General features: G+C 40.2%; 2 protein-coding genes across 6 annotated transcripts; both read right to left on the bottom strand.

The window, feature by feature from the left end:
- Window positions 1-9841: 9841 nt before the first annotated feature.
- On the bottom strand, window positions 9842-10444 carry LOC112558958 (insulin-like growth factor-binding protein 5). Its single transcript, XM_025229728.1, has 2 exons — window positions 10229-10444; window positions 9842-9985 (listed from the first exon to the last, which is right to left on the bottom strand). The coding sequence occupies exons 1-2, from the start codon at window positions 10442-10444 to the stop codon at window positions 9842-9844; spliced, it is 360 nt and encodes a 119-aa protein (XP_025085513.1).
- A 10069-nt stretch (window positions 10445-20513) lies between these two features.
- LOC112559523 lies at window positions 20514-69762 on the bottom strand. 5 transcript variants are annotated; one of them, XM_025230835.1, is made up of 6 exons: window positions 68631-69762; window positions 44381-45350; window positions 29499-29576; window positions 26953-27327; window positions 26462-26539; window positions 20514-25789 (listed from the first exon to the last, which is right to left on the bottom strand). In XM_025230835.1, the coding sequence occupies exons 2-6, from the start codon at window positions 45036-45038 to the stop codon at window positions 25170-25172; spliced, it is 1809 nt and encodes a 602-aa protein (XP_025086620.1). In that variant the 5' UTR covers window positions 45039-45350; window positions 68631-69762; the 3' UTR covers window positions 20514-25169. The 5 variants fall into 5 exon arrangements, with proteins under 5 accessions (XP_025086620.1, XP_025086625.1, XP_025086622.1 ...); XM_025230840.1 differs by lacking the exon at window positions 68631-69762 and adding an exon at window positions 56275-56292; XM_025230837.1 differs by lacking the exon at window positions 68631-69762 and adding an exon at window positions 49909-50449.
- Between the last annotated feature and the right edge of the window lie 2327 nt (window positions 69763-72089).

Genomic DNA, 72089 nt, shown 5'->3' with positions numbered 1-72089 from the left:
TTACCTCAATGTCCTTCTTCTGATTAACAGATTTTAATTCTGACAAAGATAGAAAATATGTCAAATGTCAAACCTTTCACGAACAAAGAAAAAACTATAAAGCGGGACAAAGATCAAAGTCCGGGACCAGATAAAAAGTGGCATTTCATTGACGGAAACCTGCAGGAAATCGGTGGTGGAAAGGGGAAGACACGAAGTCTCCCCCGTTTTCCTAAAGTCCGAGAAAAGAGAAAACGCGATGACGCAAGCTGGACGCCGAAGGATTTCCATTTCTAAAAGTGAAACTTCTTGCACTGTCTCAGTCTTCATCCCTTGTAAATCTTCACACACCTAGAAACGATGTGTAGAGTTTCTGACCATAATTAACCCAACGGACCATGGCTATTTACTGAGTAATTTACTCTGCTAATGCGTTAATGAAGAAAGTGACTTAAGCTCTCTATCCGAGCTCTTTCGTGTTAAAAGACAACCTTGCACTGCCATCAAACCATTTTGCCAGTCAGGTAGACATTCATTCATTCTCTTCCTCCTTGATTTGATTGAGTGGTATGTGGGTAGTTAGACCAGATTGAAAACGAGCATTTTACTGTTCGCGTGCACACAGACTCTGAGAGAAAGTCAGGTGAGGCTCTAGCTCCAGACCTGTAGACAGCATGCAAAAGAAAACATGGAATTTTCGAGAAGTTTGCCAGGCGTGCCAAGGAGACTACAGTCTGGGGCATATACACCTTCTGGCTGGTACAGCAGCCTCTCGCCTCCATCCCTGCATCGCTCTACAGCCTGCCGCGCCGCACGTGCCGTGCTGACTACTGCGCAGTCTCAGGTCACAAAAGGTCACTCCGATCAAGAATGTTGAACTCTGGGTTCGGCGAGGGGATGATGCTTGTTGTTTACCACAGCAGAAGTAACACTGTTGTCACGATGTCGGACTGAGATCCCTGAGAGGGACTTGGGTGTGGTCGGGTGGGTGTGATGGATGCCGGTACCACAGACCTCAGCGCTCGTCAGGAAGGGTTAACCGCCAGATGGGTCACACTCAAGGTCGTGTTTTCGTCTCACTTGTAACTGTTCTCCTCCTTCTGGCGCTGTTGTAACGAACTCCTTGCTGCCAGTGCCAATGGACTGTGCAAACTGTGGTAACCACGCCGGTAGTCTGTTGTCCAGCCTCCCGTGAACTCTCAATTTTTTTCAACGTTGTGGCAAGGTCAGCCTTAGGTACGTGCAAACTGTGCACCTACACCGGGCCGCCAGATCCCAGGGGCCGCCACGGCCAATATACATTGAATACAAAAGAGGAGAACTGAATTGTATAGCAACAGAATTCATTCTATTTTTATAGAATTCAATAATATAAATATAAAATGCATTATGTATTATAGAATAAACTGTATAGCTATAGAATGAATGCCATCAGTTAAAAATGCATTTTATAACTAGGGAGAGAAAATTAGAGAAATTTCCCCTCTTGGCACCCCATACGAAATGGCCATTATTTTTTTTTCTCATTATTTTTTTGCCACTGGCCTTCGAGCCGCCCCTTATTGTGGTCCAAGATAAAAGTGTTTCTTCTACATGTGAATCGCATGGCTGACCAAGGAATTCCATTATCGTCTGCTGCTTTCTCCACTAACGACACGCCGGCTCCTTGGTACTAACAGCGACACGACCCGACAAGCTTGAGCGGAACGAGGGAATGTCTGGCTTAAAAAGTCTTCGACAGAAGATAGACCCTGACAATCTCCAGAATCCATTCAACCAAAACATCTATCCTCGACGTTTCTGCACTCATCACATCACCCATCCCCACACACGCTCACGCGCGTGCACGCACAGACCGACTCGGGATGCAAGTTCACGCGCACTTTACTTTCTCGGTCGGGTTCGTTCTGTCGGTTGTTGACACGAACTCCTCGCTTCCTTCCTTCGCCGCTTGTTTATTTTCGCCAGCTCCAAGTTTTCCAGCGGTGGTGCTTGGGATGGACTCGCTAGCAGGCTCGCAAACAAACTCTCGCCAGGGTCACGGCGCCACCAGAGCATGGAAATCTTTGACTGTCAGACAAGCATCTTGACAAGTGTTGTGTTTACTAGCTCTTAGTATGCAAGACTGTAAGTAAAATGTAAAGGTCAACACTGCTGAGAATGAGGAAATGCCTTAGATAGTTACTGGAGAATGATGAGTATGAATCACCGGAATAAGTAAAGTATTGTGGTCAGCGAAAATGCAAAATTGTTTCTTTAACTCTCCATGCTCAAGTTTTAGTAGTATATATATATGTTTGCTCGTGGCTAGTTTGAAAGTCTTCTGGAACTATCCACTGTTTTAGGGAGGAAACTACAATATTTAAAAGTGAAATAAATTTACTATTTGCATACCTTTATTTGTATCTCTTACCTGTTGTAAGAAATGAGTGAACCCAACACTCACATCCGCTGTATACAGATGTGACAGGGGGCTGGTAACCAGAGCTGTCATCAACTCCTCCAGAAAGTCTCACTGAATTTTTAACCATGTATGGTCTTTTTCAATGCATAGTTTGCTTTTCATTTTCTAGTAAGCTACAGCTTCCATGGACTTCATGTCACAGTCCCGAGACTTGTGGTATATGTTCAATGTCCTTCTCAGATGGCTCAAAAAATGTCGTTCTTGGTATGATAATGTGACTGATATAGTTCTGTGAGTTTGATTTGTCACACTCTCCTATGCTTGGGATTGTTTTTGTTTTTTTTTAAACCAGAGAAATCGCTAATATCAACAACCTTAGTTGTGTTTGTTTAAAAGTTTCGCAAAAAGTAATATCAGTTGCTGCATATGCCTGAAAGGATATTAAACAACAACAAAGCCCCTCTCAAACCAAAACAAATATTTCAACTCTCCTTTGAGCCCTGGGATATGGCCTGACACAAAGAAGGGGTAAGAGGGCAGAACAAGAGAGCTGGTAAGTTCTGGTAGGGTGGGCGGGGTACTATAAGACATGCCCTCTGCCTTTAGTTGTCTAAAATGCTCTTAGACTATAAACTGCAGTATTTTATAGAGTACAGTCTCTTGCTCACTACAAACATCCGTGACTCACACACATGCAGTGGTTGTCACAAAGTCGGGCAAGGCCAGCAGGCCAGCCATGGCGAAGGTGGCTGCAGCTCATCGATGAGTCCCGTTCATTCCCTGGCTGCGCTTTTGTCGATGAAACGCTGGCTGGCGATTGGCTGCAAACTTGGTTAATGTATGCAAACAAAACAGTCTCACTCCTCACCAACCTTCGTTCAAGTCATGCACAAGCGTTTGCGCTGCAACCACTGACCGCGTTTTTCCGGAATAAGAAGGGAAAGGATTTTTTAATTTCCCCCTTTTCATTATTTGTTTTGTTAATAGGAATAAAGTGGTGTAAATTGTGTTCGTGAGTATGCTAGCGTGTATATTTACGCGGGCGCGTGTGTGTACAAAATTGAGTGTGAATGTATATATGTATTGTGCGTTTATGAGTGTATAGAGAGAAAGACGGACAGCATTATTGTGATAAGAGCATCATAATGAAAAGAAGGGCTGTTTAAAATGAGCGAAGAATGTGTGTGTGTGAGAGAGAATGAGAGTTTATTATTGTGAAATGACACTGCTGTGAAGATGATAACTCAAGGTGGCGGTGGGTCAATAGAACAGTTGTTAAATAAGAAAGAAGAAATAGAAAGCAAGGAAATGAGAAAATAAAGCGGTTATAATGATAGAAGGTGTAAAACTGAAATGATGATGGTTAATGGTGATGGCTAAGATTGGCAAAGAGATATAAGCAAGGAGAGAGAGAGAGAAAAATAGAATAATTTTAAATGCATGAGATGGGATCATACTGTTAGTGTAATTCTTTTTATATTCCCAATTGTTCTGTAATGCAGCGAAAGAATTGAAGAATCTTGAGTACACTTCTCTCTGTTTGTGTGTGTGTGTGAGAGAGAAATAAAGATATTGAGATTATGTTGCTTCAGTCTTCTCTTTTAGAAGAACGTTTGTTCAGAGCAACAATACAAGGGAGACAAGCGCTATGTGGCGCAAGCAACTCTTGACAGCAAACATTGCTGCACAAAACTTTTACCTAAAATCCTCTCCCCAATGTCCATAAATTTATATATATGAATATATCAACCATAATGAAACGTTGTGCATATTAATCTAAATTAAAAAGCAAAGATTTGTTAGTGTTGGTTTATGTATCAACATATTTTAATGTATAACTAGAAGACTGGTGCCCGAGGGCCGGACTGGACTGGACTTGATACAAAATCACGCGGGCCAGAACATGGCGACTTTGACAGAATCAAGACCTTAAAAAAATTGTTTTATGTCTGGATAAAATGAGAGGGCCGGAAGGGATGTGGCCCGCTGGCCGTAGGTTGTGTCCTCTGGGTCTAGTCTGTTCAGTCCAGTCCATCTCTATCATGACATACAGACTGTTGGTAGTTGATTCGGATAAAAAGTAAAGTTGCAACTCCAGCATCTGCCGCTATATTTATTGTTCAATAACTGACATTTTGCAGAGTTTATATTGAGTAAGAACGTTAAAACAAAAATCTAGACACAGGAAATTTAGTATTTACAAACTCTGCCACGAGGCTACAGCTGAGCCTCAGCGTTAAAGGGAAGCAAGTCCTAACTGACAGGCATGTGCTAGCTTATTTCCCTTGAACACTAATATGGACGTCATTAAAATATTTGTGCTCCTGCTTTATCTCATTTTTCCCAACCCACTCATCAGACATAAAATATAAAATGATATCATATCATGTAATTTACACTTAGAACGTCTATTTATCGTTGATGGCAATAAATATTTACACCACACATCTGCATGCCCAAAGGATTCATGGAAATATCAACTGTAATCGGTTTACTTGTCTATCTTCTCTTTGCGTTTCTTCGTATTTGTAGATATGTGCAATCTGTGAGATTGGGGATGGAGAGCATGAATTTCATTTCGCTTTGTCTGTCTCGCACATCATGCTCTGACATATACACTTTCAAACACACACACAAAGACACAAAGAAGCGAATGAGTGCGAGAATGAATGAGTGGGGGAAGGTGAAGCACTTGTTCACCAGCAGCAGCAGCAGGGCATCCATCAACCTATTCAGGGAGTATTATGAAAACGACAGCAATTTGGCTACATCCCTAAATTAACTTTTGATAAATTGCGAGTGAGAGTAAAGCAAACATATAAAAGAAGGTGAGGCTATACAGACAGAAAAATGAGCCATCAACGAGGACATTGCCCTCCTGTTTGTGTCGTGTAGAAAACCAAATTAGGAGAACTAGTTTTAAAGACCTCCCAGAGCACAAATTTTATTAAATGATACTGTGCATTACAGGAAAGTGAAGATCACATAAACCTCACAATTTAGCTCTTAGTGGCCGTAAGCTCAGTCACCTGCAAGTGGTTCATTGGGACTAGGATGTGGCGTGAAAAGCAGAACATGTCAATCACATGCCCCTCATAGGTGATTTCACTGATCTGACCAGACTAACACCACAAGCCTTCAAGTCCTCCTTTAGTGAAGTGAAGTTTTTAAGAGTAAAACGTTTTCTACACTGTCACTGTTTGTCACAAGAAAGTATTTTCACAACAAAAAATCTACACAGTGGCTGTTTGTAACACTTTGATTTTTTTTTTGTATTTTTTATACACAACCAGATGTTTACTAGCATGACATGGACGTTAACAAGATTTCAGAGGAAACGAACGTTACTTCAATTTTTTGTTGAAAGATGCTCGTTAATTACAGATAACCACAGACTGAATGAAGTACTTGTACTTGTTCTTAATTGATTTTAATTGGTTCTACAGTCTCTGATGACATTGCTACCAGAAGATAATAATAAGCATGTGTCAGAAAAAGAAAATGTCACAATATTTTAAATACCTGATAGGACTGAAACAGGGCTGTGTGCTCAGTCCAACACTCTTCTGGGGTTCTGTTAACATCACATCAGTGGAATATTTTTATCTTAGTTGCAGATGACTAAATATTAATAGCAACAACTGTTGTAGGACTACAAAATTAGCTTACAGCACTACATCAAGCAGTTCAGAGAATTTGTTTAAAATGTGAACCTCGCTGAAGCACAAATTATTGTCTTTCGAAAAGGTCGTCACCTGGCAATGAAGGAATGATGAGTTTATGGGGAAGAAAACTGGAGATGGTGAATACTTACAGGTATCTTGGGGAAGGATTCTGTTCAAAACTCACTGAAATCTTGATTACCATGGGCAGGCTAAAATGTAATTCTGCTCGAATGTTTTCTTCAAAATCTTTGATACTCAAATGGCACCCATGCTATTGAGCGCTTCTGAAATTTGGGGCGAAACCAAATAGCTTCTGTAAAAAAAGATTCACATTTTCACCAGTAAAAGATTCCTGGGGATCTCAGTCAAAGCATCCAACAAATTAATGTTTGGGGATTTAGGAGGGTTTCCGTTATATATTGTTCACTAGATGTATTAAATGTTGCTGACAGTTGATGAAGCTTCCGGCCACATGGTAAGCAAAGGAAACATATCTGTACCTGATGGACTCCAGAAGTCATGAAATCATGGGTGATCAGTTGGTGTTTCACAAATAAATCTCCGCGGGAATCGTTTCCTCAGTTTGAGGTCGCCCGCCACTGTCCGTTTTGCAGATAGAATACTCCTCCTCCTCCTCCTCATACAGTTTTTTTTTAAATTTATGATTCTTCAATAAAAAGAGGCTGGCATGAATATGTGTGTGCGTGCGTGCATGTGTGTGTGTGTGATCAATTTTTTTTTCATATGCTGTTTATAGATGTGGTTGATGTCAACTTAGATAAGTGTTTAGAGAAGTCATTTTGAAGGGATTAGTGTATTGGTTAAATGTCTACAGCAAGTCTATCACGTGCAGTTCTTCAGACCCTGGGTGGACAAAGGCTTTTATTGTATAAAAGTTTCAATATATATATTATCATAGATCATTGTTGTTTTAGTAGGTTAGTTGATATCGATGTATGAGTGGGAAAGGGGGATGTCTTAGTGAAGGTGTCTGATTCAGGGAATAGGTAATGTAAGATAATGTAAGCACATTGTAAGATTGGTGCTAATCACCTAAGTTTTGTCTTGATGATACTCTTCTCCATTTGCTAGCTAAGCTCTTCCTCCGCTGTATTCGGGTTCAAAACTGTATGCCACGATCACCAGATTCCAGGGTTTACACGACCCCCTTCCCTACACCCACTTACACTGAAAGTGAACAAGAACACCGTTTGGTTTCAGAAACATCATTCGACAACAAAAGATGGCAGCCTCCCTGTACGGCTCAAGGGTTTGTGTTTTCTTTGTGATTTGAAGCAAACCATTGTTTTGCAAGCCAACATTTTGAGCGGAAAGACAATACGTCAGCATTGGTCCTGACAGTCCAGCTGCTGCTTCACTTGCTTTGTTCTTTAATGGGCGTGTGTCCGTCATTTCAACCGTTTGGTTACCTCAGGCAGGCAGCCCACGCGCCCTCCGCAGACACGCTACCTTCTCATTAATCACTGTTCTTCATCTTTCACATTCTTTTATAGTGTCCCCCCGCTCCTGCTCCATCCTTCTCATATCTCCAACTGACATTTCTCTTTTCCTCTTCATTCTTTTTTTCTTGTTATTAGAGTAAAATATTCCGTCTCGCCATCTTTTAGGATCCGTGTTGCGGCGTCCATTTATTTCGCCTGTAGCTCTCAATTTTTGTTTTTTGATCTCTTTTTTCCGTTTAAATTAAAACTTTTTATTGCTTTTGCCTTGTTCGTTTTACCACTTATAGTTACTTAATTCTCTCTTACCTTTTATCTTTTGGACAGTTAATTGTTTTGGTATTAATTTAATAAGCGAAAATCGTCTGGGTAGAAGAGTGTTACATTTGGAAGAATGCAGGGTTTGAAAACCGGAGGAGGTATAATTGTGACAGTCATGACGCACTCCATTCCACAACCACAGGAAGCAAGGAAGAGAGTAGGAAAGCACGACTAACAATATCTTTCAATCACTTCTCCTCACCTCTCCACGCACCACAATCATCAGCGACAGCACAACAACTTTAAAAGCAAAGAGCGGAAACAGAGTGAAAATAGAGTTTATTTTATCACCTTCTGTGCTGAGTGCACTGGAGGACACAGCATCACACAAACAACTACAGTCTTTAATAGACGATTTAAATTAAGTAATGCAATCCTCCCATTAAAGGCCCAGCGATTTATTTTTGTCAGTGTTTATTTCCTCAAACAATATTCTTACGATGTAAGTCATAAATTCACATCCGATGCCGAGCTACAAGTTTCTAAACATCGTCAGCCTCACTTCTGCCATAACAAAGGTCAGATCGGCGACCTCGCGCTGGTACCCGAATACGAGAAAATATAGCTGTCCAGCGTGGCTTTAAGTCCAGAATAGATTCTCATTATTTGAAGGATACTTTTAAAAATAATATCTGAGCATTTTATTCATTATATATATAATTAATCTCGACTTTTCACTAAGCTATTTTTCTGGTCAAATTTTGTTGACTTCCGTTTCACAAAAATTCTAAAAGCTAAAATAACAAGAAGAAAATCTGACGCAAAATTTCTAGTGATAACAACATATATATATATCCAAACCTGATAAGGCAACCACAGTGACGGGAATCAGGAATGACAGCTGTTTACATCAGAGCTTTGCATCAAACTCAGACATGCTAAACATTTGTATGTAAACAACATTGCTGGCGAAGGTAGAGAAATGATGTGTCATTGCGACTCCTCTAGCACTTAAAAAAAAGAAACTCTTAGACTTCAAAACAAGTTGATGAGCTGGCGCTTCGTCTTTGTCTTGAAGGCCATGAGTTTCATGAGCTGGTAGAACATTTCTCAAAGGGTTAAGGCAGGGTGGTGGCACGGCATGTCCACTCGCTATCAGCAAACTGCTCGGATCGTCAAGATGCTGCAGTCCACAAATGTCTCTTATCTGCAAAAAGAGAAAATTGGTAGCTTTCCAATGTTTCGTCACTTCATGTTAAGTCATGTTAAAGCCTTTCTTAACGGGACAAATATGGATGAATGTTTGCCAAAGGTTGGAAAAGTTTTTCTGTAATCATCAAGTTAAAACTAAAGAATGTCGCCCACACTGATTGGTCATTTGGTCTGGTTAATAAATGTCTTCAGCAAAAGGAAATGTGTGGTGACGACCATGTTTCATCAGCACAAGCAATAACCGTCATTAAAATACAGGTTTGTCTGGCGTAGATTTTTGCTTGGCTAAATATAAAACTATATGTATTTAATAAAGAATAATTTAATCAAGTAATTTACTAGCTGTGTTATATTCAGTCCGTAATTAGAAGTAATATTAATATTCTGGAGCATATCTGATTTTTGAAAGCTCATTTTATACGGTATGTTAATATTAATGTAACAATGGATAAAGTAGCATTTAATTGAAAAAATAGCTTCATATTTAATCCATACTTAACTAATAATTTGCACTGTTTAGTGTTTATGTGGAAGAAAATGTTTTCCACTTTTAGTTATGTGCCGACAAGTTTGTGTAAATTGTCATCGATAGTCCAACAATTGGCGATAGTACGAAAACATGCAACACCTTGGAACACAACTATGAATATGTTTTCTCACAGCTACTGTTTTCCTTCAGATGTACTCTAAAATGTCGCCTGCTCTCCTTTTAAGAGATATGAAGAATCTACCAAAGATATAGCCTCCATTGTCGGTCCATACAGAGAAAAAGTCTATCTGTGCCAACTTAAATCTGCCATTCAAAAATTGCAAAATTCAAAGTTCATCATACTCCTCTTCAAAGTATAGAGACTTACCTCTCATTGCACCCTAAGGCAGACTGCCCTTCCATCCAGAATAGCACCTATGGGGTCAGAATCATCCGGCATAGGACGACAAGCCAATTTCTGCCCACAGCGGCCGGAGGTCAGGCCACAGCTCTGTCCTTCCAGTCTAGCACACACCTACACACAGGTAGCAATCACTTAACAGTTGGGCTTCCATTCCGCATAATTACACAGGAATATCACAGCTAAACATTTACTTGAAAATTTGCAATCTTTTATCCTAAACTAAAGAATAGAACAAAATGATAAGATAAGACACAAACAGGCTTTTTCAAAATTATTTTGCGATTTCTCAGAAGAAGCTCGTTAACTACAAGAAATATGTGGCTCTTACTGACATATGAAGACAGACAATCTCACCTGGCAGCAAGCACACACGCCGGGTTCCAGGACGAGCTCGCATCCCACGGGGCTCGTGCCGGGGCAGTTGCTTTGATCGCAGTCTGGGCACCCGAAATACTTGCGAAGGGCCTGGCGGTAGCTGGTGGTCTGGGCTAAGGTCCCTGGCACCGACGCCACGATGGTGACGACGACAACCATCAAAGCCAGAGAAGAGACGAGGAGAGGCGTGGACATTCTGCGCGTGGGGAGAGGATGAGGGTGATGGTGACTCACTGCCCAACTCAATCTTCACCAGAACAGGTCTTTCACTTTTTACCTGGGACTGCTAACACTTCTTCTGAGGTGAAGAAATGTGGATCAGCAAGAGATGAAAGCACCGTCTGCCGTTTGATGCCGATCTTCAATGGCGATGTTCTCCCCCACTTGCTTGTTGTCTGTCTTACAGATCAGCAGAACCGAGCTTGCTTGTTGTCAACTGTGTCGTGGAGAGAATCGTACTGGCAGCCAGGTATGAGGAGGACACGGAGACTCGTGTGGATGCCAGGCTTATAAAGACCGCACGCGCAATGTGACATGAGCATGCTATGTCTGGAGCCCACCACAGAGGTCAGTGCACGCCGCACTGAAAGAGGAAGATGGGGGCTGATTGCCGTAAAATTAAAACGGAACAATGTAATGAAAACCATGGGAGGTTAGAGTGGCCGGGGGACAAGAAGATAAATATTTAAGGGGATGGGAAGTTGACATGGGAGGGAGAGAGTCGCAAGGTTGGTGGGGAATGGGGTGGGGAATAAGATGGAAGGTGGCCAGGGAATGGGGGTCTTTCACTTTAACGGCGTAGGCGGTGCTTATTCTAATGGCTGACAGACAGACCAGACTGAAGCACTCTTTCTATCATCTTTGAAATACGTATTAAAAGCCTGCGCCATACACTGAGCATGCAGACATTCTGTGATGACATCAGCCGTACTGCTTTGTACATTCTGACAACGACAGATGATAACGACGACGGAAATAATAATAATGATGATAATGACGATGGGTGGCTCTTTATAGTAAAACTTCATGTGTACAAATAGCTACAGAGGTAAGATTGATAGATGAGTCACATAGCAGCACCAGTTCTTGCCAGATAATGCAGACGAGCTTTATGGGAAATCAAGTGTAAAATTGCTGCGAGCACGCTCCCTATTAGCTTGATGTTCCCACCTATCTACGAGGCTATTTTTTCTGCGAGAAGAAAGGACTGCTGAGGTCGAATCGGAAAGCGACAGTTAAACTAATAACGATCTTGTCATGCAGGCACCGTTTTTCAATCGTGACGGCTAAAGACACCTCAGCCATTATCGTCTTTCATCGCCCTTTGTGCGTCAGCTTGAGAGCCGACGATTGTAGACGTCGCAGCACACGTCATCTGCCGACGACTGGAAACTGCATGTACATCGACGTCGCTTGCACAGCTTCTCAGGCGTACGTGCATGCTGTCTCCAAGGCATTCATTCTTCTCCAAGTGGTTAAAACATTAATTTCCTGCTTTTTCTAATGGCTACGCAGATCTGTGCAGACGGTTAGAACTGTCAGGTCCTGCTTCTGTCTAAAACCAGCATCTCTAGTGCTAGACTGTTTCATGAACAGTTATTTCGAACTTTTCTTTGGAATACAAGGCCTCTATATATTTTATCAAAAATTTACTTTTGCAACTTTTAAATAGTTTTTTTTTTTGAAATTGTGTATGTTCTGTAATAGGATAGCACGAAGCCCTTTTAAAGAGGAGTTTTCACAACAATTCAGCCACTTCTTCTTTCAGATTTGAAGGGTGATCTTCACCGCTAGATGTCGCAGCTCCAACTTAATGTGGAACATAAAATGTTTAGTTAAATACTACGCCATGCTGTGGGGGACATGCTGTGCACCTGCAATGTAGGGTCGCCAGGTAAGGTATGTGTCTGTATGTGCAGACTCACCTCACTTTAACATAGCATAGACTGTGTAACCCTGACTGTAACATTCAACACTTCATTACAACATTCAAACACGCGCATCCGCACTATTAATATAAATATGTATATATGTGTATTGAAATATAAATAACAAAAGAATCACACACATAATAAAAGTCATTATTACTATTTACACTAAGGTCCGAAACTTGTACTTTGCACTTAACTCTGGGTGTTGGACGACTTCCTCCGCAAGTCTTTTCTTTTCTTCCCTCTTTTTTTTTTCGTCTTAGTCAATTTTTCACCGCAACATATGTATAATCCACAGTCCACACATATTTCCACAATTCCTTGCACTTACGAAAAGTACGAATCTACTTAAGTATATCAGTATGTCACACACTCTAGTTATAGAATGCATTCTTTGTCAGTTTCTCAGGATGATAAGAGAGTGCCATCTACAGGAGTCAAGGCCGCTTTTGAAGTGTCCAGTGTCCACGGGAATGTGTGTGTGTGTGGGGGGCCGGAAGGGGTAAGGATCAGGCAAGGACGGACTATATCTTACCACTAGAACTAACAGCACCACACATGTCTTCCCTTTCTCACATCTTTCTTGAAGTTCCACGCCTGACAAACAGGAAAACTGCAACAGAATTCTGGGACAAGAAAACTGATTCAGTTTTGCTAAGCATGTTTCTGCTTTGTATTGACACTATGTTCGTGCGCGGAGCTTTCTGTGAATGTGTTTATAAACGTCAGTTTTCATTCTTACTGTTATAATTTTATTATTCTAATAATGTGTAATTATAGTGTAATTACATAAACTCGCTATTCACGCCAAAATGTTTGATTCCTTTTGCTCCTTTTCCTCTTCTTTTTCTAACGACAAAAATTTTTGATGGATGCATAAGGCCTCTCTACCATCAAGCCACTTCTACGACACAAGCATTGAGGATAACACAGGGATGGTCTGCGGTTGTTTTGTTTTTGTTTTTATGTGGGTTTTTTTCAGCGATGAATTAAAATTATAATTCTTGTCAATCATGTGTACATGAGCTGTCCATTAGTCTATAAATATTAAAATAATGATACTTTCGGAATGGCTATTTTTGCAACTGTGAATTTAAATAAAGTATTTAGGATTATTTAACACCATTGAGGGTTACCGAGGTTTGATTCTCAAGCACACACGGAGCAGTAAGGTTTCTTAAGTTAAAAACGAAGCTCTGATCTCCATTGTCCAGTCCACTGTTTAGAGACAGTACTACACGTTGCAGTGTCACAGAATTTTTATGATCTTGCCAGCTTCTATAAACAGTGGAGGACGAAATTTCTCGGAGATAAAATTGATTTTAAAATTACCTGAGGTCTGTCATGCCAAAAGAAAGATTAGTTGCGCTGTCCAACATATCCAATGAACATCTTCCCAGCAAAATGAATGAAAGGAGTTTATCAGCCTCAGTTTGATGATCAGAGCAATCACTTAGCTGTTGAAAGACTTATAACTGCCTGACGGTTTGACTAGAGTAGAGTAGCGGGTGGAGGTTGTAGCATTTCTCTAGATCGCATCATAGCCTTGTGCCGACCCTGCATGGATGTATATCTTATACATGTCCGTGGTGATTTTTTATTCTATGATCAAGGGAGACAGTTCCCGATTTCACAGACTCTAGAGCAACAAATAAACAAGATACAAAACATTTAGTGAAACTGCGTTTCCATGACAACCCCGACTAAAGTATCCAACTTCATTAACGCGATGGTATATCGCTAGTGTCCCCACACTGTATTGCTTCCACAAATAACATCTTATCTATCACCTATGTGTCGCACATTCAGCCAGAAACCGTTACTTGCAGCCTACAAAACACGTGCAAGGTACTTATCGCCGTTATTAAAGGTCTACTGGGGAGCATTTTCCCTCAAATGGCTGGGATGAGGTCGGCACAATATCCGCCGAGCGGATATATTGTCGGGGGATGGGGCTATGGGTTGGGGGACTGGACTGAGACAGCGACTGTCAGCATTTTGTCTGTGGTATGGGATTAGCCTGCGCCTCTTCACTGCTGTCAGAAGGGGTTCTGGGTAGCCCCACCCCACTTTACGGGCTGAAGACCAAGCTTTTTACACTTTCATTAGTCTTATATGAAATTCGGAATAGTCTTATCTCAAATGCCATAGATTTTTTTCTGCAAGCACTGCCACAGAGCATGAAGAGAACTATAAGGGATTTCACAGTCGGCACTTGGAACTGAGCCAAAATCATTTTCATCATCGCTGTTGTCGCTGTTGCTATGCTAACGGGAATTTCTGCCGCCGTGCAACTGCCATCTGTGGAAAGGGTAGCTGTCTATGATGTGAACTATGTTCATGCAGGGGGCTGCTTTGTTGTCGCCGGATTTTAACTATGACTTTTCCTTTTCAATGCTGACCTCAGAACGGGTTCCCACTGTTTGTTAGTCTGGTCGTTATGTCTCGTCTATTGTTGCCTGCAATCAGACCATTATTGTCATCCGAAAAGTACAGATTGCAACTAAGCCTTCTACCGATGTCGGAGTTATGATGGCATGATGGGTTAATTGAATGATGTTCTCCAAGAGTTTCAACATTGCAAACAGCTGTCGTTGCCGGACACCCACTGTTTTGAAGGAAGGCTTCAGCTGCTTAGTGAATTGTGCTAGTCTCAACTGAGTTCCTGTACATCACTTCGAGGATTTGAACAGGGTTCTCTTCGATTACAATTTTTGCATAGTATGCCACAAACTCTGTCAAATACTTTTCTAAAATTAAGGTCGATGAAGCTGTAGAGGTGTTGACGAAAAGTGTTTTTCTATCATAGTTAACTGTGATCCTGCCTGCTTTAAATCCAGAAATATTAGTTCCCCCAAATAAAGTACGATCATTATTATATATATTACCACACACAGAAAGTGTCAATAAATATCCTGATTTCAGGAAAAAAAAAAAAAATACGTTTGTCCTCAAGCCTACGGCAATAAAATGAACTAAGATCATGTTAATTTAGTTTGTGGAGATTCATGAAATTTCACTGTTGACCTCTCAGTTCATGATGGTTCATCATAGGATTACATCTTCAAAACGAGAAAATGAATCACTGAGATCTAGCTAAACATCTCGCGCATTTCATCAAGTTCGATAATCAGTGTGACGCAGGATACTTTCCACCGTTGACCTAACTTAGGAGTGGGTTCCTGACTCTGCGAGTCTTGGTAAGGTGATGCACTGAGGGACCCCCTCCCTGACTTTAACAAAAGCGTGCGCCGAGATTAGCGAGAGCTCTAACACGTCATTCCCTTACGACTGAAAGAGCAGTGGCTACTTGAAAACAGTTTAATTTTTTAACTTTGTTCACAGTGATTTATATGAACTGGCAGACATTAAGAAAAATGATGATGACAAATAAAACTCTGTGTGTGTGTGTGTGTGTGTGTGCAAGTTCAAAAAAAAACCCAAAAAACCCAAGGAAAAAAAAGCCCAGTGCCTACCAAACTCATTCAGGAAAATCAGTTAACCTAAATTCCTGATAGCCTAATACGGCTTGAGTGATGGTACTGCTAATCTGGCCATCTGCTGTCTACAGTAAATTACAGAGACCCGTGAAGGCTTTACTCTACATTCACCATACCCATGAAGCTAACACACAAGCACGCACACATACGCACGTAAATATGAATACCCACACGCACCTTCACATAAATGTATTCTCAGAATGCAATAGATGAAATAACGCCTGCTCTGACATTTTCAAAAAAGATAATGAGCTAAAATAAAATGTTGGACTTTGAGTTAAAGTGAAAAACTGTCAGCGTCATTTCCGAGGATACTTTTCCCATCAAAAACTTTCCAAAAGAAACGTGCATGTCTTGTTAACCCAATAATGGTTGTTTGGTCAAGCGGACCAATGGTGGAGCTCGTACATAAAACGAGGGTGGATGGTGCTACGTCGGGCTGGGGGGTGGCAGTTGATGCGCGGGTGAAATGACAGTTAACGGAAGTTGCTAGACACGCCAAAAGAGGGAACAAAACTGAAGCGAACAAAAAATAAACTAAAAAAAGCTTGGAAACAGTCCCTCGATTACCTGAAGGAAATGGCGCACAAAATAAGATTGGCATGAAAGTCACACGATATCGTCATTTACATCTCGACAATCCATTTCGTTCATTCGTCCCTTGGCTGAGACCAGCAGACGACCAGCTACACTGGTCCGTCTGTATTGATCATTGGGTGGAAGAATGGGGAACACCAGCTGAACAGACACATCAGTGGACAAGGCTCGCCATTGGGGTCTGTTTATACACGGCGGTAAGCATTTCCTGCATGGCATGGCCAGTCCATTTTCTTTGCACCGAACAGACCTTTTCATTCTGCCTCGGTGTCCACCACCTTCCACAGTACCCGAAGAACAGTCTTAGAGCGTCGTGCCGGGTGAGGTGGCCAACACAGACCAGCTTGCATCACCTTTCTTTCTTTCTGTTTGGGCACATACAGTTACTTTATATTTGGGCACTCTAAGCATGGCAATACATAATGCAACAAGCACACAGTCAATGCAGTGTTCGTGTCTCACTTAAACATAATTTTTGTAAACAATGTGAAGACAGAAAACTTAGTGAGCGTGTGATGACGAGTTAATGCAACTAAATGTGGGTGGAGAATGTGATACAGTAAGAATGATAGATGCTTATGAAAACAAATCATTGACCCTAGAAATCTTTCAAAACAATGTTTGACAGTAAGTTTGACGTGTGCACGCTCTGCTCAATGTTTCCAGTAACCTTTCCATCGATCAAGCGATGCAAGTATTCAGTTGTGTATAATGGCAGGGTAAGATGTAGGACGGAACATCAAACATGATGTATCCATTTCAGTAGGAGTCGTTTACTGCACTTGCGGTAGGAGGAAAGGCGTATGTCCAGCTGTGCCATGATCTTGTTGAAACACAAGAGGTCCGATATTACCACACATTCTTGACAGTATGGCAGGTGTGCTGTTGCCAAAGTGTTTAACTCTGTGCTTCTCTGAATTTCAAACTTGATTCGTTTGTAATCATGTAAACTCACCTTTACATGGGAAAATAGATTTTCTAAATTCGTCTTTTTTTTATTATTGACTGTTTTTATCATCATCGTCGTCGTCGTCGTCATCATCATCATCATCATCCATCATCATCATCATTAGTATTTACGCACGAAATACATACAAGAAACTGATGGGGGTAACGGTGATGTTTTATTATTATTAAGTGTGTTTATATTTTTGATGAAGAGCTTTAAGCTAGCTTTCGATGGTGGGGTAGTAGTAGTACGGGAAAACATGCTTATGGAGGATGAAGTGATGTGTGAGCGCAATGAGATAAGCCTGTATCTACGCACGATCAGTTCAAGTTCAGGGATGATCGGTTAGTGTACACATTAAATGAGTTGTTTACGCAGGGTGAGCTAGTGTGTACGCGCCGTAAATACGAGGACATGCGGATATCAATGTGAGTTTACGGAGTGCGTACTCACGAACAGCTAGATTGTACCCACGATCAGGTACGATCGGTGTATGTGTACGCACGATAATCGTGTGTTTACGTGCAATCAACGTTTGTTTACAGAGACGAACGAGTGTTTACGCAAGACGAACTACTATATACAGGTGTTGATCTACGATCAAACGAGTTACTAAGCACGGTCGGCTAGTGTTTACATAGGACCAGTTAGCGTTTATTAAAGGTAGACATGCTTAAATAAACGCGTTGGAAACAGTATCCACACACTGCTGGAAGATAGTAACGGTGTACGTAGCTTTTTCACCTTTGTTAGCTCTCACACATTTATTAATAAAGTCCACATCAATTTATCATTTTTCTGCGCTTTCGTTGTCAGTTATGAGAAATGGGCTGTTTGTCTGGACGCTAAATATGTCTCCTTGGTTTTATACTGTGTAAGAAAAAAAAATGTTATTCACAACATCTAACAACTGAAAGGAAAATGATACAAGGGAGGCAATATTCGACAGCGCAAGAACATAAGATGGCGTAACTTTAGCGGTTGCGTCCCCTGCAATGCGTTCTTTCTATACATTTCCTCCAGGCTGAAAAATTGTTGTTTTTAAGATAAATTCAAAGGAATTTTAGATAAATTTTTAAATCTCTCTCTCTCTCTCTGTTGAACATTAATCTGGAAATAACTGCAGGAATACCTCAGTATCCATCAATTAAATTTGTTGAACGATAGAGGAACTAACAGATGGTATACTTAAGCAAGACTGGTAGGCAGACAGCTCCAGCAAGTATTTAAACGATGTGTAAAATTATAAGTGACACATATGCGGAAAAATAAAGCAACGTTTTAATCCTAGTTTTATTATTGTTTAAGTTATATTCTGTCTGTCGTTCAAACACGCATATGTATCGTGTATCATCTAAAGACAAGAGATACCATCTTTTTGTTGAAAATTCCAATACTAAAATAAATAAAAAATAAAAATGAGAGAGATCTTTTGACGAGAGAATTCATATTACTTTTGCACATCGTGCCATCAACACAAGGCGTGTGTAATTGAGTAATTGCTGAAAGGTCAGACGGAATGGATAAAGACTAAACCTTTTCATAACAACGAAAGCATTTAAGACACGCTCTTCTTACATATGGATGTCCACCCTCGGCGTCTTTACTTCGCTGACGATATAGTTCCATAGACTAAGTGGAGCGTGAGAAGACGAGGATTCCACGTGTCTTGTTACCGACAGGTGAGTCGCCCACCTGCCTGCTCACAACCTCAGGTGTTAAGAGGCTGCGCGTATCGTTGTCCGCATAGTCGGTGGCATCGACAGGGCGCTAATTAATCAGACACGCTTGGCCGTTGGAGGGGACCCAGTTGTCTCCTCACCACACCAGACAAAGCCTCCATATTATGTACCTGGCAGCCTGACACATCGCTGTACCACCACTCTATACCACCAGGCTGTTGGAGTCTCACCATTGTTAGTCACTTGGTTGACTACGGTATTGTCTGATGTTACACTGGCTCTAAATTTGTTGACTAGCCTGATGTCTCTTCATAGTCAGTCCTCAATTTGATGATGAACCTGCTGTTTTTTATTTAACGCTTTCACGCTCAGCTTTTCATTAGCTAACTAGAGTGTCCTAGCCGAGTCAGCAGCTAAGGTTACTGGACGACGAGCACTACCGATTAACATATGCTTGCTTTTCTGTTTAAAGGCAGGCATTCAGGTAGTGGAAAGTGCACGAGAAGCCTAGGTAAAGGTTATTTACTGAACGCCTTTCCTCACTCTAAAGGCTAGCTAAAATGAAAAAATACTAAAACAAACACAACCATACCCAAAGTCACGTTCAGTCTGAAATTTAGAACTGGCTACTTGGTCGGATAATTTCTGATACAATTGCAAAGCTGATACATGTATATTTTTTTAAACAGCACAGTTTATGTTAATTATGTGGTACTTTCAAAAAAAGCTCTCTTATCTAGGCATTCTTACTTTTATATTCGTTTCCTCTGTGACTCGGAATGTCGCTTGATATTTTATTGTCTGTCTCGCTCTCTCCCTACTCCCCTTGGAAAGATCAAGGAAAATGCGAGCGCTCGTTTCAATCAGTGCCAAAACCTCCCACGCACCCCCGAGGTCCTTGTCGGTCAACCTGCCGTGCATCATTGTTGGTAGGGAGCAAAGGCCGACAACCCCACTTGAAAGAGGTGCTGTCAGGGATGAATGACTGCACGACGGGAGAGCGGTGTGGAATGTTGTCACTTCCAGGCATTGCTATCCTGTAGCCAATTTTTCTTTTCGGGAGATCAATCCTTTAAGTCGGAACACTGCTTTACAATACCAAGAGTTAACAGAGGTGCGGTGGTGGCGAGAGTACTATTCAGTTTCAAACAAACTTCTTTACAACAAAAAACGTTTGCCAACCTGCTTCTTAAAAAATATGCCTTTGAAACTGTAGCTCTGAATGGCTTTTAACAAAAATTTGCTTCTTTCATCAAAATAGACATAATTAAAAATCTTTTCACACGTTGACCTTCTTTTCTTGCCGCTGGAGCTTATCAGAAGACTACTATCTCTAGGACAGGAAGCTGCAGGGCGGTGAAAAAGAAGAATCCCCGCGAGGCCGACTAGTCTTCCATTCTTCCATTAAAATATTACACTCACCTGGCTCTTCCGGCGAGGTGTAAAATGTCCCTGTTAACTCAGCAACTACAGTTTACCTTTAAAGGATGAAGGTAAGAAACGCGAGGAAAGAAGTACTTAAAGAGAGGAAACAACGTGGAAATATCCAAAATTCAATTCTATTCTTAAACCACCTTTCACAGAAAATCACAACATTAAACAGTATTTCATTGTCAGGATGATTTTATTCTAAGTAGCATGTACATAACAGCAGGGCATGTGGCTCAGGTTGTAATCACACGGATTTTACGTAGCACTAAACATAGCGATGCAAGTTCATACAACCGTACACAAAGCAGAAAGACAACACTTACCTAGCTTTCTGAAATTACACAGTCTGACATAGCTACCATGCAGGCATATGCTTCATCATCCGGCAAAATGAAACCCGCCCCGCACTTGACACCTACAGTCTAAGCTTTCTCGCTTCCAGTTAAAAGATACAGGTGGACGTTCTCGACTTTGTGTAATCATTCCCGTGCAAAGCCAGTCTCAAGGTCATTCGTGTACACCAGAAGACAATGATGACAGAAGCAGCTATTCGCGTACACAGTCTGCACAGTTTACACAGCTGACAGAAGTAATGTTGGTTGTCACAATATGCACAGTTCAGCGTTTTAACAGTAGGAGTCATTAAGCTATGCACATATCCCAAAGGATCTGACAAACCTCTTTAACTGTTGCTTATAACGATGGTTCTGGTTTGAATTCCATTGATGACTGTAGCTAATAGTGTGTCTAGACGTTTTATATTGTTTTTACTGCTGAAAGTATTTCTATTATAATTATCTTAGTAATATTTCATACACATTTATATACAATCTTTATTCATAACATATAAAAACAGAGTTGACAAAAATTAAGATCTTGTATTTTTCAAGGCTACAGAAATTCAGACTGTTTCCTTCCTTCTCTTGTCTTTGCTCAGTGTCACGCCCCTCGCTTGTCCTAGATGCAATAAAGAATGGGAAAAAGTAGCGGGATGCCTAAAAAACAGCATCAAATGAATGAAGCAAGCACTTTATCTTGTTCTCATTATTCTCCGCAGTTACTCTAGCTTGGTTAATAATTACAGATCTCACTAAAACCTTTCTGAACCCAGTAACTCAATGAAGGTGTCCAGCAGTTCCAATTTCGCCAAACTCTCCTCGCTATTTACAACTACTCTGGGCGATTTCTACTCTAAGGGCTGACAATACCAAGGTCTTACCAATATCCACGATTATTGTACACCCCACCCACCACCATAATCTTATGTTGAGAGCAATATATTTTCCAAATCCCTGTGCTAGTTTGGCGGACCACAATTTTTAAAAGATGATGACACTGCGCTTTACGCCCTCCTTATATCTGTGTACATACTGTCGCTAGATGTTCTTTAACATCGCAGATCATTTACCGAAACAATGGACGGGGGGCAGAAGGTCCACAGTTTCACCATTTTCTCACTCACTGACAGTCTTCTTTCATTTTAAGCAAGCCTGCTAGGAGCAGACTTACATAAAAGCCTTTTCCCATACACACGAAAAGACTGGAACCAGAAGTAAAACCATTGTTTGTGATATGCAGCTGACGGCAGAACAATCAAATTAATCCTACCAGCCACCGGCTTTCGTTGAACTGTGTACATTACCAAACTCAAAATGATGTCGACAGTCCATATGAAGCTGATATAAACAATGCAGGAGACATTCTTGTTTCCTTCATGTCAACAACGAGATGCACTCAAATCTGTAACGCCTACATAGGCAAAAAGTACACAATTGTTACATCCGAGGCAGGTGGACAGCAACTTTAATAATAAAAAAAAAATTTTCATCTTCTATTGTGCATTCTAAATCCTGCCAAAGGTGGCAGTAGCTGTAACATTTATACACGCAAAAATGTCATCAAGCAAATGTCATACAACAGGGACATCGAAAGCAGCAAGAGGGTTATATGCGCAGAGTGATTGTCTTGGGGGACGCACCATGGGGCGGGGTGAACAAACCAGTGAAGGGCTGACAGCAGATAGTTTCTGCTCTGCAAAGCGGATTTTCGCAACTTTATTGGAGAATTCTCTCGGTTTTGATCGTGCTTTTTGGTCATGGTGTTTATAATTAGTGCTTTAAGGACAGACTATTTGTTTCACTTCTGTAATTTAATGTGAAGTATGTTTCAGTATTCCAACATTTGTTTCGGCTGAATTCTGTGATTTAAATTAGCCAGAAATACCTGTTTAAAAGCCAATATGATGCCAAATGTTTTAATTTATATTTAAATATTGTCACAAAGACTGAGGACAAATAATATTTTTCAAAACTGAGAGGAATGGGACAATTTAAAAATCCTTACAAATTTGATGAGATGGACCAAAACATCTACGCAGGTTTATAAGATGAATTCTATGTAATTCTGACTTGGTGAATGTTGTTTTCTTTCCAAAGACGACGATCCAGTATTCTGGTCTGATGCACGCACACTTTGTATCATTTTAGCCGCTAATATCTGAGGATATTTGTTTACTTTTGCAGCCTGTCGTTATTCGTTACTCCCATTGTGGTACTATTGCGGGTGCTAGGATGAGAACAAATCGTTAAACTCTATCAGACCTCGGAGTTTCCCAATCGCTTTCAAGAATAAGCGCTTTACAAGTTTTAAGTAACAGTAATATCCACGAAATAAACACAGTACGACACAATTCACAACCTTCTATGCGCATGGCGCAACCAGGCAAATGAAAAAACCCCAGCTATGCTCGAAATGCACTTTACAGCAGTACAAGATCACGTTCGCCATGGTCGAAATAATTGTATACCAAATTATATACCTTTCCACATCCATATGCTATAATTTTAAAAAAAATGAAAGCCTCACCAACATTGTTCAAATTCCTCATTTAAGCAGAGGATCAGCTTTGGTCTAAGTCTTGCCGCTAAGATTAATGTGCACATAAAATCGTTAACCGTTTGGAGCTTTAATGTGAAATGTCAAGCTACACTGAAATGCCACCAAAGGGTTTCTTACAGGAGACTTTGTGAAGCAAGAATATTTTAGTTGGATAAATGTAGCTGAAGTTTTTAGATATGCGTGAACCATATGTGTGTGTGTGCATGTTCACCTGTGCGTTTTATTTGCATGAGAGGCTGTCATCGCACTGTAACTTAGGAAGGCTGGGCTGTTTAAAAATACGATTTTATTAGGCAGATATAAGACAACCCTTTGCAAATCGCATTATACTTTTATCGCTTTCCAGTTTCAGAACAAGCTTCAAGTCATGAGGCTACTTTCAACATGTTCGTCTAATAATCCAATGCAAGATCCCAACACTGCATTTTCCTTCGTTATTTTCCAGGCCTTTAAAGAATTTTAAAAAAGGACCACACTAGGTGTGCTGTTTTCAAAAAAAGGTCTTGTTTGCTTCGTTTAGCAGGTCTGAGACAAGCAACTGAATATGAATAATAAGCTAAAGTGTTAGTTCAAGCATTTCTGCTCGGATAAAATGTAATTTTTCTGGACTTCTTATTTTCTAGTGGAAATACCTTAGAATTGTTTTGATGATCTAGTGTCTTTGAAAGACAGAAGTTATGTACTAAAGTAGTGCATACTGCGTTGTTATGATCTGGGTGGCTTAAAAGTAGAACACAAGTAGCAGCCTGTGCTCTAGAGGTCAGGGGTCGCTGTCTATGCTTAGTGAAATTTACAACAAATACTTGGGGTATTTTTGTGTTGTCCTTCAATGTCTCGGATTTCCAAGATCGTGACAGGCCGTTTTTGACGTTCAAACACATTTTTTGTGTGTATACTGAGAGACGCCAAAAATACTGCAATGGGCTTACTCAATCGTACTTACTCAAGATCAAAAAAAGGAAATGAAAAGGTTATGGCAGCATGCACGGTCGCTACGCCAGTTTGACATTTTGATTCACTCGAAAGGAAATTTATATCAAATAATTTATCTTATCATTATTTCATTTATCATTATCATTTAAACAAGGAACGTCTCACTACTCTGTAATTAAGTCGACATCTTTCCCGTGAAAATATCAATCATTCGTTCACTTCCAGAATTTGATTCGCTGAAAATGAGGTCTTCAGACTCCAGAAAAACATTAGGGTTTCGTCAATGCACCCTTTCAGACACGTTGTGACACATCAGTGTCACGACAAAATGCACCACTCGCTTCGTCCTCCTTTCTTCCTCTCTCGCGCTCTTTCTCTCCCTCTCGCTCTCTTTCTCCTCTTCTTGGCTCCAGGTGAGAAACGTAAGCCTGATGGTGAGAAATGAGAACAGTTTCTGAACATCATCAGTAGATATCATGCCGTAGTCTTCAGAGGCATCTCTTCAAAGCTCAGTCCGTCTATCCCGGCCAGCAACAAACTTGCTTCAGCAAAGTAAAAAGTCAAGAAACACTTGCTGCAAGTGTCTAAAATAAACTCCGAAGAGCAAGAATTACTTACAAAAGTGCCCCATATCCTAAGATAAAGAAGCATTTTTTTTTCATCGGTATTTAATTTTCGTACCGAGTTCGCCTGTCCTATTTGTTTTTCTTGTCTCCTCATATTCAGCTCCTCGCCGTTGCAAGTCAGTTAACAGATATTCTGAGACGTTCAAAAAACTAAAATTTTCACACATATTTTCTCCTTGTTGAATTCCGAATGAAGTCTGGCCCTAACCTCTATGGACAAAACGGCGGCATGACCAGCTCTCCCCTGGTCTGTCAGCACATCGCTGACACGTCAACTTCCGTTGTTGGTGATTTTATAGCAAAAAAATAAAACTGTTGACCTATCTTGCACTGCCATCAGCACAGAAACAGAGGCCTACTTGCAGAGCCAGTTCTAATTCCCAGGGCTAGGGGTGGTTCTGCCGGAATTGGGGTCATTTTTGCCTTTGGTTTTGCCTTTGTTTTTGCCTTTGCTGTTGCTGTTGGTATTAGTATTTTTGTCGTCGCCATTGTCCTCACTTTTGTCCTTGGGCTTTTGGCCCTTTCCCTGCTTTTTGCCTTTCTTCTGCTTCTTATTCTTCCCCTTTTTCCCCTTGCCATCCTTTTTGTCGGTGGCCGGGGAGGAAGAAGAAGGTGGAGAGGAAGAGGACGATGAAGAAGAGGAGGGGGGTGGATCCACCCCTAGGTTAGCGCCTTGTATGATCTGCAGGCAGGCGTCTCCCTTGCTCATGACCTTGAGGGCGTTTTTCAGGTCCTTGTCGTTGTTGAACTCGCGCACGTAGTTGACGGTGTAGCGGTCGCCGTGCTTGGTTCCAAAGATGAGGAAGCGCGCCTTTTTGTTGGCGTTCTCCAGCAGCTCACACTTGCAGCCCTCGGAGCCTTCCAGCACCGGCTCCAAGGCCTTCTCCTCCTTTTTGCTGATGCCGCCCTTCTTGTAGTTCTTGCGTCGCTTTTGCAGGATCAGCGTCTGGTGCCCGTCCTTGGCCTCCACGCTCTTCACGTTCACCCGCAGCACTGAGGACAAGGGGACACACAGTGAGTTCACGGGGTTGCAGCTGCAGACTTTCAAATAGAGGAAGTTATTATGCGAGACAATAATCAGTATGTAACGTCAGGTCCCTTTGGCACAGGTCCGACTTCTGTGCTTAATATTCTTGACCAAAAACTTAATGAATGTTGACGGGTTTACACATAAGAGACATAGAAATCATGCAAACAAAGTCCACAACATACAACAATAATAATAAGAAGAAAACTAAAATTAATACATCAAATGAATGGTTTACAACACCTTAGACAAAAAACAAAAAAACCTACTTCCCAAAGTTGAGCATCTCTGCAGAGTGATGGTGGTGGTGGTGGTAGCACCTACTGGTTATCTAGTAGTATAGAAGACCTACCGTGTTAAAAGTTAAAAATACCTACCCGAGTGCTTATCGAGTTACCAACGTGCGGTCAGTCAACGCAGCACGGATACATCTGTGGTACGCCCGCCGACTGCTCCAGCGAACGTCCTTCTACATTTAAGAACGTAACAGCAGCCTCCATCAACCTACCACAGCTTTGATTGAGACCGAAGTGCAAACGTTTGCTACAATACGACAGACAGGCTACGGTGGAGGGGCCTTAGTTCATACTCAGTAACATGAAGGTTGGGGTTACACAGTGGGCTGGGCTCCTTCTTACCGAAGTCTGCCAAGCAATAGTTTTCGATGATTGTCGCGGTCTGGGTTGGCAGCCTGCAAGCTACGCAGCGCCCATCGTCTGCAACAGATTGAGACCATATCAGCGCGTGGGAACGTTCTATGGCGCGGCTTCACAGTACTGCGTGTAAAGGTTATATACTTCGTCCTCTCGGACAAGACAGTGATACGTATGCGGTTACATTCCGGAGAGTTAAATTCTAGCCACTTAAATTAAGTACTTGTGGTCCGTTAACATTCGGCAGCTTCTTTGTCGTTCACACGTGCGCCTGAAAATTTGCATTTCGCCGACTCGCATCATTCTTGTTCTGTCAAGAAAACAAATCTACCTCTCACGGCATAAAGAATAGCTCTTGTTTCAGGTGACACATTCAGACGAAATGTTTCCCTTGTGTTTCCTCTTAATTTATTCTGCAAGCTAATGACCAACTGGTTGTGCGAGTACTCCTACTGGCAACAGACAACTTGTCTTACCTTGGTTTTGGGGGGATGTGGTAGTTTTCTTATCTGAATCACCCTCGGCCAGCTTTCCAGGAATGTTTTCGCAGATGCCGGGCTTGCGAATATCGGCGAGAGCGTCGCGGAAGACTTTGTTCTTGCGCAAAAATTCCACGGCGTAGTTGACTATTAACTTGTCCTCCTTCTTGCTACCCATCAAAAGGTAACGCGTCTTCCCGTCGGCCTTGACCGTGTCGCACGTGCACTCTGCACCGCCTTCTAGCAGTGGCATCATTGTCGAGCGCTCTTGCTTCGTGACGCTTTCCGTCTTGTAGAAGCGTTTCTTTTTAGACAGCACCAAGCCCTTGTCGGCATCTTGTGTTTCCATTCTCTCGATTTTCACATTCATCACTGTCAGAGAAAAAAACGATTATGAGTCCTTGTTATGCAAAAGGACTTGAAAGATTTGTTCTTGCTATGAATACTGCTTTTTAAGAATAGGCTTTAGGATCACACCAAGATGAATTTTTAAGTAACGGATATGAGTTGATAAGCTCAGATACAAAATAGGCCCTAGAAGACACCTTGAGAAATTGTACAATATTTGTCTTTTCCCACTTTTTCAGGAATTGTAGCCAGAAGAGTTCATCGGTATGTTGCAGCTGTCGCACGTCGAAGTCCGACTGGTTTTACTCTCCGCGCGCTGTGTACTCGTTGTTATGTTTCCCCCTTTCACGTGCGCTTAGCACTCCTTTTTTTAAAAGCTGTTATTCTTCTTTTGTACAGGTCAAAGCCAGTGTAGACAGATGGCTGCCAGTTAGCCATGAAACAATGTAGAGTGAAGTTTAAAGACAGCGGGCTTGCTAGCGACAACGCAAGTCCCAAGTCTCCATGTGGAAGATCATTTCTATATCTCTTCTGCGACATGGATTCTTAGAGTTGTTTCTGATGTTTCTTTGGTCAATTCCACCTTTCTTTGTCGATTTTAGGCACCCATGTTGATATTCACAGAAATAGTAACAAACATTGCGGGATGCGTTGATGTTTCTGACAGTTCTTTGCAAAACGTCTTTGAACTTTCAATACGATTTTATTTTTGCTGTCATCGTTAATTTGGGGATAATTAAGCTGTAACCAGTTTACAGTTTGTTAATAGAAGTGTTTCAAGACTGTTTCCACTAATTTCAAGTCACATTGACGTTCTCGCCCTCCCGAAAAAAAATGTTTTACGACCCGTGTGTGATTACAAAAGCCAAGAAGACTAAGTGGTAAAACAGTCAGAGGAGTTAACGTGATGGATTAAGCGCTGAGAAAAAAAAAAAACTGGGAAGATATGAAATACAATAAACCACTAACAGCTGTAATAAAAATCGTTTCAAATCCGGTTTTTAAAAAAAATGTAGTTCGCAGCCGTGTCATCAAGACGATGTCGAACTGAGTTGCAGGAATAGACACAGAAGCGTTTAAGAGATATATTATTCCATCTCTATTCTCTAGTTCATGTTGTTTAGAAAATCAGACCACAGAGGCCAAGAACGGGACAAAAATTGAATGCAAATATCTATAGGCATAACTACGCGTGTTATCTCATACGGACCTCGAGATCTTCAAGCTTTCGTACTTCGTCTAACCCTTGTTTGACTGGGGGAAAATCGAACGATGATAGAACATTCTTTTAGTCTTAGTCACGCAAATGTCCAACAATAAAATGAGAAGTTGCAACACAAGATTTTGATGATGGTTTTGCCTCACAGTACACGCCTCCATAATGCAAGAAAAAAGAAGTCCCGTAAACATTTCACTGTCTTCATACCGATCAGTAAGTATTAGCTGCTACATGTTTCGTTTTCTCTCATAATAGTTTTTATCAAACGTTGTAGGTTGATCGCCACCACCATCCATCACTGCATTTGTAACACAAAACAAACCTAATGCATGCTTAGAATCCTCACACTTGTTATTATTGTTGTGTTGTTACCACTGTTTTTACATTTCTATTACTAACATTGACATTTTATTTTATTCATTCACTCCATGATGGGTAAGGAGAAATTTTAATTAAAGAGCAAACTGTATAGTTTTTTAATGGCTGGCTGGAAGATTTGAGTGTCTTCTTGTTAGGAGGATGTTATGATTCAGACTGAAAATAATATTTAACAAAGCTGTTAAATCAAACAAAAATGCTTAGTCAAAAAACTTTCAACTAACTATTTAAAATCTGGACAAACAGACCAAAGGCAGAAAATGATGGCGCTTTCAGAAAGTATTTTCCCGGGGCAAGAGAGTGCACACCCAAAGTAAACACATACACACACACCACACACACAAATGATACGTTAGAAACGAAATAAAGAATTCTAGTGGTTGCAAAGATACTTTTCTCCCCCGACCCCAGGAAATAGTGTAGAACTACACAATAATGTATTCAAAGACAGTTACTCTCGACAATATAAAAAAAATCTATGCCATTTGTGGAAAAAATAAAACTTCTCTACGAACAAACAAACAAAAACATTAAAAAGTAAGATATTGTTTTGAATGCCTTTTTTGTATGGAACAAAGATGAAAGATGTACAACTCACCCCATTGTGAGCGGCAGAAGTTGTCCATGATAGCTTCGTAGGTAAGGGGTTGCTTACAAGCAGTGCAGTTGTTGTCAGCTGTCAGAAAATTAAAATAATAATGCAGTTAATGAAATAGCGAATGAAAACACATTTGGTCACATTCAGGTTTAACGTGAAATAAGCAAATAGTATTTAGCTGTTAACAACTAACCATACTATTATTTTATAACATGCTATCTTAAATAGCGAGACAAAAGAAATAACTGAGCGTTTTAAGAAGAAGCAGTGGTAGAAAACTTTGCAGACGAACAGAGACTGTCAAACAAATTGAATGAATGAAGTGAGAGGCTAACAAAAGAACAGACTCGTTGAAAGAAAACACTGAAACGCTTAACAAATAAACGCATTTGCTTCCAGCGCGTCTGTCCACTAATTGACAGTCACTCGGATGAGACATGCCAAGACTAGGTGACAGCATAATACAGACAGGTAAGCCTGCTGTGTGCCTGTTCGGGTCAAGTGATTCGCTGAAAGCCAGGTAAAGTTCTTGAGGCCGAGGCCCTCTCTTTAGGACAAAGTGAACCGCTCTTGAAAGTTCACACAGACGGTTAAATGCATGCTGAGTCTAGCGAATTAACGAGTAACTGTTCTTGTTTGACCCAATTTGATGATGGCTACCTCACTTCAAAGTTTTGTCAATGGCACCTTGGACTATATAACGCCCTTCCTCACATTCTTCTCTCTCTCACTTCAGTAATAATACTGTTACAGAACTGGGAAACGCAGTCTATTCATAGAGACTTTGCGGGACTTCGAGTGGTATGGTCGATTTTATTTGACAAGAAAGTCTTTCCCCTTAGTGGCGATTTCGGACTATTAGTGGAAGGGATGATAAAGCCCTCAAGGTAAGCTCTGTGAACAGGTGCCACAAACTACTATTTCCACGTTTCAGTCTGTTCGTATTGAAGAGAGGTAGTGAAACGTTTGTACTCTTATTATTCTATCCCTTACCTAACTTGACAGATCATGTCCGGCTACCTTGGGTACTATATTTGAGGTGAAGGAAAAGAGATACAAGTTTCTGTCGTGCCAGCATCAATACGACTCTTAGTGACTCTGATACTCACTCACCTTCTTCTCTATTTCTGTCTTTTTGACACTCAAAATAAGACGCAGTCAAAATTTGCTCCGTGTAGTAGGTGTTATATCGACATTTCTTCTGCGTAGTATTTTACCATATGGAACCACCAGGAGCACAATTTAACAGAGAAAATAAATATTAAAAATAAACATCTCTAGAGCAGCGTGCACCAATCATAGTCTAAGACCTTTCAGTAGAGGAAAAGATTCTTTCTGCCAAATTCGATGAGGACTAGATCATTTTTGTATAATTATGAACCAGAATCCCACACACGCACATAAACACCCACCCACTTACTTTCACAAACACACACATATCACCACACTTTGTTTATATAAAAGATTTATCATAGTCAGTGCTCTCTTTCTCTCAATTATTACGAGCGCAGAGTTTATCATTACTGGTACGACTTAGCAATCCGTTAAAAGTGTTATTATCAACAACTATTTTTTGCTTTAGCGAGCTAAAAAGGTAGCGTAAGGAGTACAATTAGAAGCTAACAACAGTTGATCTTAAAGATAAAATAGTCACCATTTTCTTTTAAAAAAGATATTCTCCCGCAGGCTCGACTTTACAGCCAAAAAAAAAGCGTCAAGAAATAGTCTGCGACAGATTCATTACGCCACCTGCCAGCCCTTCACACGAAAGAGAAATCCAAAACTGGAGACAAATGAGGGAAATTACTACAATGACCGTCAAAACCCGCCTTATTATGTCAGCTTATGTGTGGCAAGTCATTTCGGCTGCCAGCAGTTGTCCATTTTCAGAGGCTTTCGCAAAGCCTCCAAAAAAAAAAACCTCCGGAATGTTGGGCCTGCTTGTCACGGTTACATTCATAAGAAAAATAATCTGAAGATTCAAATTCCCGTGTATTCGTCCATAAGATGAGGCGAAACTACTGGCGAATATTGAATATTGGAGGTAGTTCACGACACATACACACTGTTTTACCGTTCAGATCTGTAGTTACGAATTAGATAATATGACACATACACAAATTATAAATGCATATCATAGATGATATTTTTCAACTAAATACAAAACCTACAGAAAATGTACACACACCTGCAAGCCCGAGCGTACGCACACAGACACACGTATTATATAACTGCACATTTATGGCTGTTTGTAAGAACACCAGATAACATATACAAAAAAGGATTTCGATACTTCTATATGGGGATGATTGGTTGTTTGTGTTTTATGCCGTGCCAGCAACTAGGGCTATACCACGGCAAGTTCTATATGGGGAAAACAGTTAAACGGAAAATGTGCCCATATGACGCCCATGAAACTATGACCAGAACTCATTTAGGGACCAAGAACACAATTGCGGAGATTCAGTGGAGGACAGCTGCAGCCTTTCCAAAACCTTTTGTCCCACACCTCTATAACCACCCACCATCAATCCCATGGTCCAGATGCTCGAAACAGAAAGCTTATGAAGTGGGTCGGCGTGGGCCGATAGGGGGTCAGCCTGGACAAAATCAGAGAGGCGTAAGAAAGCTCCTTGGTAAATATACACAGCCAACAGGTCCCCTCAGTCTGCTGTCAGGGACCGCCTCAAATGGCTCTCATGCTGTTATATCCCCAACGATTAGTATCAGCATTGTATGTAAGCCAGTCAATGTTTAGGTCCATAGACCGTTAAGTACCATTGTGGTACAGCACTGTGTGTGGACCATTCAACATTGCTTTTGTCATAAGGCTTCAGGTTACCTAAGCCTTACGATAATACCACCATTTTGTGTTCATGCCAACCAGGGGAAAAAAATTAATATATGAATGAATTAATAACATTTTATACATTTTGTATTTGAATACACATATTACAGATTAAGTTTGATATATTATTCTTCTTATAAAAATATTCTTGTTCTGTATCAGTAAAACATTATGGGAAAATATAGACAGGGAGCCAAATAAACTTCGCAAACTTGAAGAATGGTAAGTGTAGTTATGGTCTTCGTAAATTTTACATGTGCAAATGCAGAAATGGCGTTAATGACTTCACTATGGACCTGAAATACACATAATCTTCGGAGTACTGGCAGGTAAAATGACGAAACGTCTTCTTTTTAGTAGGGGAGGAAATTATGGAAAATTGCAGTCAGGACTGAACAGCAAATGCACTGATAACCGTGGATTAGATACTCAGGGTAGAAAGTAAATTTACAATATTTTCATTTTTGTTTTCCTCCAGAGACTATTTACAATAGATTAGTAGATGTTTGTGCCATTTAAGAGAATGTAAAAAATTTCTCCTTTAATAAGAGCGTGTTATGTTCTTAATTCATACATGCCCGTAGGAAGTTCGTGTCTGTTTATGTAAATGGGTTTTTTTCCGAAGGCCATAACGATTTAAAAGTTAAAGGAAGCTACACGCCTGGAACTCCCAATAAACATGCTTTCTTCTCTACACGTAGATGCATTTTTCGGCAGATAAACATGTTTATGTGCAAACACACGTCTAGAAGAAATGTGTGTATACGTAAACATTCGTTTCAGCAGATAGACTTGTTTCTTCTATGTGTATACACAAATTTCGGAAACTTACTTGTTTACTCTATGCATAAGCACATGCTTGGCAGATAAACGTGTTTATCCTATGCATAAACAGTCGTTCTAGGACAAACAGGAAAGAGCCACTCGCTCGAAAACATATGTGTAGTACTGCACGTGAATGTGATCGTGCACACTTGTGCGTGCCAACGTGCATGGGTACCTGTGCCAGAAAATTTCTCTGCTATAGTTTATTCTAAGCGCATAAGAAGGCAACGTTTATGTTTAGCAGGAGCCGTACAGATGTCGGGATCTTTCTGGCCAGAGGGCCGGTGCACCACCATGCACTAGAAATTTGATGTGATTATCGTGTCATTTGCTTCAAGCCCCTTCAATTACAAACCTACCGCCTTAGACTCCTTCATCCAATCTTTCTAGCGCTTTTAACTGTCTGTTGCACCATTTTAATTGTTTCTTCTTTTTTTGCGAGCAATTTTCTTATCGTTTGGAAGACGACGTCTTCGAAGGGAGCAGCCGAGCGCCATTTACACAGCGAATCGAGCCGAAGCACAGTTAGATTTATATCTGTTCTTGCCTCTCGAAAGTATGTTTGAATAAAATCGAGACTGCATCTCCAGTGCTTGTCTGTCTGTATAGTCTGGAAATACAATTGGTAAACGAACCGCACTTCAATTAACTTTTTAGAGCGTGCTCTGCCACGGCTGCTCTATATGCCGGTAAACGGCTCGGAAACTATGACACATGCTACTCGTGCAATCGTTCATCGGCACTGCACGCGCACTGCACACCGGCACACAGCCCCCAAAATAGCATCGCTCTTGCTTATAATTAGCTGAGGAGGGCTTCGACCAGACGTTCTGTCATCAGTGGTTTAACCATTTTATCAGAACTATCTCTGTCTAGCGCCAGTAGTTTAACCATTCTGTCAGAGTGCCTCTCGTTCTCTAGCGCCGGCAGCTAAAATATTTGTATGGACTTGTGACTTAGTCTAGTACCGGTACTAACCATTCTGTCAGAATTTCTCTCTTAAAATAGAGCCGGCAGATTAGCCGTCATCTGTTGGTTTCTCTTTTCGTGCTATAACTATGAATGTCTGTAGTAGCCAACAGGTATATTGTAGATAGCTACTTTAGGACGGCTTTCAACACTGGTCAAGAACTACAAACATGAATCTACACTGACAAGCTTAAAACTATCCTTTTTAAACTAACACTGCGTAGTATGTAATACTGTCTTCTTTTCCAGTAGACAATTTATAGCTGGACGCTTATATTAAAAAAAAACCGAATTTTTGTAAAATTACAAAATAAAAACGTAAATCTCCTGAAGGTTGACAGTATCCCTTTAAGTGATAGAAATAAATCAAACCAATAAAGATATGTTTTTAAAAAAAGTTTGCCTTTCCCAAAATTGTAAATATAAGTAAAGTCTCTCATCAAACTACCGTAAGTACTCTTTCATAACTTTAAGGACTCGTTCAACAGCATACTTTTATCTCCTCTGTCGAGAAGAAAGAAATGTTGCATGGGTGTGTTCACGTCAACAACTAATTTTTTTTAAAGAACAAAAATAAACGGCTGCGATGCCAAACCCACTGCACTAACAAGTTTCAGAACACTCGCGCACGCACACACAACGCTTGTAAAGAGTTGAATTGCATCAGCGACTAGTGCAGCGGACGAGGCGACGTTGCCTGGGTCACCAGACAAGACGAGAGTGGTAAGAAACGCACGCGCAGGAGGCTGGTTGTGTAATCGCAGTTAGGATGAACCTGATGGCGCAGCCAAGAAAACAATGGCAGCAGAGTGATCAGTCTCTGTCTTTTCTCACAGACAGCCAATCATGCAGGCAGACGACGGACAGGCAGGCAGGAGGGCACACAGAGAGGGAAGGAAAGAGAAAGTTACTGCGTCTTTGTCGACACGTGCAACAGTCCATTGTGAACAAACATGTTTCAAAACAAGTACGCACAAACATCAATCTACACATATACACTGTTGAAATTGTGCATGCAACACATATACCGTATTAATTAAGATAAAGTTCTCTGTGTACAACATTTATATTTATACTCGAACGTTGTGTACACCACTGTGTACATAATTCTATTCTGAATTCTGATTACAGCGCACACATGTTTTCAGTGTAAGAACCGCCTAGAATTCAATTTCTATACAACCATCCAGACATACAAACTGCTAGCCAAGAAAAAGAGGGAAGTTAAAATTGTTCATTCAGGTGCTCTCTCGAGAGCTCACGCTTGGATATAAGCAGTCTCTCACATGCACAGAACAATCACTGCACACTTACAGCATATACAAATGGTTAGTAAAGTAACGAACTTGACAAAGATTTCACTTGCTGCAAAATATTTTGCAGAACCTCTTAGTTCGTAATATTATAGACGTGTATTATAGTGGCACCATCAGAGGGCATTAGCTATTTATTTTATTTTCTAATGCCCCTTTAACTCTGCAATTGTCAGAAATCGAATGAAAGAAGACTGACACCAAAATACAGGTCTGACATTATACAAGACGGGTATCTGCTAAAAAGAAGTACTTATGTTCGAATAATCACACTGGTAGACCTTTGACTCACCTTTTAAAATGAGTTGGTTGGTTTAGTAGGAAAATGCTTCAACACTGAGGCGATTTTGTACTATTGAGAATGACAGGGCGGGTGGGGGACTGGCCGGAAAGGAATAATAGAGGAGCGAAGATACCCGGAGAAAACCCCCTAGCGGACGGCAAAAGATAGAGACACTGAAGTATAGCGAAGACCACGAAGGTTGAAAGAAATCAAATTATCCACTAATACCCTTCCCGCCCAGTTTGTCTCAGTCTACGCTATCTCCCATTGTGGTCACTTACACTCTGTCTTTGCTCTTTACCTCAAGTGACATGTCATGTTTTCAGCATGCCCTATCTGCGGGAGCAGCTCCCTTGTTTCATTGTTTCATTCTAGGCACGACCGCCTTAACTGAACTATGTGAGTCACGTGAGGAGCTCTGGGACCGGCTGCAGAGTCACGCTAGTTGGATGCTAGTCTAGTAAGTCAGCAAACCCGCTAATACTTTATCAGCATTTTAGCAGACTGCTAGGCCTTAGCATCCAGTTAGCGCGACTGTTCACTCGGCCCCTGCATTCTTCAAGTTGTTGCTAAACGGTACGCCACGAGATCTCGTGCTGATTGATAGATGACGAGAGTGGGCTAGAGGTTCGCGAGCAGAGGAAAGACATTTTCAGTAGAAGTGCTCAGGCATGGGAAAAACCCTTCAGTAAACAGCAGAGGGAATTTCTTATTAAAAGTTTGAGGCCCGCAGAAATAACACAAAAAAGTGAAAACCCATCAGTTACAGACGCTCAGTATTTTCGTTCGTATTTTCATGGACAAGAGGCATGCAAGATCCGTCGCTTGCTAAAAGAAAAAAAAATCAAACAAAACAAAACAAAAAACACCAGAAACAACGATTACATTCTAACACGTAGTGTTTAGGCTTTTCCTCAGCCTTCTTTTCAATCATGGGTGCTGCGAATGAAGTGCATTTACAATTCGAAAATCCGTCCCTCCTCAAAAGCTTTAAGACTCAAGAATATGTTTATCTGTTGTCATATGTAATCTTCTGGACACTGTTTTATCTCTTTTGTAAAATAATTCATTCACAGTAATTTCCTTTTAATGTTACTCATCTGGGTGCAGGTGCTGCTACATCTCCTCTGGATGATGCTGTCTCTTAACGGAAATTTTTAATATAATTCATATTCAGCTTTCCCAAACCTCTCGCCACCTTTCCCAACTATAAAACTTGTATGGCTACAAATTGTGTAACTGCTCAGTTATCTATATAAGAATATGCACACTACAATCATATTTAATATTGTAAACTATGGAGACATTGCACGAGTGTCTACCAGTAAACCATGTGATGATATTATCTACAAAAGACAGACTGGACTGACGAGACTGAAAGAGAATGCGTCTGGCAAAATGTGCTGGTTAAATCATACTGTTCTGTCAGAATGAATATATTTCAGTGGTGTTCAACGATCACCAATAGGGTTGAATCGAGCAAGTGATTAAGACTTAGAGAAACAGATTAATGGGAAGATAAAACATAAAAGCATTTAAATACACACCTTGCATTAGATTCAGGACGATGTCAGGTTTTCTTTCCTCTCGTCCGCTAAAAGTTTCGAAGGGAAGTAATGTGTGAGAAAAGATGGGGATTTGAAAAAAGAAAAAGAAGATTTCTAAACTAAGCTATTCCACAGGCTTTATTTGTGAAAGGGGCTTGCAGGGTTAAGATTACTGAAGCAGTATCTCTGTCGGGTATTATCTATGTGTCTCCAACATGAGAGCGTATCTTGTTAAAAATTATCTGGTAAAGATGCTTGAAAGTCTTTCACATATCCTCCACCCACATCCCAACACTGCTGTAGAAAATACCCGTTTAATATTCACCTTCCACTCCTATACATATCGTTTCATCCACCTACCCTTTCTCTATTTCCTCCAGTTTGCAGCTTTGTTTATTTTAAATCACCAGTACACTACACCTTATAGTTACAACACTGGTGATTCAGCAGCATGCCCGTACCCAGCATTTCTACTGTAGCCTTAAATATTGTCTACGGTATTAGTCACTTTCTGGAATGCTATTCGATACTTATTAACAACAGGCACGAACACTGAACGGAAATTAATGACACACTTTTTGTCCACAGTTTGGTGCTTATAAAAAATCTCCACCCAAAAACCAGCTATTTTTTACGCTTTAAAAGTTACATATCAATACCACACAGCAAATAATTCTTACTTCTTTTTTCGCTGGAACAAATTTGTTCCCTTTAGAATTTTGTTCAAAAATAAACCGAACAAAACTCTATGCACTGGGAGACGCTGAAGATCATGCTGACCTACTCGCATGCCCGCCCATCCAACCCACATTCGCCCAGACGCCCTACTATGCCCTTGCGCCAACTTTTTTTCCCTTGGTAACCGGCCAGCCAATTAGTTTCGATGTGACTGCTTTATCGATGTTGAAATACAAGCGATTCTGAACTTTATCTACTTTTCAAGGCCTCATCTTTGACGCAAATACAGATGGTCAACAACTTATGCTTTATTCCTGACCGAACAGCCTTCATTTTCGGCAACGCACGCAGTGACTTGTGCACAGAATAACTCACAAACGGAATGAAAAAAGAAAAAAAAAAAAAAAAGAAAGGAAAAAAGAAGAGGAAAAATGGGGCGCAGGATCCGACAGAATTTGTGTTTAAATTTTTAGGCAACGATGACTTTGCCTGCATCATTTTGACTGGTATAAATGATATTTATAAAGTGTAGACATCTTTCATGCTGAGACTTTTTGTGAGCACAACTAAACAATCATTTGTTATTTATTTCTTTAAGACACTCTTCTTCCTTTTTCTCTTGCTGTAAAGTGGGGAGATGCTATATAAATCCGCAAATGTATCCTACGATGAATCAGCTAGTTAGTGAAAGTAATACAAGGATAATGCTTATGTCAATTGGCATAATGCACAAATCTACCGAGGTGACGAATGTCTAACTATCGTAAGGCAGTAAGGCAGAGTTTAAGGTACATGTAATAACTCATGCACACACCGATTTATTTCGGATGTTTTCACTCCTACTCAAACATAAATATACCTCCATGCATGCATGAGCTTATGTACAGTCACAACTATGAAATAATGTATTTCATCGCAAAACCGGGAATAAGGCCACCCACACCAAAATTCCTTCACGACAAGTGCGCATGCGTGCGCGTGTTGGTGCAGGAACAGGGAGGAATCAAAGCACGCACGAGCACACTCGCGAGTTTTATGAGTGACTTATCTTTTGCCACAGGCCAACCGAAACGGCTCGAGAGTAGGCCTTAACGCCACTCACTTGGTGTTACAAGCAACAGATAATTCAGCCACGCATCAGGTCATGCGCACTGAGAAGAGGCGTGTCCTGCAATAAAACGTGGATGTACACTACTGAAGGCGACTTAATTTACTGTATCATCACAAATCGTTGGCGTGCGGGATTCCAACACTAATTTGATACACTCCTTTCATTTCACGAGAATTTACTTTCGACTGTGCCAACGTAGACATCTTTGCACGACTGCAATGCGCATCCACTCCCTGACTCTCGTCTCCATCCACACTGAGAAAGAGAAAAGGGAGGGTGAACCTGCAGAGGGAGCTTCACTGTGAATGCATCTATGTTTGTTCCAGCTTTAGACAGGGAGGCCGTTTGGTCCCTGTCATCTAGTTTGGAACATAAATCAAATGCGGGGTAACTTTACCGTCTACTGCCTTCTAGGAGTGGAACTCAGTTGGGTATCGGGGAAAGTGAAGGCTACTACATGCAGGTGGCTACCTAAGTACACTTCTTGCATATGCGTATATTTAAAATATCTAAAGATATGTCTAAGATGAGCTCTAAAAGATACACATGTTGGCATTCAAAAACGAGAAAAAAAAAAACAAAAACACACACACAAATGCATAATATTATAATACTTCAGCACTCTTGCATTGCCTTTTATGCTTGGCTATCCCTCGACAATGAATTCAAATGTTCTGCTCCCTTGCAGGCCAAATGTTGACAGAGCAATGAAGTGCATATCTGTGTTTAAACTATCAAGTGTCGTGTCTGTAAATCTTCTTCAGTGATTCTTTTGATTCCAGCATGAATGCTTTTCAGTAACCTATTTTTGTCTTACGATGATATCCGCACACCGAGGCATGTATTTGTGCTTTGTTGTGCCGGCTTCAGACTTCTGTTATCGGAACTTATTGAAGGTATCGGGTATTCCTTCAAGGTCGAGTACACACTAGTGTAATAGATTTGCAATTACTCGAACTGCCATATAATACAACACTTGATTTATTGAATATCCACCAGTTAAAATGATTGCATCAGGCAAAGCGAACCGATATGCCAAGATCAACAACGAACCTAAAACCCAGGAAATCGTGAGGCTTTCTGGATAACGGGATAAAGTGCTAAAATACAGGGATATTGCCTTAGTCTGCTGGGATAAGTCACAGGTGTAACGGAATATGACATGTCTGCCTGGATAATGCATGTCTGACCTATGGAATGAGACAAAAATCTACGGGGAAAAATACTATGACTAGCGAGGTAAGGCAAAATCAACAATGAAAATAGTCTGACTAGCGAGGTAAGGCAAAATCTACAGGGATAATGCATGTCTACCATGATGAAACACTAGTCCAACTGTGAGGAGATCCACTGACTGAAGACGGATGCAGGGTTATTTTACCGACAACTGGCAGACATCTGTCGAAAATGCTGTAGCGGCTTTGGCCACGAGCTGTCATAACTAATCACAAGCTTGCCTTTGCAGGCATATGAAGTATTTGGATGTGTCAGCAAGCTGCATTTCCTCCTACTTTTTTTCAAATCGCGGATGTCGAATGGGAGGCAGGATACTGCTGTGCAGCAAGTGTATAAAACCTCATGGGTGGACATCGTTTGCTTTCATTGCCCTAAGATTCCTTCATAGCGCTAGCAAAGCTGACCCCACAGGACTGACCTTTCTCTTTCATACTGATTGCCCTGTACTCCACGTTGGTGGAGAATGTGAAGTTCGTGTTGATCAAGGTTGCATGCAGGCATGCAGTAGAAGTTTAGATTACAGGAGTGTAAAGGCCTGAGCGACTAAAGCAGAACACGACGGATGAATATAAAGACAGCTAGGGTCTAACTGTTCTCTCCCTTGAAGTTAGCTCAAATTACTATCACTTTGTTGACATAACATCCTTCCTAGGATTAGCACTTGAAATGAAATCAAAAGCGTTGAAGGCCAGTGAGAAGAAGTTTAAGTTACGTGTGAATGCTGTCTTGGTACAAGAAAAATGTTCTTTATGCTTCGTGTTTGTTCTGTCAACACCACTACGACGAAACAGGTCGAAAAAAGGGAAAAATATTACTTCTGTTCGTGTCTCGTGTAGCTTTCTCGGTTCAAGTACAACATGGAGGATGCGATCCCAGAAGCTTCGTATGCAGCTTTTGCTATAAATACTTGCGAGAAAAAAATACCAGTAACACATTTTTGACTAGCGAGAGTTATGTTACACACATGAAAATTAAATAAACACACGTTTTCGAGTCACTAGACATTTATTTCCGCTTCCTAACTCCAAAAAATGCAAACTTATTGGTTCAGTGTACTGGGCTTTTCGCTGCTCCCGTCGCCAGGCAAACCCATTTTCGACCACAGCATCCACTTTTTATCTTTTTCGTCTTTTCGCTATACATCAATCAGTCACTGCAAACAGTACTTTCGAAGCGAAGCAGTACGATAATAAATCAAATGGAGAATTTTTGACATTAGACCTTGATAGCAGCGGGCTGGCCGGCTACCATGTACACACCTAGTGTGCCATTGGCAATAGCCAGGCGACTGAACACCAAGCAGGCGAAACTAAACCTACTTTGAACCCCAGGCTCGTGTTCTTTTGTCAGACGAGAACGTGGTCCATGTCCGTCAAGCAAAGGCACGCGTCAACTTTTTTTTTTTTTTTTTTTTGGTGGGGTGGGGAAGGGGTGGAGGGGAAAGGGGGAGAGAAAGAAAGGCAGAAAGTTTAACGCGACGTCAGCAGCAAGGGCTGGTTGGTTGGTAGAGTTTTACTTGCGGCGGAGAGGGGGTGGGAGAAAGAAAGACGGAGAGAAGGATCGGGTAGGGAGGGAGAGGAAGGGGTTGGCTCGCCATAGATACTGCACACCAGGACGCGTCGTTTCAAGCAAGCTGTAGGAGCACACACGATACTGCCGGAGGCGGTATACGTATTCCTCTAACAGCCGTGCCTTCTCATCCACCACGTCTCACTACCGAACAAGTCTAGACTCTGTCGCCTAGCAACAATGGTATCCGCATGGGAAACGTCTCTAGCCTACCATAAAGTCTCAATGGAACGTCCAGCGTTCGAGCAGATGACATATTTTGCTCTACACGTGTGTAAATACCTCATCTTTGCTGGGTCACTGTCGAGATTACCTGACTGCATTTTGTTTCTTTATTCGTGCTTGACGAGGAAAGACATTTGAAGAGACTGCTTGCTGATTTTCCTTTAATGTTTACCTCCTCCCATTAAGATAATAATAAGATGGAGCTCTATGTAAAACACTCACTCACACACGCACACATGCACGTCACGTACACTACTGTCTAACACTACTGTGCGTGAAGTGTAGAGCGGGTGTGAGTACCGACATTTTTGAAATTTTCATTCTCCAACATACGTCGGGTATCATAGCGTACTGGTATGCAAGGAAAATTCTTAGTTTGCAATTACAGATTTAGCCGCCATATGACGGCTGTCATAGTGAAACTTCAAAACACGCGAAAAAGGCTACATCTTGAAATTCAAAAGTTCCCCCACAATTAAAAAATAGTATTTTGTTGTTTGTTTGTTTCTTTGTTAAGAGAGAAAATTGTTACAAGACTGGAGGCATAAGAACTACCGAATAGTTCGGTAAATTAAAATTTCCTGCAAAAGAAGTTACTTGTTGCAAAGAGTATTTCCACACAGTATAACCAATATATCAATATAAACGTGACTCATTTTTGTTTGGCGAGAATGGGGTCAGCCTCTATCGGCTCTTAATAAGTATCTTTTACAGGATTTCTTTGGACTGAACAATTTAGACTATGCTTTTGAACAAAGTGACTTACGGAACTCTCAAAAAAGTGGCAGACACATTTTAAAAAGTAAAGAAGCAGACACAGCTGCAACACTGGTTTTTAACATATTTTTTTTACAATTTATTTTGATTACTGTATTTAGACTATGCTTTCGAACAACGTGACCTATGGAACGCCCAAAAGTAGCAGAGTCCATTTTTTAAATAAAAGAAAGAACTGAGACAGCTGTAATGGATGGGTCTCACGGTATAAGGTGGGGTAGGGGGAGCAGCTGCTGCTTCCGTTTCATCGCTTCAAAGGAAGGCTTCTTTGAAGGACATTCGCTTATTATGTTTTCTATTCTTCTCAGATGTGATGGAAATGAACAAAATGCTCCCGCTGTCGTGATCCTTCTTGCTGTAGCTGGTGTCAATGCATAAAATCACCTAAAGCGTAAACACAAAAGCTCAAAGAATTTCTTTTGTGCACGTACAAGGCTTTCTTTCTAAAAATAAAAAAAAGAACTGAGGCACGCGACAGGAAGAAAACGGAGAAATTTCGCGCGTGAGCAGTAGTCTGTAAGGGACATCAGGTGGCAGAACGACCAGATTGTGTGACCTTTTAGGCTCTTTCCGTCCTGCCGAATCTTTCATCGTCTTGATTCACTAGTCACCCGCAGCACTAGGCTTGACAAACACATCTTTACCGGTTCATAAATCATACTCACCCAGGAGATGCATTCTCTTAGAAATCATTCTTAAAGCCATGTGCCCTTTTGTCATTTGAAGCGAATGAGCTGTGGTATATGAAATGCTATTCTATCACCCTGTCTGCTCTTTGTTACCTCTTTCACTCTAACGCCCGAAAATACTTCGCTTTAGGGGGTAAGGAATTCTCTTTTGAGCCTACCTGGTGAGTTTTTTCTAAAAGCAAAACCTTTCATCTTCTCTTAAACTGTAAATCGGATTTACTCTTGCTGTACAGCTCTCGCGTCCGTTTCGCTACACGAGACACAGCCGCTCAGTTGGACCGAAGTATGCTCGAGTTGCTGTTTTAGTTCCGCGAGACAAGTTAAATAGTCCCGTAGATATATGAATGCACTACCGTATTTGTTTTTATCTCTTAGCGCTTAACCATGGTCTGAAAACATATATATCTAAATGTAGAAGATCTGAAAGCTCCTTATCAAAAGGGGCAATACTCAGGCACATAACTCAGCAAAGCGGTGGCGATGAAGCCATGAACTGTTGTTGTTACTTGCTTGCTAATCTGTTCGGTCTTTGTATGCAAACGCATTATTTTTAACGGCAGACGGAAGAAACTTCGATGTACTGTCTTCAGAGAGTTTTATTAAATTTTTTTTTGTTGTTGTTGCTATCGCTTGGCCATAACAATTACACTTCTTGGATCTCTGTCCCTGCTTCTGTCTGCCTAGAGACCATGCATTTTTGCCTCACTCACAAGATGTCAACTTGCTTTATTATTTATGTCAATTTATAATTCGTCAAGTCTATAAAAGATTAAGTTATAATATTATTGCTAAACTAAATTATTTTTACTTACGTTTGACATCATTTAAAATCTTGATGCACAGGTCATTGTCTTCTGGGAAGAGGGAGCAGCGCAACATCTCCGGCCAATCAAATCCGTAGGGCGTCATCCTGTGCAAGCAGTTGTCACGGACACTTTCACACAGACTGCGACATGGGTAGATGAGCCGGTCCAGGCATACGGGTGAGAACAAGGAGCAAAGAAATACTTTGGTGTCCTTGTGGCATTGCAGACCAATAAGAGGAACCCACGACCTAGCCTGTTGAATGACTTCGGCCAAAGAGTCGTGTTGCAGAATGTTGGGAAGCATCATTTTGTTATATCCGATCTTGTAACACAGAGTCAGGTTTTCTGGAATATCTACACACTTGGGTCGCACAATCCTTCCGCTCATCTTGGCCCACTCTTCGTCGAAGTCACTGAGGTAGGACGGATCTCCTAGCCCATATCCTGCTCCGTAGCCAAACCCGCCATGAGTGTCGTAGTCGTTGTTGTAGGTGTATTGTCTGTCAGCTCCTTCACCTCCCGCTACGGCGGCAGAGGCTGCCATGGCCAAATGCACAGTCCATGACAGAGTGGTGAGCAGTAGCAGTGATATCGACATCCCGTGACCCTGGCAGGCTGTGCCGGACAGTCTTACAGCTGTGGCAGTAGATGCTGAGGGCTCCATGCTGCGGACTGGCTTACCTGTTTGTCACCGTTGTGTGCGCGAGGCTCACACAGTTAAAAGACGAGGACGATGGCTTAGTAATGCAGCGGCTATGTGCGATTTGTCTCGACCACCCGGTGGACATCCACCTGGTATCACGGTGTCGACTTCTGGTAAATCGGCTTCTGCGCAGAGCTCGCCAGTGACAGTTGTGGCCCCGACGACAGAGACGATGGTAGCGAGAATGATGTCCGATCAGAGGTTTTGCTGCTCAGATCCTGGGTGCACATCCCTCCTGTTCACTGGCAGGCATCGTGGGTACTTGGGATGGAGCTAGACAACAGGCACAAATCCAACAAAAACCATTCAGCTGATGGGATAACCATACACACCTAACAATGGATAAAGTAAGGGCCCTCTGGAAGGTGTTCTTTTAGAAGGAATCCCCAAACGAGTTGCTGTTACAGTTGCTAACACCACTACCATCACCACCACCACGACGTTCCCGCTAGTCGGGCAGCCGTCGCCACGACCACAACCACTACCGGTGCGAGCGGCTGGTTTAGTGTAATCGCAAAGAAGAGGAGGAAAAGGAACCGAAGCTTGCGCCGCGTGCAACCACGTAGTGAAGGAAGGAGAGCAGAGTGTAAGGCAGGCGGGCGAATGGAGGGGACTAGCACAGTAGACACGGTTACAGCGAGACTGGAGAAAAGAGCAGTAGTGGTACGAGCGGACTGCCGCTATCACAAGGCCTCACTTTTTACTCGGCGAGGCATAGCGCTCAACACTCTAGCTGCCCCGCTCCCCACGTCTAGGATATGTAAGCAAGCAGTCAGTCGTACGCCCCCAGCTTCTAAAGACCAGCCAAACTGGAGAGAGTACGAGCCAGCGAACGGCCCCCACCCAGGAACAATGTCTATGCCAATGAGACTGTTATGCTTTGGGGGCGGTATTAAATGGGCATTAGTGCAGGGTGGCGGGGAGAAAGGAGACGGGAAGGTTTGGGGAGTGGGGGGCGGGGGAGCCGGCAAGGTTGTGGGCCAGCCGGGTTGTCAGTCGGGTCGTGTCACTCACACTGTGGGGTGGCGGGTGGCTGGGCCAGTGAATGCTACGGCTTAGTCTCTGTTGATTATCGACGTCAGATTTCTAGTGAATGAATTTAACTGCATTGCAATGCACGCTTCAACAGGAGCCGAGACGGGCGTAGGATAACAGATAGTCCCATTTTCCCTCATACATTTATCAAATAATGTTATCAGTATGGCGATCTAAGTTGTTGGTACAACAAAGGCTTACACGATTCTTAGAAATTCTTATTATAGTGATGTGCACGTTATTTTCAGTAAGAAAGAAAGACGTCCTGCTTTAGAGAAGTAACTGAATAATAAAAATCAGCATCGCAATGTAGAAAGTCAGTCACATGGTTTCTTCGAAAACATCTGTTTAAATATTTTATACATAAAATAATACTAAATTCTGCTGTAAAATACGTTTGGCTTTTGCATGAACCACAAAGGAATGACGGAGATGAGAGGCTAAGAGAGAGGAAGAGAAAGAAACGAATGAGCAGAGTTGCTTGAGAAGCAAAAGACCGCCAAGGCTGTTTAGTTTCTGATCTCCATGGTGATTTATTCTTGTTATCTTCATATCTCAGTTCACGATCGGCGCCGATAGTGTAATCTTCTTTTCGACATATTCCAGTTTACTTACGTCAGTGTTTGCCAGATCAAATTATGTCTGGAGATACACAAAAATAACAGACCAGTCGCTGGCACAGACATGTTTTTGTCTCTAGACAGTGCGCCACAAGGACTCGGAATAGCTTGCTTTAATGAAAGCAGCGACTGGGACAGCTGCTGTTGTCTACCAGAAAACTTAATGGAAAAGGAAAGAGCGACAAATGCATTCTTCTGTTTCTTACTGTCTGTAGCACACAGAAATAAAAGCAGTTCGTCTAATGTTTTACTTTCAAGATCATTTCATTCAAATAGTCTTGGATATTAGACAAAAATGCGCTCTAAAATTCTAAATTTACGAAATGTTCGACGTCCACGATCTTAGTGATATGGTTCATGTTAGCTGTTATACTCTTCTATAATACTACACACAAATTCTTAGTATGTTTCGTCCATTTGTTGCTTTCCTGCCTACAAATTTCAATTACACTATTACATAAAGAAAACTGGCTTGTTTAGTCTGATAATACTTTACATTCACTAAAATGTCTACGTTGTTAGCACTACAGACTGCACTAAATTACTGAAAGTAACACAGCCTGACATTCTTTGCCAATTTGCGGCGATTTTCCATCATTTATAATCATATTATAACATTGGACTTCTGCTGATCTTTTACTAGTGGTGTAAGCCAACAATAAAGTCCAAAATACTTCTCAAGTCTACGACTTCCGGTTTAATAACCAGGCTTCCTTCTACTGTCTCCCATTGTCACAATTTACTTCAATATTTTCAGCTCTAATACTTTCAGTGCAAAAATAAAAGAAACAAAATTTCGTGACATCCAACCATCTTTTTCCCCAATGTTTGTGCGGCTAATCACTATTCAGTGTATTCTGGCTTAATACTCTGCCTTCATGTTCCCTCTCGGAAACACTTGAACACAACCCTTTTTCTTTCACGTCCCTAAATAACTAGCACACATAAAGAGTATTCGTATTGCTCCTTTCAATTTTCGCGAAATACGCACCAGTGACTAAGAGGCTTTCAGAGCTGACCAGAAATTTTTCGAAGACTTGCATAACCTAGTCTATCACGAATAAACTATTCCAAATTTTTGGTGAATATTGAATACAGAATGTTAAAAAAACACATACTTGCACACCAACATAGACACTAGAACATAGAAACCAAACGTTCAATATGTTGGATTTAACCTAGGCAGAAAATATATGTTGGCCGCGCGTGAAAACAAAATTTTATTTTGTTTGAACTCGAGAAACGTCAGGAAACTCTCATTTCTCCTTAGATTGAAAAAGAGCATGAAAGAAGTCGGTACCTGTGGAGATGTAGATTTTGTTTCATTCATCCGAGCCCGCGCTGCAGATACAGACACTCCTTCCAACTCTTGCAGACAGAAGCCTTTGAAGTGCGCAAAACACGAGGCGTTCAAGCGAGGGCTAGTAGTGAAAATACGTCTGTTTTGAGCAATCGTTTAGTTCCAGTAGGGGAGACGAAGCCTTGGAAGGTTTGCTTGCTGTCTGGGTTATTTCTAAGTTTGATTTTGTCTGACCTGTAGGGCGGCTAGTTCAAAAGAAGCCGCGTTTGTCGTCTGGAAAACTTAGCAGACACATCACAAAGATTTAAAGTTTTTTTTTCTTCCTAAAGGACTTGGCGGACCTGATCTGTGAGACGACGTAACGACAAACACCCCCTAAACGTTAAAAATCGTGTTGAGATGAGAGGAGAGAGGAGAGAGCTGAACGAGGACAAGAAGGAAGAAAAAGGAGAGTGGTTCTGGAAAAGGAGGTGGAGGAGAAAGTGAAGATATCCCAGCTGTTCAGTTAGTGGCTTTACAAATCTTTGTGCTGACCTGAGTCCAGTGTTAAGGTGTCGCGCAGCGCTCGTTATTTTGTTGTGATTATGGTTGTTAGAGACTAAATGACGTGAGACCTGAGAATAAATGTTTCCTGACCATTACAAAATAAATAACAGAAAAATGTGCCCCCCACTCCTCCACATATCTGTAGTATATGTAAGGCATAACACACTAACGCTTTTACGACACATAGGTGTTCCTAACTTGAGGTGGTCAGTGACAGTCCCACAGAAAACGAAGGGGCAGAATAAATAACAACTACACATCGTTGGGTATCTACCCTAAGTCAGAAGTATTTGTAGCTGGCATCCACGATATTGGCATACATCTCTGACGTAAACTGGAGTACATGACCTGTACTTTGCTTTCATCTTTTATATACAGCTCATATAATTTATTCTCCATTTACTTCTATCTGCCGAAAACTACGTCTATGGCATTTTCTTCTGAGCATCCACGCGATATAATCATTTTGTTAAAAGGCGGACGCTTTTAATCTTCGATTTGATGGTAGTAATATAAATAAATCAGCCACTCTACTTCTCGCATGTCAGAATAGTCTCACCTTCTGGCACGTTCAGTTGTTCAAAGTTTTAAAAAATATTATTTAATGTACTGTGCATAAATAAGTAATCAAGCTGAAAAAAGTTCTGAAAATAACAGTTTGTTGATAATTCCACCTTACTTTTCCTTCATTCCACGCCAGAAATCGATTCTGTGACCTCTAGGAACTTCAAAAGAGTCTTAGCCATTATTTTCTGATCACTTACAATTTTAGGGGGAAAACAGAATTCGGAGATTATTAATGTCTAATTTACACGAGTTAGCTGTTTATGGTGTGGACAAAAACTGATGGAATAAACCTTTCCGTGTTGACACCAAATAAACTAAATCAGTGCTGTTCTTTTAAAGACTGTTAAATAGGTGCACAGCAACATGTGTATAAGCATTTTACAAAATCAATATATTAAAATACTTATGCATTTCAAATAAACTTGCTTACTACTGGTTGTGTCCAGCCAGACAGAACGCTTCACTAAATATGCACATCATAGTATATTAACTGGTGTCAAAAATGACTTTTAGACTGTACACAAGGCCTCAATCTAGCACTACAAGATGCAGCTTTTAAATGGAGTACATTTTAATCTTTCTGAAATTGCATGGTAAATAAACTACTGAAAAATAAACTAATGAGGACGATAATGATGATGATGGTGACTCAGGTAACAAATATTTTAAAACACATTCAAACAAACCAACAAACAATTATACAGAGAAATCGTAACAGACAAAAATACAACGAAGAAAAAGAGAATGCTGCACGCGAGCATACCACAACAGCACTGCATCAACATCATGGCTGGGCGGTCTTAGTAGATAGACAATCATGGTGCGCACAGCTCAAGACGCCCAGTGCAAGTGTAAAATATGTCCAAACGGCGACGAACACAAGTAGACACATGGCTGTCCATGTCTGGCGAGCACACAGATTGCTGGTAGAAATCTCGCATGAGCAGCAGTGCAAGAAAGTACACAAGCCATCCCAGGGTGTCAAACAGTATACTTTGGTATCATTATGCCGACATACGTACAGTAGATCCAGAATCTAAAATGTAGTGAAGTGGTTTGAAGAGGAGAAAATGTAAAACTTGCGAAGTAGAGACGATAGATAATGTCGAAAACAAGCTGGCGAAGGCATAAAAGCAATCCTGAACAGAGATGGGCGGAAAAGCAAAAACACAGATGAACAGTTCTTATTGCAATCGGCAGAAAGACAAAGGATAACAAAAATGGCGGAGAGCAGTTGCACTCGAGCCGGTTAAGCAAAGGGACATCACTCTCATGTCATCATGACAGAACTGTCTCTTTGTGGTTTCAGTGCACGTGTGTGGATGAGGGGAAGGGTATGGAAGGTGTGAATGTGTGTAAACGTATGGTAGAGGGGAAAAGAAACCTTTACACTAAAACAATCTAGCTCTCACTGGAATTTTCTTTGTCCACTCGAATGTGTGTGTCTGTATGCGGTAAGAAATTATTTCGAACATCCTTTCGAGACAATCTAAACAGTCCCTGCCTTTGTAATTTTCAAATATAATAATGAAACCCTATTCTGTAGCACGTTAACTTTTGTCTGATTTTAAAACATGCGTCTTTGTGATTCAAGTTTGGTGAAAAAAAAAGCCTCTGACCGAAATTTCCATTTTGACACACATAAACACCAGATCAACCAAGTCAGTGAAATGAATGAATGAACTATTGGCATCACACTTTTAAAACCTTCACTGTTATAGTGCCTAAGCTTTAAAGTCTTTTTAAAAAAAAGTAATTTGGTGCACAAAGGTTTGGCAACAAGCCAGCAGATGATGAACTAAAGGATGCAATAGATCCCTGCAGGGAAACCGGAAAAGCTTGAGGACAAAATGAATGGCATATTTCCGAGATAGCTGAACGTGTCAAGTAGACCCTGCTGCATCCTCTTGAGGCGTCTTTCTTACTGCGCAAGCAAGGAGACAGCGCTAAAAGACTTGAGGGATCTTACAAACGTTACCTGTCACTGAAAGAAGAGAAGATGGACTGCGCATCGTGGTTGGCAAACCGTTTGCACATGTTCCGCACTGATGTGACCCTAAACGCAAGTCTAATATAGTATCCACGTATTCACGAAATTGGTGAGGTGAAAGAGGAGGATGCCTAGGCATACTTTTCTGAATGAACCACTACACAAGGTACAGGAAAGAGGCAGGTCTACTATACTTGTGAAGAAAGACATAGTTCCCTATAAAGACTTTCCGTCGCTTGGGAGTGAGGTCTTAGACACCGCATTGTTCTTGTAGCCAACCTTTTTGTGTGAGATGTATATACATTCTCCCTAGCTGCCTTTCCTTTCTATGGGGTCAGGTGAATAGGATATGCACTCAGCCACACCAGTACCTCTCTTAACGGGCGCCCGTTGTGTGCTTGAAATGTTCACATTTCCCATGTTGAAGTCCACTGAATAAAGACTACAATAGTTCTATTGGTTTAAATACTCATATGCATGAAAATAAAGCAATAACTAAAAAATATTCATTTCCATGCGTTCTTATGAGGTCTATTTACCGACAGTTTTGCTTTTGCTTCTGTTTTTGTTTTGATTTTTAGTTTTATTTCATAATTGTTTGCGTAAGGCCATGACGAGAATCTACCAAAAATTAAAAGGGTAACATCGCTTAAACAAGAAAAAAAATTGTTTGTTGAAAAACTGAAATTTATGATGAGGTTGCTATGACTATAATCAACCCACTCTTTTAATATATATATGTGTGTGTGTGTGTGAGTTCCTTGTAATTAATGTGTTAATGTGTGTTATAGCTTAGAAAACAAAAGGTCATATAAAACTGTCTCAAAAAACATTTCATTCATTACAGGTACATATACAGATACACATTCATGTAGGATAATTTGATCTCTGTCTTTGTCTTCTGACCCATTCAAAACTGATCAATATGTTGAACTCCACAATATATTTTGAAAGACCAGCAATGCAGCTCGGACATCCAAAAAACGGATAGCAGTGACAGGACCGGTTGCATATTTCTAAAGTGCAGACTAGTTTTAGTGGGCTTAAGCAAGTAACATTATTCTTGAGTGCTCGCAAGAATACCACGTAGATTTTTGTATATTACAGCCCTCTAACAAGATATATTTAGGCTATAAAGCAAACAATCTCATGTGAAACAATCCATGTTGTCTGACTCATTATTTGTAATCATGAGATCCAGTTCTGCAGTACTTAAAATACTTTATATAAAATCTAATGTAACTAGATCTCACAATGAGACAAAGCTTCAGTTGTGTTTTGATAAACACCCTTCCGTTACAATTTCCTGATACCGTTTTATTGATTTTAGCAATGCTTTTTACACTATTTTTACTCTCTAGCTAAAAGATTGAAATAACCAGATCAATGAATTATTATTTCCCAAAGTTTCAAGTAATAAATGCATTAAATTCTTCAGTCTTGTATCTTTAATTAAGTTGAAGAAAAACACTGATAGTAAGTAATGTAAATTTTCTTTTCCAATTTACATTTGTAAATTAAAAAAAAATTGCTTCTAATAGAATAGTCTCAAGCGTATTGTCTGTTTTACAATTTGCATCATATCCAAATAGTGTAATAGATTCGTTTAGTATTAGATTAATATTTTGGACATTTTTCAACCATTGCTTTTTTTAAGTTTATCCAAAATAGTCTCTTTACTTCACAACGCCAAAAAAAGGTATTCAGTTGTTCCCTTTTACTGCCACAGAAGGTGCATATACTGTTATCTTCCAGCCCAATGTTTTCTGTCAAATTGTTTGTACCTCAAATAATATGGGTAATTCTACACTGAAGCCATTTTCGTTTGAGATTGAAGTTTTGAGATTATTATTTTCCAAGGTAATTGAGAAATTTAATTTGTTTTCCAGTTCCCGCAACATTTGGGCACACTTATGTTTTCTGTTACTAATATTTAGAGTCTTTCGTTATAGAATTAAGTTTAGTTTAATAATAATAAAAATGTATTTACTTATATAGCGCTTCTCCCCACCATTTAAGATGGGTTCAAAGTGTTTTACTAAAAAAAAAAAAAAACCACACAAACATAATAATAATGGATGCTGGTCTCAAAAAAAAAAAAAGAACTCGCTGAAAAATAGCCGGATTCTAGAAGTAAGAGCATCTGGTTAGTTTTACAATCATTGAGAAATAGCCAGATTCTGTTCAAGAATTTCCGAATTGAAATACTGGATGCAACCATTAGCATATTTGCTTGGTCATAGACTGTTCACAAGCGCTGGCCTCCTACGACTGTGGAGAGAGATTGTGGAGGCCAGTGAGACACCCCTGTCCGCTAGCTGAAATAAAAACATGGCTAGGCTTCACACTACTATGTATGACACCTTTGCTATGCAAGTATTCCAGAGCATGCAGTACACCCCGCAAAATATATGCGACAGCTAGCTTTACACACGATACACGTGACCGCTAGCTCTATAACAAGATATATGCGACCGCTAGCTCTATAAACAAGATATGTGGCCGCTAGTTTTACTAGCTTTAATATAACTAGATTTATACATTTTGAAGCTATTGTATAGATAACATTAAAAAGATATGCCCTCACTACTTTAATAAATTTTCTGAGCCTGTCACCCTTAAACTAGTAACTATGACTTCTTTCTGGGATAAGAAAGTTCCTATATTTTTGAAAGCATCATTAAGGGACCTTATGATAAGGAGTCCTGGTCTCCCCAAGAAAACTCTGCGGAAAACCCATCAGCTCCTGGACTTTTACCATCTTTCATATTCTTGAGAGCATTTCCTGCCTCTTCTAAACTGTTCCTCTTCAAAGCTCTCTGCCACAGTAATAGTCAATCTAGGAAAAACATCAAATAGTTTCTCTATTCAACAGTGATTTTCTGATTGCATTTGATATAACCTTTCAAAAAATAATTTAGTCTCCCTCCTAAATACAGACCAGCATCTTTAACGAGTTTCGTAATTCTTTTATTGCAAAGTTTCCGTTCTCAAGATTGCAACAGTATTTACTAATTATTTTCCCACTTTGCTACCCACTTACCCTTATCCATAACAGAACGTCTTCCATTTTCTTCTCTCTAAGAAAGCTTAAATTCAGGATGTTTTTTCAAAAAGTTTTTAAGCACGGAACTATATTTACTATATTCCATTCTAAATCTAATTCATTAATTTCCTTTCCTATTTTTTCCTACTTTCTTTACAGTTGAATACTTTCTCCTAATTTCCATAAGTAACACAAATAACAATAGTTTATCATGTATTGTTAAATGTAAGTCATGATATGAAACGTTCGATAAATTGTCTCTACTAAAAGGTTCTCCTTCGGTATAACATTCTTGGGTTAGGGTTAGGGTATTATTGAATTCCTAGATGTTAACTAATAAAACGTATTCGCTCATAAATTCTATTACTACCATAATATTGTTCTTATTGTCATCTTTAATACTTTCTTAATGTTAAATTCGAAGCTATTTAAAAAAAAAAATCCAACCTCTATAAGAAGTATTGTAGGAGGCAAAATGGCTTGTATAACTATTTCAGATCTGAACGCAGGGCTATCCAGGGACTACTTTGACGGGGGTTGGCATTCATGTGCGCCAAAGAAATATTGCCCTAAGCACAGGCAGATCCTATAGTTACTTTCTACTGGTTTACGCAATACTGACCAATAAGAACTTACCTTGCACCTCCCTACATTCGAAAGACCTGTCACAAATAATGATGGCCATTTTATGTGTCATGGGTGTGTAACGCAGTCATAAAACCACGGGAACTTTTAAGCATGACAGAGACACTTGACAACCGGAAGTACGGAAAGATCTCTTCATATGTTAGATAAATACATTTAAACAGGATACATCTTTCAAAACATGATTACAAGATGAAAATCCAGACAGCAGGGCAACTGCTTACTGGAATTATTTTTAGTTTTTTTTTTCCTTCTAATCTAGGCAGAGACAAAGAGAATTGACACTCATAACCTTCGGGTAGCTATAGCAGACGGTGACGAAACCGGACATAAAAGGTCGCACCCCAAAATCTTCCATGAGTGTATGCTACCTAAAATTACTACTGAATGCTCTCTTGGGGAAGTTGGAGTGTTTTTTCGTAAAAAAAAAAATGTAATAACCGTATTCCTGGTTACTACTGGTACTAAGTCTGCACAGGTGTTCCATCTGCGTGCCTTTGAGCAATGCGAATCATTCGCTAGTTTCAGGTAGTCATCTGCACTCGATCACAGGTATGTACACTTTTTTTAATGGAAACAAAATCTAACAGGTTTTCCACTGGAACTTTGCCAAAGCGAGAGAAGGAAAATACATGCACTCTCCAACGCTCAAAAGTTCGTTTACCATCTAAGATAAAACGATAGCGGGTTTGAGGCAAGTGATGTATGCTCTTTAAATGGGATAAATCGTAAACGCCTTCCAAATTAGTCACATACATGTACTCATGTACGTGCGAACATGTACAGGGGCTTACAAAAGCCACCAACCCATCCTTCCCTTTATCCTCCTCATTGCATGAGTGCGGGAGCGTGTGTTTATGAGTGCGCGAGTACAGGTGTGACATGAATCCGAGTACACTTGTTCATTCAATCGGTTTGGACTAAATGCCTTGAACATTTGATTTAATAACTCCACCTCAAACTGGACTTAACTGCTCTACAAAACAGCCACGTAAACAATGATGCATTGTCAATAGAGCTTCTAAAGGCTACACCGTGCGCTTAACCCTGTTTCCGGTTCATTTAGAAGAATGCCTTTTCGTGTATCCACATGCTACTGTCATATTTAAGAACGTAAAGAGCAACTTAACAGATAAACAGACCTACTTTCTTAAGTTCTGCTGATAAGGCCATTTCGTTTTGTTTAAAAAAATCACACCTGTAAATAAAACAAGACAGGAATGAATTTAGATAGAAGCATTTGTTTTATGTTAGGATAGTTTTAAATCTAGTTGGTAAGAGTAATATATAAGCTTTTTGGCTTTTAAGTGATAGGCCTTTTGCTTTAATCAGTAAAGAGGACAGCATAAATCTTGATATAAATTAGATATAAAGCATATGTTTTTGTGCAAATTTGTTGTTCTCTCTACTTCTCTCTATCTCTCACACACAGAGTTCAGTTAGCTAACCATTCATTGTCAGACAGGATGCAGCACTTCATGATTGGAAGACATAAGATGTTCCTTATCCATTGCTGTGTTACACCTGAAATGCCAGCTGCAACGTATGAGGGTAATTAGAAGATAATCATTTGTTGAAGTCATTATATGATTCACTTCATAAGATCACTTTGGAGAAAATGTACATCAAATATCATTTTTAAGTAAGGAAACAATCAATGGGTGAAAAAGTTATAAGGTTTTAAGCGTTACCGCTACTTCTGCTTGCTCTTTGCATGGCAAATAAGTGAACGCTAATTAGTACAGCAAAGATGCACCCTGTGACCATTTTCTTTTAAACGTTTTTAACAGAATCTTTGTCAAGGAGCATGTTAAGTGAAAGGACTGTCGAGACCCAAAAGGCCAAATTAATAAGCGATGTAAATTTTATTTTCATCTCACTGCCCTTCCCTTTTCCCCGTTTTGAAGTTTGCTTCTGGTGCGCAAGCCCAAGAGACGACAAAGAAATGGTCTTAGAGTTGGATGATCAAAGAAACATCAGCACCATGAGGCTTTCCCTAAAGCCAAAGAGTGCAAAACCTTACGATGTCCTTATCTTTCCGAATAGAAGGCAAGCAGGTACAGACTCTAGAAAAGCTTATAAAGCAAGTAAATAGATATAAAAGTGAAGATTTGCCCTCGCTGCGAAGCTTTTATAAGCGATATTTTAAAAAACTAAACCTACGGTAAAACCATTTTATTAAGACCTTCTCGACTACGGCCCCTTCTTAGGACCCAAACATTTCTCACGGAAGCATTTTGCTACATAAACGTCTCTATTATGACTTCTGTAACCGCCCACCCCACCCAACCCGACTTTAACCCGTCAGTTTGAGCTCTATCACGACTTCTCGAAAAAGTCGAGTGTTGAAATAAATAATGTATTTTAAAATCGACTGTTTCTGACCAACTGTTCACCCTATACTATAATTTTCTGCAAAATCACATATCAGAAATTAAGTACACATTAGAAGCGCACAGCAGTCATTACGATTTTTGCAGAATTAACGTGTTTATCGAAAATAAAATTCTGTTTGTGCTCTTTAACGACTTTTCAACTCCCGTTTTAAAAATCGCGCATTTTAGGAAACCTCTGTGTCCACCATCGTGCGCGTATTGATCTGTTGCTCCAGAGATCTGTAGATCTACAGAGCTCTAATCGCTCTTACCTAGAGTAAGCTCCCATATAAATATTTCAAAGGCAATAGGAGTGCAATATTTTTGTTTCTTTATAAAGTTAAGTTCATTTTAAATAATAACCCCCCAAAAAAATGAGTACATAATTATGTTTAATTTTAAAGACATAAGCCTTTAAACATCGGCATTTGCACCTGCCACTAGGAAAAAAAGAAAGTCGCTCTCCTGCACTGGAGAGCTCCGTTGCTTGTAACTAGAATTTGTAATGGAGTCCAGCAAATCTGTCCATATCTTCTAGTCAGATGAAGAAATATCGCCGATTGTCATCTTCAAGAAGCGACTTTTTGCCCAGAAAGAGAAAAAGGCTGAGTTTGGAATACAGACCTACAGATCTAAACTTTATGTAGAAGCTTCCACTGAAGTGTAAAAAGTAAAAAGCTCCAATGGAATTCACTCGACAGACTGGTAAGTAAATCTTTCCCAGATCAAAGTTTAATGGGTCATTGCAGTCTGCTTCGTATTATTATTTTCTATTACTAAGTGGACGCATTTGAGTTAATTTTTCCCAATTATAATAAAACACATTAGAGATGTGCGTCTATCTAAGATAAGCTCCTGTAAGTTTTTTCGTTAGATAGTTAATTCCCAGCATTGCAATTTTATTTTATAGTTACAAGTGACTGCTGATAATGACTTTTTACCATTTAAACATAATCTCATAAAAATTGTATAAACATTTATCGATGTAAACAATTTACTGTTTCCATACTCGCATTTGTTCCTGTTTAAGCTTCTCATACGTTTGTCACTCTTCATTTTTTATTTTTTAATATTTTTTTTAACTGTTCAGAGCACGCATATCAGGGGTGACCTCACATTGTCAGTTTTTTTAAATATTGGGCTGGATCCTTATCCAACTGATTATGTGTTTGTGACGATGTTACTTGTAGACCAGATGATGTAGGTGTCGATGATGCAAATCTGGCGCTTGAGCTTTGTTTAAGATTTTTTTTACCAGCAGTCATAGTTTTAACAAATCGTGATTTTGCATAGTTGGCACAGCTGTAGGAATAACTCTTCGTTTTACTAGAAGTTCAAGACTTGCCTGTACTATATAAGTGACTGGAAAACAACCGCTTTTGAAATTTTTAGAGCAAATTCTTCAGTAGGGTGTGTGGACGAGGTTTGCACGACACGTTTGAGCAAAGCAAAGATCTGCATAATTAAGATCGCTGGACAAAAATTACACCATAATATCCCTTCTTTCAAATGTAAGTCAACATGCGTATCGTAAAGTTCTTGAACTATTTCACCTCAGATTTCTTTGTTCGCGTAATAACTATCGGGGAAGCCAGTCAACACGATATTCAATTTCCAGCACTTATTTTAAATTGATTGAATTTAACAGCACCAAGCGGATTCTGTATTCCCTACTGCACAAGTGATTTCTTATAATTTATATTCATCTTTTTGCTTATTTACTGTAAGTTGCTTTGTCTTAGTGCCAAGCTTTGGACCAGCGTTCGCCATATTTGAAAATACCTACTGAACGGACACAAATGAAAGCAGGCGATCAATTAATTTACTTAATTTCAAAGTTACACGATATCTTCCGTGGTTTCTAAGCCGTAACTCTGAGTGTCTGAAGTGTTTTAAAGGCCATATGTCAACAACAACAACAACAATAACAACAACAATAACAACAACAATTATTAGAAAGGGTATGTTTATTCAGTATCCACCATGACCAAAAAAAAAAAAGGGATTGATACTACCCCCCCCCCCAGTTTACATCTAATGGTGAAAAATAGCACTGACAATTCTTTTATAAAAAATCTGAATGCAATAGTAGATTTAAGCTTTTAACTCGAAAGTCACGAAAGTCGCACAGTACTTGAAAAGGATATAGCGAGGACTGACTGAACTTACATGACGTGCTGGTAATGACACTATTCAAATTAAGTCTTATTGGATTAAAGTAAAATTGGGAGTTTGTATTTCGTTAAACATTTATATGTCCTTATTGTTTGCATGCTGCTGCTTTCTTCCTTTTAAAGCAGTCTGTTTAAGTGGGGAACAATCAAACAGATGCATAATCATTCATCAGACCAATAGATATGGTGGGGTTCATCAGAACAAAAGACTTTGGAGGTGGGTGTAAAAGTGACCAATGCGTGGCAAGGATCTTAAGACAACAGATATGGGTTTATGCTCCCAACAGAGACGTGGATATATCAGGCAACGGATACGGGGTTGGTTAATCAGAGCAGAAGATAAGGAAGTTCCACAGAGCACCAGGTTCGGTGAGGAATGGAGAAAAACAGAAGACAGTCAAAGAGGACTAGAAAGGAGTCGAAGAAGCTGTAGAAGGCGAGGAGCTGGCTCAGATGGGAGCCATGGTGAAAGCTGTAGTGAAAGCTTACAAAAAAGACACGAGACGAGAGGTGAGCCGAGGCGAAAGCCCAATAGGGAGATGGCACTGCGAGACGTCAGGAAATGTGCAGAGGCAGATACCGCGCAAGATGAATGTATTCTTTGTTAAGCAACGGTAAGCTGAAATCAACCTCATGCACGAGAATAGATAGCTGAAATGCAAACTGTAGGCAGGAAAAAGAAAAAAAAAGCGAATGTCATAAACTACTTCAGTTGAATGCATCAGTGTGAGTGACATGGCGCGAGATTTGACAGAGCCGACGATAACTGCAAGCAGTGAACACAATTTTTCCTCTCATAAAGATAAAGTATTTTACGTCAGTTTGGGTTCATGCAAATACTGCTGTTGGCCACCCATCGAAAACTGGCCTTCACTTCACCCAAAACTGCACTTGTAGCGATAAGCAATTTCTGGCTAAAACCCCTCAAAATATCTGGTTAGGAATTAAATCATAGCTGATTAATAAGGATAATGTATCAAGGCAAGCCGTGCAGTGGAATTTTGTTCCTGTACATGACATGAGGGAGAGTGCGTGTGAGACGCGGCTAAAAGCTGGCAGAAGAAAAAGTAGCAGACACACCATAGGTGTCAAGACAAGTATGTAAAATGGGGTACTTTTAATAAATCACCGGAGGAAATGTAATTCCTCACACAATACTTGATTCGGGGAATATAATAAAGCCATTTTTTTCTTTGAGGCAATATCCAAAGGTCATTAAAATTCATTTTACATTTAAATTTTGAATACTTTAATGCAACGTCATATCGTTTTGACAGATTGGACTCTGTTATCGTCTGTTATCTGTATGCACGTTTGCATCTTGGTTTAAACGCCGGTCTCTGCACGTCTGCTTGCTCCCCTAGCCTCGTCTTACCTCATATTTTAACCACCTGTTTCGTAAGGGTCTATTTCCTGTCTAGTGAACCGAATCAATAGAGTAACAAAAAGGGGATGTCAGTAAACCCGATAACTACCGAGGCAACTACCCGCTATAGCGCAGCCTTCAATGCAAAAATAAGAAAGTGTAAAGGTCGTAGGGGACTGTTAGAACCCTCACTTATCTTAGACCCAGATTTTTTTTTTGAGAGCGGTACCCATCTCCGTTCTCTTGCTGCCTTATCTTCTCCAACCTTTTACAGTGAGTACCCACTCCACAGCTTGGTCGTCTAGGGGAAGAGAGCTGCGTCACACGGGTACCGAGCTGTCTAGTGTGTGCGGAACCGTTCTTCTAACCACTAGGTTATTCACTCCACCAAGTCCTGAATAAAAGAACTACAGATTGGATTGAACATACTGAAAGAAATGAAGAGTAAACAGGGTTGATGAGCAGCTACAGTACAGTAGATATAACTTTTAAGCACCCTTTTTTGTAATTTCACACTATCGATATCTATTGCAAGAATGTCGTTTACTCTGCATATTGTCTCTTTATTCGCAAAACTCAAGAAATAATATTGCCAAAGCTTTTCCTTATGTGTAACAGGTACGAGACCTTTACCCTCCGGATACCCGTATTTGATACCGGAGCTTTAAGTTGATAACATGATCATCGCGTTTTTTGCTCCAGACAAGTGCACATGAAAATTAGTGAACTGAGTGAAGATTCTGCCTTGGACATCAATCTCTGTATTTTTATTTGCATTTTAACAAGTATTGGACGCTTGTTCATGATGCATTCGTGTGTTTACGCTAGTATGCATGAATAAAAGATGGTCTAGTAGTAAGCATACTAATTATAGGTGGGGAATAAGAAATTAACCGACACTAGATAAAGATGGAAAAGACGAGGTGGAGAGGTAACACGTCTCTGCTATAGTCACCATCGAAACGCCTGATTTAAACTCTAGTTTTATAAATATCAATAAAATCATATGGAAACACTTTAAAAAATGCAAAATAAATTATTACAAATTTTAAAAAAATCAAATTATGCTTAACTGATTAAAATTTTCTTAATGATAAAGTCACATGTACATTATAGGTTTAAAACACAAGTCAGGCAGAAGTAAAGCAGCCAGCTGCAAGAGATTTCATTTTCACCAGTTTCGACAGTTTCACGGCAAAAGGACAATAAATGGAATATCTTACGACGAAGACAACCATAAAGCAAAGCGACACGAGGGCGAACATGAACTAAGTGCACGGAAGTAAGACAAATGAGGATGTGCATAGCATTATGGCATACTATACACCGATGATAAATCGGATTTCTTGCAGAATAAACTTAGTTCTTTTGTGCAGTGGAGAAAACTCACTGCAAAGATAACATGTGAAAGTCAATCAGACCGTAAGCCAAAGGTACACATTACAAAAGCTAAAATTTTAAAAACACTTACAAAGCTTATTTCCTTGCTTTGTAGCGAACTCAGTACCTATTTTACCAAAACAGTACAGCACAAACATATAAAATGGGACAATTAGGATATGATCGTCTTGCTCTCAGATCATCTGGTAACTATACCACAAAATTACATTTGAATTTAGCGGACTGTTGACGGGTAGGCATCCACAAACGTACAGGTCCGCATTTTTGTCAATTAAAAAAAAATACGAATGACGATTAAAATGCTGTTGCAAATTAAAAACGTCGATGTAGGCAAAGGTATTATTTTCAGTTAAATACTTGAAAGGTATTATTTTCAGCTAAATACTTAACAGTCTCCCTCGTTAGTCTCCAAGTTTCTAACAGTTTTTTGGTTTTTTTAGAAAAATGAAAAAAAACTTTGAAGAAAAGTTTCTTTATTTTTATTCGCCTACTCAAAGTTTCTATATTTTTGATGCGCGAGAAAGCGATGTAACGGGCCAAAGTCGCCTATAATTTTTTTTGTTATATTCGATACGTTTCTCTTCTGTTTATTAGTTCGTCGGTCTGCAAGGTTACGTTCTTCATTTATTCTGTGCAAGCTCAAGTGTGAGCAAGTGACTAAGGTTTTACAAAACCATTGCAGCGATAAACCGTATGGTATTTTTCATCAAAATTACTAGATTAAAAACTGTGTCTATTTTCCAACACTATCCAGTTTTAGTTACAGTACATGCATTATGTACACTTGACATCATTTAGGTGTAACGAACATCTATGTAATTTATTTCAAATTGTGTATTTTTCTACGCTAGTCAAACAAAGAACTGGACACCATTTAAAAGTATACATTAAATATTTTCTATTAGAATTGCATTTTCACAGGTTTTTTTCATAAAAGTTCTCAAACCAATGAGTTGGGGAACAGAGCAAGTACACCATCACATTTTCTGCTTTCCTTTTTGCACCTTGTTGAACTGTTATATTCACTTCAAAGTGATTTTGTGGAAAACGAGTTAGAAAGTTTAAATTATTTTTAGAATATCTATCACTTGCCGTGTTTCATGAAAAGTCAAAACAGTGGTAATATATATAATTAGTTCTTGAAAATATTCCAGAATTTCATGTTCATAGACCCTCCGAAATTTTGCACCACACCATCCCATGCTTGCAGTTTTAGGCATTGCCTGGATAGGAGATTATAATATCAGACTATGAACTACGAGTAACATTTCTGCATAAAAATTAAAAAACCTTAAACAACTTTTTAATAATTTTCTTCCTACCCCAAATTTTCCCTTAATCTTATGTGAGTGGCTACAACGATTTTGCAGTGCATTGAGGATGATACTGATATTCAATACATTATCCGATTCATGCATCTGTATAAACTTGAAAACTAATTGTGAAATACTGTGTTGAAATGTGGCAGTGTTTCTGTAATAATCTTCCAAGCTTTCCGGCTTTGTCAGACGGTGAGAGACTGGTGTACATATCTAAATACATTGTTATGAGTAAAAGGTGCGTTTTCAAGAGGAGGTAAACACTGTTACATGTTTACTCGTATTTACTTTTCCACGAAGTGATAATGATAGTAATAGTAATGATGATGTGGAGGAGGAATGGAAATACAAACAGACCAATATGGCGGTCCCTTTGACTACATTTTGTGTCTCTCATGGTATTTAAATTGAAAATACTTAGAAGTTTACTACACGTTTTCTGAGAACATGAAGGATTTACTCAGTAAAGACTGTAACCGATTAAAATTACATCTCAGGTTCTTAGACAACTGTTTTCAGAGTTGAAAAAGCTTGCCAAAGAACGTTTTCATGGCACTGTCGTGTTTAGCGGCGGGTTATGCACTCGAGGCCGTGCCCATCCGACGGCGGGACATGGTGGGAGGGGGAGATCAAGCCGACCGTTTCTGATGAATAATACTCAGTAATGAAGCCTGACGTAGTAATGACGGTGAAAGGGGGTTTCGGGTGCTTGGGTTTTGAAGTAGATCGCACTCTGCGTGCGAACTCACGTGTCTAGGGTGAGCGGGGTGAATGTCATAAGATCCCGAAGAAAATGGCGCGAATGCATTCATTAGTAACTCTCGTCCAGGCTTTTGCTTACATTGTGCCGAGTGGAGAGTAAAACCCACTCGACGAAAGCTTAGTCTGCCTACTAATTTGGACTCTCGCTAAAAGTGAACTAAGTAGACACCTGTGTCATAGGTCAGGCTAACAGAACACCTCCAACCCCTTACCCGAGATATCCCTTTCCATTTGCAGTTTACTGCTCCAAAATGGGTGTATATTTATTTCGCTTGTACAGGACAGGACTCGTGACAGGAGTAAATGAATTAGCTTAACTAAAAAAAAAATCCAAGATCATTCAGAACCGACGATTCATATGCGCCGACTAAATAAACAAAAAGCAGTATTCTTCTTTCGCAATCGTGCCTTAATTTTTTTCTGAGCTGTTTCGGAGTTTAGCAATCACGGGATTATGCGCTTCGCTAAAACTACAAGTGCACACTCATAGCTTTTGGTGATTAAGCTAGCCTGCATCTTCCTGTTTTTTTTCTCTCTCTTTGATTTTCTGCGCACAAATGCAAAATGTTTTCAAGTGCTGGTGGTTTGTCAAGCACTGCTAGCTGTACCTGGTATTTGCCTAAAGCAATTAACTACAATTTAAAAAACATTTTAAAAATAGTGTAACTTCCAGACAGACGATTTAAAGCATTCACAAGAATTGATGGTTCAAGAGATACACTTGCAGAAAGCAATTTTGCTTAACTAAGGACAGATTTCAATTGACAAACGAAAATTAAATATTTTCCTTTTACCCCCAGGGGCATTGAAAATATAAAAACATGACATGACACACTAATTCTCACACAACCATGCCGGCACATTTCCGCATTGTCTCCCCGATAATACTCGCCAATCTCTCTCTTCTTTCCCCCATATCTAACTCATCACCATTTTCATCAACTCTTTGTAGTTTACCCATTACCACAAAAAACATGAATGACATGCTCAGTATTTATCTCGCCAACCCCGCCTTTTGCTCTACCTTATCACAGAATGGACTTTTCCCATGTTTTCTCTTGTTATGGATTATATACTCTTTTTTATGTCGCCACCCTCGCCTTTAGCTTACGAAGGATGGTTCCGAGATTACTAGTTGGGAGAGTACATAACAAAGAAGTCAATTGGATTTGTCATGTAGTCGAGCGCTCTCTAATAATATGCACCTCTTTCCAATATCTTCTACATTTATACACTCTCTCATACACACCAACATATAGTTATAATTAGAAAAGGTTATAAGGTTTTAAATTGCCTGTTCCACACATTAAAAATTTTTTAAAGCTTCTTGGCGTCTTAGGTTGTTTAATAAATCTCTAACTGGAATTACATCAAGCCTTTTCTTTTCACTTGACATCCTTTCTTCTTTCATTTTCATAGGAAGATGGATTAGTTATATTTCACTTTTTCAAAACTTAAAGTTTTATGTGAGGAACTGGGTGGGTTTCATTGACTTGTTTAGTTTGTTAAAAAAAAATGGGACAGTGAAATAATTCCGATTCAGACTAGCTCACAGATGTCAGTTCTAGCTCTAACAATATTCTCACCACTAATCTTATTTTAAAACTTATTTTGAAATGATAATGTCATTCTATCACCACAAATATTTCTTGAGATACTTTGAACCAAATCGGGAAGGAGTTAAACGCAGTTAAGCAAAACTGTTCTCCGATGTATGTCAATGAACATTTTGCCTTAGCAAAAGAAACTGGGAAGATTTGCATATTTTTCTAAGCTTTAAGATAAATTTCTTTTTCTGTCTATCACCATGCACTTCTGTGCTTATTTCCAAAGTAAATTGGCGAAGTGGTGGGGATTGGAGAGAAAGAATGTCGGTGGGTACATTACAGACTGCAGGAGCGTTCACCCCCTTGTGTCTCGCCCTTGTCTTCAATAGTACTTTTCTTCCCAAGACAGCTGGTTTTGCACGCAAGATCAAAGAAAACTGACACATAAACACATCAGCCAAAGTGTTTCTCATCTTGGCAACACACATATTATCTTTACATTTACTTGGAATCAGTTGCCAGGTCTGGTAGACATTGATGAAGCGAGCTAATAACAAGTGTGCCTAATGCTGAGGTCAAATCAGTAAATTTTGGTTTCAAAACAATAAACTTACTTCCAACAAAGTGAATTTTTTAAAAAGTCCATAAAACGGAAGGAACTATTAAAGAAGACAATTACGTAAACCAAGGAAAAAACTATCCAATGTCAATCCTGATTCCCCCTTCCGCCCGCTAGCCAATCAACGTCGCATTTTTTTCTGCCTGTCTGGATGGCTGAATGTCTGCATGCCGGCTTGTCAGCCTATATCGATAGACGTTTAGTTTCTTTCACATTGTGAGATAGATTGCTTAGTGTCCTCCCATTAAGCTAAAGAAGTCCCATGGGTCATATATCTCGCCTTTTCTTTGAAAATAACATGCATAAACAAAACGCGATAAAGTAATTTTCTTAAAATCTTTTCTTTGACATTCTTTGAGATGCATTCCTTCCTGCTAATTTTTTCCTCATTTTTTCACATTTTCCACACAAATTTTTAAACTTAAATTGTAATTGGATGATGATGATAATACATTTATAATTAATAAAAAGTGCGTATATTTATAATTGAGAGAGAATATATATATACATCTAAGAAATAATTATTTCTCTTGTGCATGTTCCACATGTGAACAAATCATTTAAAGTCCGATGACAAATGTCTGCGGATGTACAAAAAATATCAACATTCAGATTTTCAGCGGAAACATGTTTAACCAGCAAGTTATTTTACCTGGTCTTAAAACCGCTTCATCTAGCAAATATTTATTCGCTGTGTCCTAATATTATTATCTTCAATAGAACAACTTTAATCTTTATTAGCTGCGTGAGTAATTTCTCTAGAAATTTCAGTTGTTGCAAAAGCAATAATGGATTAGTGGAGAAATATTTACTGTAAACCCAATTTTTCTAAAAATAAATTGTCCATGTCAGCACTGTTATTGTTTTAGTATACATTCTTAATGCAACGCTTTGATTGCCACGAATCAATCCTGAACATATGTTATTGTGGGTATCTAACATGATGGGCTGTTTATAAAGGTCCTTTATCCATACTCTAAACTGTTCGCATTTGCGGGATTTCTACCTCGCCAATTTACTCGGTTCCCAGTGAAATACTCATTTAGACTCACAAGTCCCATCCACAACACCTATCCCCTCCTCAAACTGAATACTCAGCCGTGTAAAGGATAGAGACAATGGAATAGTGGCTAGTGGCAGCAACCGGACAAGGCGTGCGCGCATGAGCTCTACCCTCCACCTAGCCCGCAACTCACACACACAGCAGTGGGGGGTGGGGGATGTAAAGTGAGCTGCAACAAACGGAAATGCATCCATTAGGAAGTGAAGGGACCTAAAATACTGCCAAGCTTAAAACCTGACCGAAAAGTACACCTGCATAAAAGGAATGCAGACACCGGTTTCCTGGGTAAGACTACTAAATGTAGATATGTTACCAAAATATTTTTGGTAGGATGGATGAGATTTCCCAGTAAACCTTGTTCGGTTCGGTGCATAAGCTGGCATCCGTGACCAGGCTGCCACATACCTCCCATGAAGCGGGGCGATACGCAGAGAAAGTATTTTACAGTCACTGACACAGGGAAGATTATTGAGAACGGAGAACACTGAAAAATACGACATTCCCTTTCGTTTGTCATAAATGTTTGTAATAGGGGAATATTTACACGTAAAACCTTATCTACTACTATGTTTTCATACGTATCGGGGGTGGATCCTGCTCCTGCGCGCTCATCAGCATATCATTTCTTTATCCTTCTCTCTCTCACACATGTGAAGAGAGAGAAGAAGAGTTAAAAAATTCACAAAGCAAACTAGTCTAACTGGAAATCAAAATAATAATAATAATAAAAAAAGACGATTCAACTAACAAGTAAGCGATTTGCCATCTAATTCTTTCCCGCGGTGAATTATGTGCATGTAATTTATGGCCTTGCTGCTGAGTTTAATAACTGGTTAGCAGGTTTCAGTTTACCTTGTAATAATCCACATTAAACAAGGTTTTTTAATGGACGACAGTGTCAGTTAACTAGGCATGTCTCTCATTCATATATGAGTTTGCTGTTGGCATTAACTGGTCCATTAGTCCGCTGGTTATTACATGTCCCAGACATTAAGGTGTATGGCAGCGCAGTGTTATTTTCTAGCATAATGTTGTTACTTCTACTTTTAGCTTAAATTCCAGGCTGGGATTTGATTTTATCATGTTGCTAGTTTGTTTTACTGGTTATTTGGTAAAGAATTATCTCTAAAAATTACATCTGAACATGTTATTTGTTCCACTGATATTATCGTACTTACCTCTTTTCAGCTTTTGTGATAAGTTGGTTTTTTTTTCATGGATCTTCGGCTGGCAACATCATTTCTTTATTGTTGGATAACAGATAAAGATATGCTTCAAGCAGCATACAGCCATAGGTAGACGAGAGCTTGGAATTTTCAACAAGTGGCCAGGGTTTTTCTGTGTGATTGTTAATAAATATTTGTGAATGTGAACTAAAGTCCACGTCTCAATCTGCTCTTGCAAACAAGATGACTATTTTTAGAAATTTTCCTTTGCAGTCCTCGGAGATAACACAAACTACTTTGTCCTTCCTTCTTTTTCAGTGTAGGACAACTCTTCGTAATCCCTCTTGAAAAATATAATGTTCGAGACCATACAGCACACGATTTCCACTTTAAACATTTCACATGTTGATTTTCTGCAGTCTGGCTAGTCCTGTTCAAGGTTCGTCTACATAGCAAGCTTGTAATTATCCGCATTGCAGATGGGCTACATTGGAAAACACTAGCAAAAGCAGACGGTGCACACACTGAAACACAAAGAAATGAGGAGATACCCGTCTACGAAGAAAACTTCCGAAAGGCAGAAGCGAGTTTGGAACAGCAGACGACAATGTGTCGTCTAGATCAGCTGGGGCGGGAACTCTAACTTCGACCAAAAGTGTATGTGTATTGACCTTTACGTCTCAATCACACGACTGACCCTACGCCCTACGATTCTTTTCTTTCGTGTAGGACTTGGTCAACACAAAATAAACGAACAACCGAAACATGGGGGTACGAAAGAAAGGTCTGACGATTCAGTCTTCGCATGCGAGTTTCCACAGCAGAGTCGGGGGAAATGGATAAAACAAACAAAATGTAAGTGGAGAGCCGAGTGGGAGGCGTGACACCGGGGCTGCAGAAACACTACGGGCACATGCCACAGCCTCTCCGCAGCCGTCAGGGGGATGAAATTATTTCCTGAAGTCGTTAGGCACGCCGCACACGAGCGCTACAACTTCACAGCCACACACGCATTTGTAAAACAATATCTCTTAAAGTATTGCCATTGTTTGCGAGCTTCTCTCTCTCAGCTCCACCACTGGTAACGCTTTATTTTAACCAGACAGTCCAGTACACTGTACATCAGTTCGCCCCTAGTGTACTGTGCTTTCAAGAGAATGTGACTTGGTTTCGCCATTGCGACTTACTCTAATCGTGTCAATATCAGGCTCTTTTCCGCAGCTGCAGTACATAGGTGTGTGAGACATAGCCTACCTATACCCCGCATGTATCGAGATTAATCGGATTGCTTATCCGCTGACACATTTCTGTATGAAATAATTAATCTGGAGTTATCACGCCGTGTGCGGAAGGCTTCCTTCAAAGGTGTGTTAGACTGAGGTTTAACCAATATCTGCAGATCTTAACAAATCACGTGACGCTGTTCAGTTTATTGCACAGTTGTGTGAAGCGCCATTGTTTTGTATGTGTGAATTCTGAATGTGTCAGTGAGCGACTGTCAAAGATCTTGAAAGTTGGTTTATATGAATGTTTTTAACCCACAGAATGACTTTACCTGAAAGCTTTTATAACACTGGTGAGCTACATTTTAAAATACTTCAATGGTCTACTGGCGTACACAAAATGTATGAGCATTTGCCAAAGAAGTCCAAAAAAATTATAAACTGTTTGCCGTCTGTGCGTGGGTGCCTTCGCGCGTGCGTACGAACACACAAGTTCCACTGTTCCGCGAAGACTATGGCTGTTTTCACGGGGGGAATGGAGGGAGGAAACCCCTTAAGACATCCAAGAAAAACAATCCATAATTTACCCCATGGTTTTGTACCTGTACCTCAGTTTACAAGGACAAAAAAACAAGAGTTTAATTTGGGACACTCTAATATTGCACTCCACTGGACTCAAGCCAAGAATAAGTTTCAAAAAGTCAAAATCTGGTACAAATATTTATGTTGTGCATATGCTCTTGACTTCCCTCCCAATCATCCAAGCTGCAGGAAGGAGGGTGTTTTGGGGGGACTTATAAATGGTGTTCAACAGCTCTCATGCTATGTCTGTTTTATCCCAGAGCCCCGCGATGTCTCATTTCTGCTCCTGTTCGCTGTTTCCGGTGCCCTCCTTGCTAACCTCTCTTTACTTCGCCCCACCTACGCTGACACGCAGCCGCAGCATGTGTTTACTCGCCGTAAGGGGGAGCCCAAGAGCCCGCACAAAATTTCTGGAAACTGACGGCAAAATATAAAAATAAATCAAGAAAAGGAAGTGGTAGACGTTCTCTGTCTCCAAAGATGCACGATGCCTCACTGTCACTTGTGTGTTCTCCCTGCTGCCCAGTACCCAACTCCCTAATGCAAAGGTCACTCTGGCCGTTGATTGTTGTGGTGCAAAGGTCAGGCTAACCGGTGACTGGTGTTATGCAAATAGCGGTCTAGCCTACAATGGTCAACTGTTCAGCACCTGGTGCAAGAAGATATGAATCGTTGTTCTCTATTATGCTGTAGTTATGATGCGGAATACTGAACGATGGCAGAATATGTTTTGAAACCTTTCGTGGTATAAATTATATATATATAAAAATTGCATTATATTTGTGTGTGAAGTTTATGTGTCGTTAATTAAGAATTGTACTAAATTTGAACAAGTGTACAGGGAAGCATAATATTTATGTATGCGTATTTCTCAATGTATAAACAAAATTTGATTTCGCTCTTTAATATTTACTTTACGCCAGGGGTTCTAGATATTGTTTACTGCTATATACGTCTCTAAGAGAAGTCATGGATAAGTGCATTGATATCAAATATCTGTCACAGAGTTCAAGTAAATTTATATATTTCATTTTATTAAGCAGGGTTTATGTCTACTTCTCTGCTAATGTTGAACGTACAAGAACGCAAAGTCTTTGGTTAGGTTAATAAAGAAATATGACTTCGCTAACTAAATGTAATCATAGTGTGTTCAAATGGCCAATGGAACCAAGTTTCCTTTGAGCCCGGCATATCTACTTTTTTTTTCCTTCTCCTCTAAAGGGGAAAACGAGGACTGATGCTGCAGGCTGCAAAAGTATTTTGATAATTTGTCTCTCATTCTCTCTCTCTCCCCTCTCCCTCCTTCCCTCAAGCATCTGAATTGTGCGGAAACTTCCTTCCGTTGCCTTCGCACAACAGTCAGGCGAATTGCAGGAAGAAGCTGGAATATTGTAAAGAAAACATAATTTCTGAAATTAGTCGAGAGTTTTCTCCCCACTAGTTTTGTTAATTTCAACGCTCGTGAAGTGGAGACGCTGCTGTAATCGGTCGCATCTGCTTTCTGTCAACAAAGTGATAAACAGAAGCGAAATGAAATCTCGGGATCATGAAACTGGAGTCAGGGCGGAGCTGTCGTCAATAACCACGCTGAGAAATGGGAAATGTTTCCCCCCGCGCGATACTGGCGCGCGAGGACGAGTGGTAGCGCCAACGCACGTGGGAAGAG

This window comes from Pomacea canaliculata, linkage group LG3 (assembly GCF_003073045.1).
Source record: "Pomacea canaliculata isolate SZHN2017 linkage group LG3, ASM307304v1, whole genome shotgun sequence".
Classification (NCBI taxonomy): domain Eukaryota; kingdom Metazoa; phylum Mollusca; class Gastropoda; order Architaenioglossa; family Ampullariidae; genus Pomacea; species Pomacea canaliculata.
The sequence above is the reverse complement of the archived record's forward strand: the minus strand, read 5'-3'. Positions and strand labels throughout refer to the sequence as shown.

Bases quoted from the DNA above. Each gene is read 5' to 3' on its own strand.
- LOC112558958 (XM_025229728.1), bottom strand. From the start codon at position 10,444: ATGTCCACGCCTCTCCTCGTCTCTTCTCTGGCTTTGATGGTTGTCGTC. The intron at 9,986-10,228 runs GTGAGATTGTCT...ACCTGTGTGTAG, and splicing joins GCGTGTGTGCTTGCTGCCAG to GTGTGTGCTAGACTGGAAGG.
- LOC112559523 (XM_025230835.1), bottom strand. From the start codon at position 45,038: ATGGAGCCCTCAGCATCTACTGCCACAGCTGTAAGACTGTCCGGCACA. The intron at 27,328-29,498 runs GTGAGTTGTACA...TTTCTCTGACAG, and splicing joins CTTCTGCCGCTCACAATGGG to TGATGAATGTGAAAATCGAG. The intron at 26,540-26,952 runs GTAAGACAAGTT...AATCTGTTGCAG, and splicing joins CACATCCCCCCAAAACCAAG to ACGATGGGCGCTGCGTAGCT.